The sequence below is a fragment of the Amborella trichopoda genome, chromosome 1 (assembly GCF_054954075.1).
Source record: "Amborella trichopoda isolate Santa Cruz 75 chromosome 1, AtrichopodaSantaCruz75HAP2 v2.0, whole genome shotgun sequence".
In the NCBI taxonomy this organism is placed as follows: Eukaryota; Viridiplantae; Streptophyta; class Magnoliopsida; order Amborellales; family Amborellaceae; genus Amborella; species Amborella trichopoda.
The window spans coordinates 23,834,145-23,906,233 of record NC_142336.1 but is presented as its reverse complement, the minus strand read 5'-3'; the positions used below and the strand labels follow the sequence as shown (position 1 = coordinate 23,906,233).

General features: G+C 41.2%; 1 protein-coding gene across 6 annotated transcripts; it reads right to left on the bottom strand.

Annotated features, from left to right (window-relative positions):
* Positions 1 to 43,970: 43,970 nt before the first annotated feature.
* LOC18432751 (Galactosyltransferase family protein) lies at positions 43,971 to 64,829 on the bottom strand. Of its 6 annotated transcripts, none has more exons than XR_016045913.1 (13): positions 64,746 to 64,829; positions 64,184 to 64,473; positions 63,605 to 63,668; positions 62,405 to 62,454; positions 61,833 to 62,026; positions 60,378 to 60,441; positions 60,219 to 60,291; positions 50,528 to 50,651; positions 50,345 to 50,432; positions 50,126 to 50,186; positions 45,295 to 45,366; positions 45,076 to 45,188; positions 43,971 to 44,517 (listed from the first exon to the last, which is right to left on the bottom strand). XR_016045913.1 is itself a non-coding variant. In XM_020666354.2 (13 exons), exons 2-13 carry the CDS (start codon positions 64,294 to 64,296, stop codon positions 44,495 to 44,497), a joined length of 1,029 nt encoding a protein of 342 aa, XP_020522013.1. In that variant the 5' UTR covers positions 64,297 to 64,473; positions 64,746 to 64,821; the 3' UTR covers positions 43,971 to 44,494. The 6 variants fall into 6 exon arrangements, 3 of the variants coding, with proteins under 3 accessions (XP_020522013.1, XP_020522012.1, XP_006842914.2); XR_016045914.1 differs by having other exon boundaries at positions 64,628 to 64,785; XM_020666354.2 differs by having other exon boundaries at positions 50,126 to 50,176; positions 64,746 to 64,821.
* Between the last annotated feature and the right edge of the window lie 7,260 nt (positions 64,830 to 72,089).

Sequence of the window (72,089 nt, the reverse complement as noted above, 5' to 3'; positions counted from 1 at the left end):
ATTTCTCCATCACCTTCAACATCTAGAACCGCGGCCACAAAGAGCTCAGTCCCCCCATCTTCATGACTCGGGACCATGGGAGCAATAACCTCTTGGTGCTCGGGCACGTCATCAACTTTAAGTTCTTCCCCTCGAGCCATAGCCTCTACCTCGGTCGAGGCACTAAACTCCTCATGCATGAAGGCCACATCGACAGCAAAACCCCTATCTGAAGCATATGCTTCAGGACTTTCATCCTCTTCAGTCTCACCCTAGTCGCCTCAGACTCAGGAACTACCCCTGGACTTAAGGGTGTCTCCATAAGATCTGGAGTGCCCTCCCGATTAGAATCAACGTCAATAAGCTCAGAGCTGTCAGAGTCGTCTGCCTTAGTTTGGAAGAAAAAGAAAACATTTTAGCAGAAACAAAAGATGGTTCAGAAAGCACATAGGGTGATACTAAAATAATTCTTAAAAGATCAATAGAGGAAGGCCTACCTCCTGTTTCTGACTCCATAAGAAGCTAGTGGCTCTTCCGCCTCTGAATACGCCCACTAGTTGAAGACACTGCAAGGGTGTCCGCAGCAGTCGGGTGCTTTCTTTTCTTTCCCCCTCCTGGAGTAGGAGCTGTCGTCTCAGATCAACCTCCCTAAAAAGGCCCTCCAGCCAATTTTCTGTGAGGATCGCTCCCAATTAGGACATTCAAGTCCTGTGGTGGACGCTTCTCATAACCAGGGACTTGTCGCCGCTCATCCCATTCGAAGATCAAGCTAAGATTGTCAAAGACAGTCCCAGTCATTGTCTTCATTGCAAGGAACTCTGGCGAGGCCTCATTAGCAACTATCTCGCACGGAAGCCCCGAAGCCCACCAGTTAGAGGGATAATCCAAGATAAACACCATGTCGAGAGTAGGAGCATCTGCCAACCTCCTTTGCCGGGCGTCCTGGCACCAGTTACCATTCACCCCTTTCAAAGGGTGATCCTTATCCCAATAGCCCTTATTGGTAACGCTCCACCAGTTCATGTATGCCTTGGTTGTTTGACCTCTCTTACCAAAGTGAGGTAGTACATATTTGTTGGTCTCTGTCATTTCAAGACACATCGACCAAGCAGTCCGTACATGCTCTGGCAGCCAACATTCTCGAAAAGTTCCAAACTCTTTCACCCTCCCCTTATACACCTTACTCTGGTGCTTCTCGAAGAATACCAAGAAGGGGCAGCCTTGGTCAAGCCCATGCTGACAGACGAAGCGGTGGGGTAAATACCCCTCCAGTCGGGCACTGTGTGGAGTCTGATAAGGTAAGACTCTCCCTCTGATGCTCAGCATGAATATGATTTCCTTAATCATTATTGGGGCACCATCCAGTTCCTTCCCCAATTCATCAACGAAAGCACGGTCGGTGAAGCTCCCGACCGGAAAAGGGACTCTCCTCATGTTTAAAGAATCATTCCCGAACACTCTGAGCCTCCCCTGGGGTATGGAAGATAACCCTCTGGTTTGCAATCTTAATCAGGAACGGCCACAATTTATTTCCTGAGCAATGATGCTTGATGTAGGTGTCAGGGAAATAAGCCCCTAGCCACCCATACACATAATGCACAGGGAAGGAAGTTTTAAAATCTCCAGGAAAAGCTTCTTCTCCTATGATGTCGCTCCCTCCCTATTTACCCTTATAGTCTTTTCCATGAGAGATAGACCGCAAGCCATGGTATATGTTGCACAGGACTAGCTGAGCAAGGGCATACTCACACCTTCTGGCCATGTCGCATGCCACATATAATACCCCTGAACGAATGTCGTCCCCCAGCCAGGGAACACAAATTTGCACAATAATAAGGCCAGGTAGGCGGCCAAGAAGACATGGTCATCGCCGGTCTCAAGTTGACATATGTGAGGTGTCTCTTTTGCAACTACCTTCCTTTTTCCCTTCGGAGTACCCTGACTGCCCTCAAGATAATCCCCGCAAAAGAATTTCACCAATTTTTTAAAGGTTACCTTGCCATTGGTAGAGCAGCCTACAATCAACTGATAGGCCTCAAAGATCTTTGGAAGACTGGACGGTGTCTCTTCATCCCCAAGTTAGCACCACCAAAGATGACGGAATTTGGAGGCACAAACGCGTCATACATAGCCCCGATCATCGGGATACCTCCAATTAAGTGAAGGTCTAGTAAAGAGATTCTCGCTTCATCATGACCAAGAATCCACATATTGCTTACATGGCTCCACATCTCCAGCAATACCTTTATTGTATTAAAGCAAAGGTCGTAATAGCTGCATGAACACTGGACCACTGCTAATAGCGAAGCACGCTTAAGAGTGCTTCCATACAAGGCCAATACCTTGGTAGTCAAGGAAGTGAATCCCTTCAAATATTGGTGCTCTCCCTGAATTCGAAGGTTTTTTGCCGACCACCTAAGTAATCCCTTCGCCTAGACCATTCACTTCCCTAGGATGGGCTAGTTCTTCCCGGAAGCTATGTTTCGATGCATATAAAGAAGAAGTGTCATCCCTTCTTCAATACAGACGTTGCCATCATTGCCCTCCCACACTTTAAAGCATACGGGGTCAGTACTTAATGTAACACTAATGGGCCATTCTGGTTCGCACACTAGCTGGGTCAGCCAAATGGGTTCACCCCTTGATAAAACTTCACCTGTAAAATCACGGGCACCGATCTCTCCTTCCCTTGGGAGCATCTTCATATCCGACATTTGGTAAGAAGAACCAGCCAATGCAAATGGACTTAGTGGTTCAATCCCAAAAGCTGCTAAGGAACTGGAACAGCGATGGTTGAGACTCTCAAACACTTATCGCCGGGTGAGTTTGATAAACACTCAGCGTCGATCGAGCTTCTCAAGTACCCAGCACCTACTGGGCGCTAATAACTAGCATCGGTTAAGTTTTTACTCTCAGCGCCGGTTGAGCACTAACAACTAGCGCCGATTAAGTCTTTTAACACTCAGCGTCGGTTGAATGCCAATAACTAGCACCGGTTAAGTCTTTCATCACTCAGCGCCGGTTGAGCACTAACAACTAGCGTCGTTTAAGTCTTTCAGTACTCAACGCCAGTTGAGTGCCAAAAACTAGCATCGGTTGAGTCTTTCAACCCTCAGCGCCAGTTGAGGTTGCCAACACCCCAGCGACAGTTGAGCTTGTCCAAGGCCAGCGCCGGCTGAGATCAAATCTCTTGCACATGCCACTGATCATAGTCGTGACACCTCAAAATTAGCTACACCGACTGACAACCATCTCCACGTCTTTCGGCACCGCCTCACACACGAGCGATTGATAACCGTTTGATTTCCAAGGACGAAGGCCAAACCGGCGCCTACCCCACTACGGTTCACCTCCTACAATCGTACAGCCCACCTCCTGCGACCGTTCGTCTCCTGCCTGAACTTTTCCTATACGGTCGGAAACCCACTGAAGAATTTTACCGCCCATGTTTTTGGCTTGAGTGTCACCAAAACCTCACTAGAAAACTCCTGTAAACTCCCCCTAAGTTCTCGAAAACTTCTGCAACACCACGAGCAGTGTCAAAAAACTTCCACAATTGACGGGAAACCCCTAAAAATCCCTACCAAAAAGGAAAACTGTACTTGGAATTTCCTTACTTTCTCAAAAAACTTCCCGAAGGATTCTCCTCTCACTACTACTCTCTTTGCAACTTCGCCAAACTTCTCGAAGAATTCTCCTCTCCTTGCTCCTCTCCCTGCTACTCTCTCTGCAAGACCATTGCCGGAATTCTACTGTTTGCCGAAGAATCTTCCCTACAAAACTCTTGCTGAAGTCTTACTGCTTACCAGAACTTCAACCAGGCACACCCTCTCCTCACTATTAAAGAAAATTGTTGCTTAAGTTTTCACCCTTAGTGAAAAATAAGGGAAAACAGGATTTTTACCCCCTTATATAGACTACGCACCCCTCAAATGCCCCGCACAAACTCAGAATTCCATTTGCATCCAAGGGAAGCCAAGCAACAATGAGCTGGGTCGGGCCTCGACCCTAGGCCCGAGGTAACTCTCTTCCCCATTGCCGATTGACTTAGCACCAGGTGTAAATTTCAAAACAACCCTAGCACTGGTTGACTTAGCGCTGGGTGAGTTTCCAAATACAACCCCAGTACCGGTTGACTTAGCACCAGGTGAGTTTCTAAATACAACCCTAGTGCCAGTTGACTTAGCAACGGGTGAGTTTCCAAATGCAACCCTAACGTTGGTTGACTTAACACCGAGTATGTTTTCAGAAACGACCCTAGCACTGGTTAACTCAGCATCAGTTGATTCCAGATAACATCATGGGTCATTCACAACGCCAGCGGAACCTTTAACAACCCAGTGCGGGTTATGTTGAGAACTCAATGCCGGTTGAATATTTGAAATAGACCATTAGCGCTACACATGGCGCCGGCCATATTTCAAGCAGTGTATGCCCTACCACTATCCCTAGTAAAGTTGCACCCAAGCCATGATGTGTCATCCCCAGTGGAGTTATACACGGGCTGTTACACCTAAACCGTGAATTCCCAAATGAATTCAGGAGCTGTCCCTCATCCCCCAGTAGGAGTTACATCCATACTGCAGCCCATTATCCCCAGTGGGGTTAGGGTCATTCTTACCTCTTCAATTCCTAGTGAGTTTGTTTCACACCAATCTATCTTATCCCCAAGGACTTGGGTTATCTTCATAAGCCAATTCTCCAAAGAGTACGCATACCTCCTGTAAAGCCTAGTAAAGTCAACCTCTGTTGACCAGCCTTCATCAGGTCCATTTCCATCTAAGCCTTCAGTTTGTGAATGGCCTTAACCATTTTATCCCCAGGGAGTCGGATCGCCATCCACATACCTATTCCCCATGAACCTCCACTTACATGGCGACCGAGCCACGGTCCGTGCTACTCGACCCTAAACTGCACTGCCTCAGTCAACGCTGCATGACCCTAAACTGCATAGCCTCAGTCTATGTTGCACGACCCTAAACTGCATAGCCTCGATCAGTGCTGAACGACCCTAAACTGCACAGCCTCGGTCAGTGCTGAACGACCCTAAACTGCACAGCCTCGGTCTATACTGCACGACCCTAAACTGCACAGCCTCAGTTCATGCTACACGACCTTAAACTGCATAGCCTAAGTCCATGCTGCACGACCCTAAACAGCACAACCTTGGTCTGTAATACACGACCCTAACTGCGTAGCCTCGGTCCCTACTGCATGACCCTAAACTGCATAGCCTCGGTTCGTGCTGCACGACCCTAAACTTCATAGCCTCGGTCTGTGTTGCACGATCCTAAACTGCACAACCTCGATCTGTGATGCACGACCTTAAATTACACAGCCTCGGTCCATGCTGCACGACCCTAAACGTAACAGCCTCGGTCCTTGCTGCACGACCCTAAACTGCACAGCCTCAGTCCATGTTGCAGGACCCTAAACTACACAGCCTCAGTCCGTGGTGCACGACCCTAAACTGTACAGCCTAGATCTGTGTCGCATAACCTTAAATTGATTGGTCCAAACTATATGACCTTAAATTGTAGCGATGGTCTGTGCTGCATGACCTTAAACTGCACAGTACCATTGTCCAAAGTATACGACCTTAAACTGTAGCGGTGGTCCGTTCTGCATGACCTTAAATTGCACAACACCATGGTCCAAACTCTATGACTTTAAACTATAACGAAGGTCTAGTTGCATGAGCTTAAATTGCTTGGTCCTAGTCCTATGACTTTAAACAATATAACCACCGTCTAGTTGTGTGACCTTAAACCATAGCACCCGTCCTAGTTGCATGACGTTGAAAGTCTCAACAGCCACAGTCCAGCTGTATGACTTTAAACCATAGTGCACGTCCTGTTGACATGATGATAAACTGGTTTGCCCAGGTCACGGAGGCATGACCATAAAGTCGTCCCCACATACATGCACACACCTTTACGTGTACTTTCACACACACCTTTCCTAACCTACCTGATAGTGTGCACGTACCACCTTCATTACCTCCTCAGTGAGTCCATTCATTTCATCACCATACCTCATTCCCCATTAAGTCTCACCCATGCTCACAAAATGGCGAACCATCTCGCCATCCATACTCGTTGTAAGTTAGTGGGTCACCATCGTCCACTCACATTTCATACATCATCCATCTCTCATAAGTAGCCCCGAGCCATCTCCCCAAGTGAGCCAAACCACCACCATACTCACTCCATGGCCTTCATAGACAGCCATCCATCACCATCACGGTCCATCTATATGACCTTAAACCATAGTGCACGTCCAAGCCGCATGACGTTAAACTGTTTCGCACAGGTCTTAGAGGCGTGACCTTAAACAAGCCTTCACAAAGAAAAAGAGAAAAGAATAACGGGCATAGGGTATACCTGAACAAGGGAACGCTATGAGTAAAAATGACGGATGGGCATGGTCACGAAACCATAAGTAAAAGAGTTCCGTGAATAAAAAACGGGCACTATGAAAACCCAAAAGCGCATCGTGAGCAAGAATGAAAAAAAAAAAAGGTGAACATGACCAGAAGGTCATGGGTAAAACAACCCCATAAAAAGAAGTTGGTGAAAGCCGTCTCTATGACGCTGCTTCCCAAGACCAAAAGAAAATCCGCAAAGGATGCTTGGATCAATAAACAAGTTGATGCAGCACTCACCTCAACAGGCAGCTTCAATCCTCACTCAAAAGAAGAAAATCCCTAGTGACATAAAAACCACGAACCCAAAAACATGAGCTTCAAGGAAAAGATTCTGACAGTCTGAGTCCAGTTGCAAAAGGACTTGAATGACAGAAGTATCGTCAAGATGGCAAGACAAGTCTCATGAGGAAGAACATTATTAACACGAGGGCACAATTACACTCTAAGAAACAAACAGTAAAAAGGTAAGAAACTGACAAAGCAAGGGGAGAACCTACCAAAGACTTTAGCTCGCCTAGCCGACGGGCCCAGACCTTCGGGACCGGCTAACACTTCCTCCTACTAGACCCGGTAGTCGAGACCCAAAGTGGTACTCTAAACGTCAAAAGCAAACTTGGTGTAGCAGAAAACAGTGCCTACCAAAGCAAACCAATGAACCCTTCGTCATGACACTCAATTGCTAGATGGGCTAGATTCTGACTGATGAGGTCCGTACAAAATCCTCAAATTCAGAATCACAAACAGTTCGTACGAGGGTGAGAACTTCGACAAGATCCCTCAAAAAAGTCTCTTCTCCCCTAAAGTCTCCCCTGACGGACCCGCGAGTAATGCATCCCTACATCTGAGCAGTCTAGTTACACCATTGAATCTCCTCAAAGTTCATGTGGTCCTGTGGCAAGGAAGGGAAAAATTAAAAGCCTAAAGAAACTTTCCAAATGATTGTCCTTCTTGCTTCTCTTGAAGCACAACAGTCAGAGGGGCGAGCTGTTTGAAATTATTTTTTAGCACCTTGGGTCCCTAGTAGGAAGCAGGTCAATAAAGCCTACAAAACAATGAAAATTCCAGACAGTCTCATAATGGCACCAGAATTGGTCAAGATTGTCATGAGAACTCCAAAAGACGACCTACCAAGTTTCATCTCATTTCGACATGTCTAAGGTAAGGAACACAAAGGAACAGTTTTCGAAAAAATGGCCTCAAGCACCATGAAACGGACCCTACAACTGGAACTAAATTTTTGGTGTCTCAAATCATTGTGGGACTACTTCCATTAGATCCGGCACAATCAAAAACTCGTGTGGGCCAAGTTTCGACTTAATCAGACACTTCAAGACAAAGATATGAGCAAAACATGGAAACAAGAGGGGCCGCACACTATTCGCGTGTGGCCTCACAGCACAAAAACACCATTAAATGTGGTTGTTTTTACAGTCATGAGCAGTTAATTTTGGGGCCCATAACTCACTCGTTCTAAGTCAGATCTCTCCCAAATTCGGTGAGCACATTTGTCTCATCAAGACGAACAATTCGACATGTGGCACGCCCCGAGACGATGTCCAAGCAGGGAGAAAAGCTAGAGAGAAGTTGCCGATCCGTGAAAAAATGGCAAAAAATTCCACAGCGACACGCCTCGCTCGATGGACCAAATCACGACGCTCATATAACTGATCATTACGAAACCAATTTCATTGTGTGTGTAAGGTCCAAGGCTATCATTTGTCCGAACCACGTACATGATGGACAGTCAGATTTCATGCACGAAGCCGACGAAATAACTGAAATTCCGGTCGATGGATTCTAGATTCCGACCAAAACTCAAAAGTTGTTAAATCTTCATCCGGGCTCCAAATCACGTCCCGTTTGTTGCCACGCGATTGCAATGAAAAAATTATAGAAAAAATCAAGGAACGAGCACATTTTCGATCTGAAATTTCCAAAATTCAAACAAATTTCAAGTCTCATGATCATGGCTCAAAAACATGATTCATGGCTCAAAGTTGGTATCAAAACGATCGCCATGTCGAGCCCTACAAGAAAACAATAATCTTTCTATCAAACGGGCATCAGAGCAACCCCAGGTCAGCCACAGAAGATCACGCAAGTTCTCAGGCAGCAGCAGGGACTATTATGGAATTCCACATATTGTTAGGCAGGGGCAAAACAGTCCTTTTGTACCTATTTTTAGAATTTCTTTTAATATAATTAAATCTTAACATTTAGCAATTAGGTTTAATTTTGATCAATCCACTCATGTTTGCGCACAATTCTATATAAACAGGCACTGTCTCATTGTAAAGAGACCCCTTGGCCTTTGGTTGATGGTCTGAAGATCGAATAAAAATTTTAATTCCTTGCTTGAGCCTCAAAGCAGAAAATAAGAAGAATACGAGCCAAGGGAGATGATTACAATCCAGTTTTATTATTGGAGGGCTTTCTTTGTGATCTAAGAGGGCACCCACGCGAGTCAACCCAAGTAAGTCTTAAACCCACTTTCAAAATTCCTCTCTCACCGATTGGTAACACCTGCCCTTGTTTTCTTACAAGGTTCCCGAGAGAGCGATCTCATAAACGTCTCGGGTCTCCCCCAAAACCCGAGACTCCCACCGCCCGATCCTCCAGGATCAAGAGGGCGAGATCGAGGCACCTAACCAACATTGCCCTAAGACAAGGGTGGTTCCTTTTCGACCCACTTGTCTTACAAATTAACCATAAAAGTGGTGTGCAGAAAAAGAAGAGGGTTACGGGTCAAGGGAGGTGATTCCGATCCAGCTCAAGCAGCTGGGGGGATTTCTTTATGATTTAAGAGGGCGCCAACGAGAACCAGCCCGAGTAAGTCCTGAACCCACCTAAAATTCCTCTCTCATTGGTTGGTATACCTACCCTTGCCCTTGAGCAAAGTTCTGAGAGAGTGATCTCAAATCTCGGGTCCACCACCTGAGACATGTGTCGTTAGATCACCTAGATCTGAAGGGCGAGATCAAGGCACCTAACCAGCTTAGTGACTCCACTGGGGACTTACTAACCCTTAGTCGGTTCACTCTTGTTTGACCAGTTTCCTTCTTTACTTTCTACACTCATTTTTATGGCACCTGGGTTGTTCAACCCGTTCATCCGGTTTAGGGATTTCCTTATCCCTACACTCGTGGCTATCCTATGGAAGCGAGCCCTCAAGTCTCCTTCCCTACTCTTCGTCTGAATCAGGACTCATGATCCGACTCTCAGGTTCTCACCTGGGTCGGTGTGAAAGGGGATTTAAAGGTCCCTACCTCTCCCCTTTCTCGCCCTAGTCGACTCTCCACCAAGGCCCCTTGCATGGGTAGTACTTCTGTTGTCGCGCACTCTGCTACTGGAAAATCTCCTGCCATTCATACTGCTGCGGTATGTCATAAGGCTGCCTCATCCATCCCTGCGAAAAGCAAAAAATTATCGTCGCTTCTAAGGTTCGAGGGTTGTTACACAGAGGCGGAGGCCCTGAGGTCTTCACCCCTCGCACACACTCAATGGCTTGTGGTGTATCCACTTGAGCCATACCTCAAGGCAACCCTCATGTTGCCTTGAGCTAGCATCTAGGAATAAGCCTTCCAGGGCAAAACCCTACATGCGTCATGCATTCACTTTCCACAGCTCAGGGCAGCCCTAGCTCTATGCCACCTCGAGCACAGGAGTGTCGACCGCTCCGTCTTCCCTCCCGACACACACAGCTTCACCTTGTGAGAGATAAGCTCCAGCCTCGTTCCTCACAAACACAAGCTCATGGGTCTCAGCCTCCACAAGTCGAACCCATTGACCAGCCCCGGGCTGACCCAAGTCACACGGACGGCTAACCCTAAAGGTGCACACGCACCATCTTCGCAGGTCCCTTTCAGAGCCAGACTCAGGCGAAGTCACCAGCTGGCCTCTCTTTCCTCTGCTGCTCTCCCGACGCCAGGCAAGCACCTTGAGCTCTGATACTCAAAGGTTTTCCCTAAGAGTACCATCTTGAGCCAACCTTAGGTCATCCGAACAACCTGGCCTAACAAAGGAATTTGGGGCAACGGCTTGTTGCCTGACAGAGGCCTCCAGCCTCCAAAATAAGAACCCAAGATGTGCTCCATCTGACTTGCCAAGTGTGACTCGCCAGCCTCGATAGTCTGTTGTATCATCTAACTCTGACCTCCCAGAAGAAAAGGTCAGTGTCATAGTGATCAATGACCCAAACGATGTTCAGGGGGAGCGGACGAAATGATGCAAGCCATCCTCAAAAAGATGGAGCGCCTAGAGGCCTCCAGGTCCCCTTCTACGTTTGACTCCCCTACCAGTGAGGACACAGCTCCTAAACAGGATCCCCCACCGATTTCTCAAGATAGCTCCTCTTCCCGTGGGGTCTCCCAAACCGACATAGATGCTATGGTGGCCCATAGCGTCAAGAACATAGTCTCGGGCATGCAGGTGACACCACTCTACCAAAAGCTGTATCCTTCGCACATTGATCAGGTGTCGTTTCCTCGAACTACCAAAAAGGGAAACTCCCCTTGTTCAATGGTACCACATCCCCTCACCAGCATATGGCCCACTTTCAAGCGGCCTCCTGGGAGACAGCAACTGACAGACTTCTTCTCCTCCATCAGCTCATCGAAACTCTCAAAGGACTAGCCATTTAGTGGTATGCTCGGTTGCCATCGAACTCGATGAACACTTGGCAAGAAATGGAGCAGTTGTTCCACCAACACTTCTACAAAGTCCAAAGGAACATGGAAACCATCAAGATCCTCACCTTGATGCAAGACCCTGGTGAGCCGATAGATAAATTCATCACCCGATGCAGAGAGTTGGCGACCTTTCACACCACTTCCATGACTGAGAAGGAAACAGTCCAAACCTGCATATGGAACATGCTTCTTGAGATCACCCTACATGTTGAGGCATTCAATCCACCCTCCATGTCAGAGCTCATCTCTAAGGCAGTCCATATTGAGGGATTGTTCAAGCACGACAACACCCTTCAACAACCTGCTTGCTCAAACTCACACCCCAGCAGTTGGGGCAATCAAAAGGTAGTAATCATCGTGGCCTTCACCATGGATGACACCAAAGGCTCTGTTTCTCCAACCTTGGACCTCTCCAAGGCACAGGCGACTTCGGCCCGAGGCAAGCAACAGTCCTACAACAGCGTCCCACCTCCAAAAAACTCTAGGCGAAGCGATTACCTGGCCCAGCACCAGAATAAGGTTTACCCCTTCGACACGAAGTGGACACCTGCATTACTTCAACTGCTGCTAGAACAGAACATGATACAGTTGTCGAATGCCAATACTGCGGAGTTGGCTTGGCAGGAGGCAAACGAGAAGTACTGTGCTTATCACAAGAGGGTCTACCACCCCACTCATGACTGCTATAAGCTCAACGACACTATCGAAGCCCTTACAACAAGGGTTAGATAAATCTTGACGAATTGAAAAAGGTGTTCAGGGTAGCTAAGGCATCTCACATAATCACAATCCAAGAAGATGATGGGGCACCATCTATCCTTCGTTCATTCTTCTCCATAATGCTCGAAGGAGGAATCGCCACCCTAAAGCCGAAGCAGCCTAAGTTCCTGCCCCCAAGGACCGAGAACCTCTGGTGTGCATGTCACCAGATATGAGGTCATGACATCAACGAGTGCACTGGCTTCCATAAGCTCTTAGCTCAGAAGATGCAAGCTCTCTTCAAGGTATTGCCCCAACAAGGTCTCATCACTCCCGACATAAGCCTAGGGAAAGGCCGAGCCAGACCCTCTGCAAGCTCTCTTCGAGGCAATGCTCCAACAAGGTCTCATCACTCCCTAACTCGTCAGGCAGCCACAACGCCTTGCCTGGGGCACGAAAAAATTCTGGTGCCCGTATCACTAAGTGTGGGATCACGAACTCAATGAATGCTCTGGGTTAGAGGCCATAGTCATGGAGAAAGTCCAGGAAGAACTCACCTACTATGTGATTCTTCCTGAACACGTCCAAGCCTTCGCTCCCATTTAAGGAGAAGTCATGCTGCAAGCCCCTCATAAGTATGCACTGGACTCCTCAAGGCCTTTGTCCTCTCAGCCCTGGGAAGTCTACCATGAGCAAAGCAGGCTCAAGTCCCTGAGACACGAGGCAGTCCGCCTAGCTATCGCCTCTCACCAACCTGATAGGGCGGTCCAAACACCCTTTCGGGTATCTCGAAGGAGATGGCGAACACCTAGATCAGCCTGCCGAAGGAATCATCTCCCTCAGCCACCAGTCGAGGAAGAATTCCTCAGACCCCTGTCTCCGCTACCGACCTTGCGGGACTTCATCCCAGGCACAACTCGCCTCATCTTATCATCCAATCAGGAAGATGACCTTGAGTCATCAATATCTCAAGAGCCGGCCAAAATGAGTGACCACGTTAAAAGCACCCCACAACGATCAAAGCCGGGGTAAGACCTTAAATACCCCCTTCAAACATCCTACTCCGGCGACGACGTAAAAAGCTGCTCGGAACATTCTAACCCTTCTTCTCCTTCCCTCTCATCTATTCCTTCTATAGGTACCGCTCAGCAATGCCTAGACTTTGACTCTCTAAACAGGGAGTTCGGAGACACCAACCTCACCATGCCACAACAAGAACACGTCAGAGAAATGCTAGCCCAAGTAGCAGGATTCTCGATAGCCGTCGATGCCCTAGTAACCCGAGTCAAAGCCGAGCCATCTTCGGGCTCCTCCCTCCATGAAGTCTGCCAAATGATCCAAGCACACGAGGAGTCAAGCGTCACGTGAGCCCCATCACAGGGTTATGGATCCCCCACTTAAAGAAAACCCTTCTATCGCCTGGACTAACCAAAGATCAGCCCTCCCCCACATTATAGCCCTCCTAAAGGTCGAGATGTCAAGGTTATGGGTGGCTACACTCGAGATCGAAGAAAACCCTTGTGAGTCCCCTGACAAGGAACTTCAGGAAGCTCTCGAAGAGTGGGACGAGGGTGGTCAGGCCATGGCTGATAAACTGGAAGAGATCAACCTGAGGGATCACGCCGACTCAGCACTAACCTTCATCTCAGCAAAGATGTCCCCGGAAGAGAAAGAAAGCTATATCTCCCTCCTTCGAGGGAATCGGGACATCTTCGCCTAGCATTATCATGAGATGCCCAGATTGTTGTCCATCACCTCTATATTGATCCTACTATCAAACCCATGAAGCAGAAGTCGAGAAGGTTTAGGCCTGACCTAGAGATCCAGATCGATGCCGATGTAAATAAGCTCAGGCAAGCTAGATTCATACATGAAGTCAAATACCCAAGATTGCTGGCAAATGTCGTCCCAGTCAAGAAGAAGAATGGTCAAATTAGGGTCTGCATCAACTTCCATGACTTGAACACTGCTTTTTCCAAGGACGATTTCCCCAAGCCATTCATCGAGATGTTGGTTGACTCCACGACTCATTGTCAAATCTTCTCCTTTATGGATGGTTATTCTGGTTACAATCAAATCGAGATGGCGCTAAAGGATGAGGAGGCCACTGTGTTCTCTACTCCAAAAGGTGTCTTTTGCTGCACTATGATGCCTTTTAGGCTAAAGAACATTGGTGCCACGTACCAGCTAGCCATGACAACCATCTTCAGGGAAATAATTCACAAGGGAGTCGAGTGCTATGTGGATGACTTGGTGGTTAAGTCTGAAACAAAAGCCACTCACCTGCAAGACCTTAAAAAGGTGTTTAAGTGGTTGCGGCATCACAAGCTCAAGATGAACCCCGTGAAATGCACCTTCGACATACGCTCAAAAAAATTATAAGGGTTTATCATGAGATACCATGGGCTAGAGATCGAGCCAGTCAAAATCAAGGCAATTCTGGACATGTCGTTGCCTACAACCTTCCATGAACTGCCGTCCCTCCAAGGACAGCTTGCCTACATTCAAAGGTTCATTTTGAACCTCTCAGGGGGATGCAGACCCTTTTCACACCTCCTAAAGAAGGATACTCCCTTCATATGCGACAAAGTGTGCCAAGCTGTGCTCAAGGACATCAAGCAGTACTTGTTGAATCCACTAATACTCTCTACATCAGTGTTAGAAAGGCCCCTCTTCATATACGTGACCACCCTTGACGAGTCCCTCGAGGCACTCCAGGAGCAGAACAAAAATGGAGGGAAAGAGACGACGCTCTCTTATCTCAACCGCAGAATGCAAGCGGCTAAGAAGAACTACCCTCCCATTGAAAATATGTGCCTAGCCTTGATGTTTGTAGTGCAGATGCTCTGCCATTACTTACTCGGCCACGAGGTCGAGTTAATCTCCAAGGCAGACCCGATCAAGTTCCTTATGACCCGGCCATGTTTGTCAGAACGTTTAGCCAAGTGGGCATTATTGCTAATGGAGTTCGACATCACGTATGTACCACATAAGGTAGTTAAAGGTCAAGCTCTAGCTGACTTCCTTGCGGCTCACCCAGTCCCCTCAGAATCTCCCCTTTCACGAGATCTCCCGGATGAGGAAGTTTTTTGTACGGTGATAGCTTGGCCGTAGGAGATGTACGTTGACGGAGCATTTTAGTCTATTAGAGGGGGTGTCGGAGTTGTTTTCTTAACTCCCTATGGAGAATGGTTCCTCTATCCTTCTCACTTGCGGAGGCATTTTCTCATAATGAAGTCGGGTATCAAGCTCTCATAATCCGACTGGAGATTGTAGGAGCTAGATCTAGAACATCTAAACATCTTTAGCAACTCTGAGCTGGTCATCCGGCGACTAAACAGGATCTATGCCATAAGGAAGGATACTCTCAAGCCTTACCATGACACGGCCAAAACTACATGGCCCAGTTCGATGACTTCTCCCTAAATCATATCCCTAGAAGGCTAAACTCACATGCTGATGCGCTCTCAAAGCTCGACGCCACCATCTAATTGTCTTCATCAAGGCCCACTTTAATCTATGTAACTGAATGGAGACATGTTGACTTGAGAACCGAAGTTGACACAGACAATGAGAGAGATGTCTTCCCTGAGTGTCTGCCTTACCTATTCGAGGCACTTCTCGCTGTTAGGGATGTCATCAAGACAGAGTAGGAAATTTCCCAAGAAAAAGAATCCAAGGCCAAGGAGCAGGAGCCCGGATTCTTTGACCCGATGTGTGCAGAGGTTGAACAAGTAGACTTCGTAAAACATGGGAGGTTGCCTCAAGATAGGGCAGAACGCAACGGCTTACGATAGATGTCCACCAAGTACACCCTTCTTAATGGGGATGCCCTCCTTCGTCGGTCATTTGACAGAATCCTCCTCAGATGTGTCGACGCACAAGAGGCAAGAAAAGTACTCGAAGAAGTACACTCAGGCATCTGCAGGCTGCATCAGTCCAGCCTTAAAGCTCTACAAGCGCATACGTAGACTCGGCTATTACTAACACCAGCATGTTGACTGCCTAGTCAACCAGTTCTTGTTTGAGTGGAAGTACTGGATTAAGTACTACCCTCGAGCCAAAGAGTTAACTGAGGCATTCAACAAGACTTTGTGTGTGCTTTGGAAGTCAGTGTCAAAGTCAAAGAAGAACTGGCACGAGAAGCCGCCTGAGGCTCTGTGGGCCTATCACACTACCACTTGTAATTCTACGAACTCCACCCCTTATTCCTTGGTCTATGGGTGTGAGGCGGTTCTACCCCTCGTAATTCAAATACCCTCACTCCGTGTTGCTATACATCAGGGACTAACAGAGGACAAGAGGGTCAATCTCCACTACCAAGAGCTGAATGCTCTTGATGAGAAGAAATTAGAAGCCCAACAGAACCTCGAGCTCAATCAAGGAAGAATGAAGAGAGCCTTTGACAAGGCCATCAAGGTTCATTCATTCACTCGTGGGGACCTAGTCCTAACAGTCAAGAGACTGATTGTCATGCACGAACATTGCAAAGGAAAGTTCAAGCCTAAGTGGGAGGGTCCATTCATAATCAAGAACGCTACACCAAGTTGGGCCTATGTATTGACGAACTCTGATGGAGAAGAGGCGATGCCCCCAATCAACGAGCGATATTTAAAGAAGTATTATCCCTAACATGGTAATAAAGTGTGGTGTGTGCAATAAAAAGATAGAAATAAAGATGGAAAACATCAATCTAACTCAAAAGAAATTCATTTCTTTTATTGAATTAGAAAAAGTTTCTAATTACAACGGAAGGCCCATTGTCAAGGAAGTTACAAAGCTCTTGCATCTGAGGATAAGAGGCCAAAGCCGGCTGCGTTGCTCTTGCATCTGACGATAAGAGGACAGTTACAGGCCAAAAGAACAAGCCAACCACTTTTGAGTCAGCTTCAATTCATCTTATGAGTATATCAAATATACAAGATAGACTTCTCTGGCAAGGAACTGGCCTATGAGGGAGAGCTTACCCTTTCCACAATGGACGCCCTTCCACAGAACAACATGGACTTCATGGCTGTGCTGAAGGACTTTGCTTCCAACACACTGCAGTGGCAAGGCCCCCTCATTTGCAATCACTCTTGACCCTCACAAGGCACCGCCGTCCGAGGTCATTGTCGTGCGCAACATAATGTCGCATCCTATCATCACCACAGGAAGGCTAATGTCGCGCGGGACTATCGCCGCGAGCCTCGTACCCCCAAATGTGGTTATCACCGTGCATGACCCAGGGCCACATGAAGGTGGCACCTCCTGCGACCTAATGTCATGCATGACTTTGAAGTACTTTGGTTCCCGTTGTTCCCAATTACCGAGGTACATTGACTCTCACGCCTCTTCGGTTCCCTCAACTGTTGCCCCCCCCGTCGACAGTTCACCTTCTTACAACCCTTCGCCTTCCCCACAATCCTTCGGGCTTCATCCAAATCACACCTCAGACCATCGAGATCCCTCGGCTGACCCCATTCTTTCCCCTACCGATGTGGCTTGTCCCTGTCAGAAACACTCTTCCACTCAACGGGAACCTCCTGTCTGACTCTATTTTTTCCCCTTTTTCGACGGCTGGAAAAATCGTAAAAAACACCGGGAAAACCTCTCTGACCTCCTACTTGTTATCAAAGTTAGTGAGAACCACTGTAAGTCCCCATAAGACTTCCCTGAGGCTCTGGGGATTGCCCTTCGCCCCGATTTTTTCCCACTTCAGCAGTCCACCAAAGCTCGCCAAAACTTCGCTAAAATTTTGGTGACCTCAATGCAACCCCTTCTCCTTCTCCTTCGACAACTATATAGCTAACAGAGCCCTCCGAGCTCTCTGCAACCTCCCCTTCAACAGTAGAACGACCGGAGAAGCACTCGAGCTCCAGTAAGGAACCTCTGTAAATTCTGCCAAGGCCCCAAGCGATCCTCTTCCTTGCTCAGACAGCTTCAATGCTGGTCGAAAACTGTTCGCAAGCACGCTGTGAAGCTTCACACGTTCTAAAGTTTGTCAAAAAAATTCCTAAGGACCTTTCTCTGTAAGTTCTGACGGGGAAGTGCTCGCCGAAAAACCCTCGCTAGGAGCTTTGGCTCTCTCTCTCTCTCTCTAAAAAGCCCTTCTACTGTTTTACCCTTCGGTAAAATAGTAATGTGGGGTTTCTCCCCCTTTTATCCCCCGTAGTACCGGAGACTGCCCTCGCTCCAGTCCCCAAGTCTTGATGGTGATAAGGCCAAGCCGGGGAGGCCAAGCCCAAGACCAGAAAGCAACATCATCACGCGCCTCGTCAAGACTTCGTCCAAGGGACTAGTGTCGCACGCTTCGTTCAGAAGGTTGTCGTCGCGCATCTTGTCCAGGGACTACCACCGAGTGCTTTGTCAAGAGGCCATTACCACGCACCCTTGGCCATACGTCTGGCCAAGGGATACTAGCGTGCGCTTCACTAAGGGACTTGACGCCATCATCCGAGTCTAATGCTACACTTAGCATCATACACAGACCTTGGCGCTCCCCTTCAGACCATCAGCCCATACCTTCAAGAAGTCCATTCCCCACACCACAATCTCGCCCCTCAGCGAGCCCAGTTTCTAGTAATAGCTCTATTCCCCACGAGTTCGCTTCCCCATTGTCCACACTGCATGACCTTAAACTGCACCACCACGATCCAAGCTACATGACCCTAAACTGCATAGCCATAGTCCTTGTCTCATGACTCAAAACTGTATGACCACAGTCCAAACTGTTTGACCCCTTAAACTATAGTGGAGGTTTTGTTGCATGAACTCAAACTGCAAAGTCCTTGTCACATGACTTTAAACTTATGACCATGGTCCAGCTGTGTGACCTTAAACCATAGTGCACATTCTGGTCACATAACGTTAAAAGGCTTAGCACCACTGTCCAAACTATATGACCCCTAAACTGTAGCGGAGGTCTAGTTGCAAGACCACAAACTACATGGTCCTAGATGTATGAATTTAAACTGCACAGCCATGGTCCGAGCTACAAGACCCTAAAACTATAAACGTGCAGCGCGTTGAATGGTCCATACGCATAACTCCAATTGGACCCCCAATGGCGTTAGATGCATGTAAGGGCCGTACTCATCCCATCATCTCTAGAGAGTTAGAGACATCCTTCCTTCAACCAACGGTGGGGTTCATCCGTGCCCTGGCATCTCAGAGTTCCATGCACACCGATATTAATTATCCGCATGGAGTCACACTGGCCCTCTTAATCCCCAGTGAAGACTTTCCTATTAACCACCGCTCGTAGGTTCACCACCTTCATCTACATCTCTTCACATGTGGATAGCCTTAACTATATTTATCCCCAAGGAGTTAGATTATTATCCACATACCTACCCCCGATGCAACCCTACTGACATGGAGACTCGTACATGGTCCATGTTGCATGACCTTAAACTGCATAGCCACGGTCCAAACTATATGACCATAAACTGTAGCGAAGGTCTAATTACACGACCTTAAACTGCACGATCCCAGTTGCAGGACTTTAAACTGTGTAACCAGAATCCAAGCTAGCACGTCCTGGCTACATGACGTTAAACTGCTTCGCCCAGGAGGAACGACCTTAAAGACGCCCCATGTGCACGCACACCTCCCTTTTTGTAAGCATCTTCATGTACGTCTTCCCTAACCAGCCCATTGATGTGCGCATACCCTCTTTTTCTTCTCTCCAGTGAGCCTACCTAGGCCTACATTCCCTTTACGTGCATCACCATGCACGTCTTCCCCGGTTGGCCCATTCGTATGCGTGGGCCACCTACACCACTTCCATTGCCTCCCTAGTGAGTCTATGTATGCACACACACCCTTTACGTGCATCGCCATGCACATCTTCCCTAGCCGTGTGTACAGTCTTGAGTAGCACCTTCAAAGGTCTGTATCTCACTTATTTTGAGTCTGATCGCTCTCAAATTTTGTACGTGTGTTCGCTCATCAAGACGGGAATTTTGATATGTGGCACGACCGATAACAATACCCGAGCAGGGAGAAAAACCAGAAAGAAGTTAGCGATAGTTGCAAAAAAATCAGCAGTAACATGCCTCGCTCAAGCGACCATATCACGGTGCTCACATACCCGATCTATGTCAAATTAATTGCATCATGTGTGTAAGGTTCAAGGCTATGTCTGGTCTGAACCTCGCGTATGATGAACGGTTGGATTCGGCTCATAAAGGCATCAAAGGTGCTACAAATTATGGTTGCCGGATTTCAAGATCCGGCCAAAAACCTAAGACGACGAAATCTTCGTCCAAATGCATTTGATCCGAAAAAACTAAATAAAAAAAAAAATCAAGAAACAAGCACACTATTGATCCGAAGTTTGCAAGATTCATTCAAATATCGAGTCGCATGATTGTGGCCTAAAAACACGATACATGGCTTGAAGTTGGTATCAAATTGATCGTCATGTCAAGCCCTACAAGAAAACAATCATCTTTCGATCAAACAGACACCAGAGCAACCCCGAATCATCCATGGAAAATCACGTAAGTTCTAGGGCAGCAGTAGGGACAGTTTCAAAATTTTACACATTGTTAGGCAAGGGCAAAACAATCCTTTCGTACCCAATATTAGAATTTCTTTTAATTCAATTAAATTATAATTATCATCAATATAGGTAGTTTTTACGCATCCACCCATGTTTGAGCCCAATTCTATAAGTACATGTTAAACCACAATTGTTAAATAACCCTTGATTATTCAAGATTCATCAATAAAATTTGAGTTTTCACACTCAAATTGTGGGCACATCTTGGAGAGAGAAAGGAGAGAGAAGAAAAGATCTAGTACCCCTTGGTGAAGATAATTTTCTCTCCTCTCATCTCTCTCCCCTCCTCTCATCTCTCTTTCTCTCCCCTCTCATCTCTCTATTTCTCTCTCTTCTTATCTATCTCTCATCTCTCCTCTTAATCTTCTATCATGAACATCGGATGCACACCGCCGCCCATGTTTTCTCTCTCCTCTTAACCTTCTATCATGAACGGTGGAAGCACACCGTCGCCCATGTTTTCTCTCTCCTCTTAATCTTCTGTCATGAATGGTAAAAGCACATCGCCGCCCATGTCTTCTCTCTTTTCTCTTAATCTTTTGTCATGGATGGCAAAAGCACGTCACCACCCATGTCTTTTCCCTCTTCTTATTCCTCTGTCACTGACGGTGGAAGCTCATCGTCATCCATGTTTTCTCTCTCTTTTTATTCCTCTATCATGGGTGGTGGAGGCTCATTGTCGCACATGTCTTCTCTCTCTTCTTACCCTTTTGTCATGGACGATGAGAGCTCATCGCCGTCCATATTATTTCCTATCTTTTTTCTCATCGCCGCTCATGTTCGGTTGCTCTCTTCTCTCTATTTCTTCTTCATTTTTTTCCTTCTCTCTTTCCTCATTCCTCTTTCCCTTTGTCCTTTCTCCCTCATTGCTCATCTCATCTTCTTCTCACATGCACAACATTGGTAGTACTTGCATGTTTCTCTCTCTCTCTTCTTTCTTCTCCCTCTCATTTGACCAAGAGAGGTTGAGACAAACACTATCATGGTAGTCTTGTCGTCTAGCAGTATTGTCGTTGAGCCACTCTTAGTTGAGGTGCCTGCCTTACTGCCATGATAGGCTAGCCATTATGTCAAGCTGGCCGATGATTGTTCTGGCATCTAATAGTATTTTTATTGTGCCAGTCTAATTACCGTGCCCATCTCACTACCACGCCGGGACAATCACATGCTGATCTAGCGGTTGTGTTAGTCTCGTCACCTAGTCAAAATTCCTCTGATCTATCTCTTTCTTCTTTACTTACCCTCTTACCCTTTTCTTCTTTTGGATGTGGAAGTCTATGTACATTCATTCAAAGACAAGGTGGGGTCTCTTTCGACCATCTTGTCTAGTAAAATTAACCACGTGTGTGATTGTAGAAACAGGGGAATACAGGCCAAGGGAGATGATTTCGAACCATTTCTACGACTGGGGGGCTTTCTTCATGATCTAAGAGGGCGCCCACGTGAGCCAGCCCGAGTAAGTCCCCAACCCACCTTAAATTCCTCTCTCATCGATTGGTATACCTGCCCTTGCTCCTGAGCGAGGTTCCCAAGAGAGCGATCTCAAAGTCCCGGGTTCCCCTAAAACCCGATCATCCATATCCGGAGGGCAAGATCGAGGCACCAAACCAGCCTACTTTGAGTGTATTGTAAGACCCGACTGTTGTGATTGATACTGATGGGGTGCCTACTTTGAGCGTATTGTAGGACCCGACTATTGTGATTGATACTGATAGGGTTCCTACTTTGAGCGTATTCTAGGACCCGACTATTGTGAATGATACTGATAGGGTGTCTACTTTGAGTGCATTGTAGGACCCGACTATTGTGATTGATACTGATAAGGTGCCTACTTTGGGCATATTGTAGGGCCTGACCATGTGATTTTATGGTGCATGCTTTGAGCGTATTGCATGACCATGACTGATGCTTGTAGGATGCCTACTTTGAACATATTACAAGGCCTGACTTTGTGATATTGGTAAGGTGCCTACTTTGAGCGTATTGTAGGGCCTGACCATGTGATTCCATGGTGCATGCTTTGAACGTATTGCATGACCATGACTGATGCTTGTAGGGTGCCTGCTTTGACCATATTGCAGGGCCTAACTTTGTGATATCGGTAAGGTGCCTACATTGAGTGTATTGTATAGCCTGACCATGTGATTTTGTGGTGCATGCTTTGAGCGTATTGCATGACCATGACTGATGCTTGTAGGGTGCTTGCTTTGAGCGTATTGTAGGGCCTAACTTCGTGATATCAATAAGGTGCCTACTTTGAGGGTATTGTAGGGCCTGACTATGTGATTATGTGGTGCATGCTTTGAGCGTATTGCATGATCCTGACTGATGCTTGTAGGGTGCCTGCTTTGAGCATATTGCAGAACCTAATATTGTGATTATACTGAGGTGCCTACTTTGAGCGTATTGTAAGGCCTGACCATGTGATTATGTGGTGTATGCTTTGAGCGTATTGCATGACTATACTGTTAGTTGTGATTGATTGGCATATTTTGAGCGTATTGCATGATCGTGACTAACATTGATAGAAAGCCTGCATTGAGCTTATTGCAAGACTTGATTTTCTGACTCTGTGACTGTGTGATTCTATGACTCTGTGGTGCGTGCTTTGAGCGTATCGCAAGACCTGCCTTTTTTATTTTGTGGCTCTGTGATTCTGTGGTGCGTGCTCTGAGTACACTGCATGATTGATATTAGTAAGGTGTGTGTTTTGAGTGTACTGTATGATTGATACTTGTAAGGTGTCGCTTTGTGTGCATTTATAAGCCTTAGTTAGAGACTGATACTGATGATCAACTGGTAGTGGCCGAACTGATGAGACTGCTTAGGGTTGAATGGCTTGATCTATGTCTATGTGTGTCATTTCATTATTGATAGTTGGATGGATTGATAGTGTGTCTAAATGGCTACGGTATCTAAGTAATTAGTACTTGTATGAAATATGAAGTGTAGACTATGTGATGCTGAAGTTAAGACTAAGGATAGATGGATGAGACAGTAGTGGACGTACGGGTTCCCTCCCCCGATTGTTAGATTTTATATGTATTATTTTTGGGACAAAATCCTTTATAAGGGGGGATGATGTAAGGACCACATTTTCCTAAACTTAAAACACTCACGGCAGTAGAGAAATCGAAGCACACGTCCGGTGCTAAGGAAAAAGACTAACGCCGCGTGCGTAGAGTCAGTGTCGTGCATGTAAGAGCATCGCCATGAGTGAAATGGGCGCAGCTCCAGTTGCGTCTCGCCACCCGTGTTAAGGGTATTGCCACGTGTGTGAGGACTAGCGGCGGCTGTGTAAGGAGGCGTAGCGCTGTCTGTGCATTTGGGAGCAACACCGTCTGTGCATCGCTGCACGTGCAAGAGGCAATGACAAACGCGTGAGACCCAGCACCTTCTATGAATTCAAGACCTAGCACCGCCTGAGAAGATCAGAGAAAGAAAAGCATTGCCACTCGTGCGAGAGGCAACGCCACGTGTGGAGGGCCAACATCGTATGTGAAATGAAGCATCGCCGGCTATGTAAGGGAGCATCACTGGCTATGTAAGGGGAGCATCACTACAAGTGAAACTCAAACATTGACGTGTGTGTTTGGTCAAATCATACAGCTGTCAGCACCTCACCGTACCTATCAATGCCATGCCGTACCTGTCAACGCCACATACTGTCACCGTGTAGACACCCCATTTTAAGTCTGGTAAATTCTATGGTTGTTTGGACCCTTAAGACCACACCTAACCTAGTTCACACAACCTATCTTGTGACCCGGAACCAATCTGCTTGCCTTGAACCCTGCCGAACCCTGTTTTGACCTAGATTCTTGTAAACGCCCTATTTTACCAAACAAATCATTAAAAATAGTAAACAAATTCGTTTTCACCCAAATTTTCTTTGAGAGCCTCACAAGAGGATGAGAAACAAATCTGTAAAAAAATATTTTATTTCGAGCACTTTGGGGTTGGGCGACCGAGCAGTGTCTCCCAGCCTAGACTAGGCGACACTTCTCATGTCGCCCAGATCCGAGACCCTCAAATGGATGGGGATGCATTTGTTACGTGAGTATATCCTCCCTAGCGGATTTTGACCCCTATAAAGCCTATTTTCTTGGCCATTTGACAGGGAGAGGGATTGAGACCTTAGAGATTTAGAAGATTGAAACCCTATAGATAGCTTCAGAAAACCCTAGCCTTTCGAGACCCTAACCCTTACGCCTGAGAAAACCTAGACCTAGGAAACAAGAACCCTAGACCGGTTCGGTATCATTTCCTTCATTTTACTTGCTCTAATTTATTATTTTCATTTAAGTTTAATCTTTTCATCTTGTTTAAAAATCGTATTTTGTAATGTCTTGGATCATGCTGGCGCTGCCACACATCTGAGAGTATATCGGCTCGTTTTCGAGCAGATCTGCCCTCAGATCTGCATTCGATTTGTCCCGCTTTCTTTACCACTTTATTTATTGCTTTTTTATAAGTTTAAGGTGTCAAGATCCGACAGATCTTCATCGGAGGATCTGTCATATTTTCATCGTAAACAGTTTGGTGCCTACCGTGGGGCCTTCCGAGTTGGATCCAAGCACCAAAATACAATTTTTATTCATTGGTTTTCACCATTTTCAGTCACAAAAAGTCCCAAAAGTCAGAAGTAACCAGGATATAGGGTTTCGATGCTGTCAGACCCCTGATTTTTCTGGGCGACACCACCAGTGCTGCCCAGATCCAAGGCGACACTCCTTGTGTTGCCCAAATTCAAAAGTTTCATAATTTTATGAAAATTTGTAGATCTGTTCTAGGGCCTCTTTTGTGACTGTTCACAAAATTTCAGAGCAAAATAAAATTTTTAAAAATACCAAAAAATTATTTTACTGTTCTATTTGCACTATTCTACTTTACTCTATTTTAATTTATTTCATCATGAATTTTTTTTTTTCCTGCTTCTTCAATTTGTGTGCTTCTTTACACACTCCAGCACACACCGGACCGAGATGGCCCAGGAAACCAACAAACAAATATTTTGAAAACCCTCAAAATCCGTGATAACAACGTGAGGGGAACCTAGCTTTGACAGTCGAGTCGGTTGGGATTCGCATAAATTTAACTGTGAGCGCCCCTCTGTAATCCTTTGCCTCAAAGCAACTCCACATATAGTAGAACCTGGTGAACATCCTATAACAGGAGGCCAGGACTTATGTGGGGACCAATATCAGCCTAGCCACATTTCAATAGTTAGGAACCCACTCTCAAGCCAAGCCTACCTATAATCATACTAGGTCAAAAGTTTTCGTGTGCATGATTAGTTATTTCTATTTGTTAATCTTATATCCTAGTCCGGACCTACTTTTGGTCCGAGCTAAAACCTTTTGGTCCAAGTCAAGGTTTGTATCCAGCTTAGCCCAAGTCCGAACCAGGTTCCTCCTTAGTCCGAACTTAGGCCTCCTCTCGGTTCGAGCCGAAGGCTCATTCCTAGTTCATCTTTGATCTAGTCCGAGTCCATACTCAGTCTGACTTTCACAACCCTCTTGGTCCAAGCCAAGGCTTACCAGCTCAATCCAAGTCCCAACCAGGCTCACACCCGGTCTGAATCTAGACCCACTCTTGGTCCGAGCCGAGACTCGTACCCATCTAGTCTAGATCTTGGTCTAGGTTCTAGCATAGGTCTAAGCAAAACCCATTAAGTCTAGCAAGTCTAGGTTCCAATCTAGTCTAGCCTTAGTCTCAGTTAAGGTTTTGCCCCTAAAGTCAGGCTAGGTCTGCCCCCATTTGTTGAGTTTAGATCTTACCTAAGTCTAGATTCTAGAACCCTGCCAAAAGCAATCACCATGTCAGTCACTCAATGACCATGATGATCGCTCCACGATCGATTCTAAGCCTAATCTGCCCAAACCTAGGGACCAGTATGTTGCAATCCCTTGGTATTATCAATAGACCTAATGTCAATCCATTATCCAACGCCTAGGTCTTCAATTAGAGGGAGAGTCCCAAGGGTCCACTCCTAATCCTCAAATCTATGTGGCCCGAAAAGTCTGTTCCGCTCTAAAAACTTTGAATAGTCAGGGGGTCTGACCAGGTGTCATCCTATAGGGGAATTTAGGTAACCAAAGTAGAAATCGAGTGAGGGAAGAAATTCATGCAGCATCTAACGCCAATTTCCACAATTTCAACCAAGATAACCCTGAGGTGCAGCGTTCTCAGAATCAAGACCCACCTAGGTCTAAGGGATCTAACCCAACCTCTAGCCACCATAGTACAGCTCATGATGTCCTAAAAACTATATGAAGCAAAGGTATCAACCCAAACCAACCCTTAGGCGAGATAGGTGTCCAAGCTGCCTCAAAAGTCTAGTTGACTTAGGTTACACCGTTCATGCCTCAGCTCATGGGCCAATGTCAAACCAACTTGGTGGTATAGGTCAACTCTTAGCACAACTGAGTCAGTTGTTTCTTCAATCGGTCCATCTAGTTCATCCCGTCCAACAAACCATGCAATTTCTGCAACCAGTGGTGACACCTACGGGTCAGTACGCCCCTCAAGCACAAATCTATCAAACCACCCCGGTGATTGCGGCTCATCAATCTTAGGCTCATGAAGGCCAACATGTACCCTAAGTTTCAACTTATCAATCTACGCTTGGAAACCCACTGACCGGTGGGCCTATTGTCACCCCAAATACTCAACAAGAAGGCACCTTAAAAGCGATGCATGATATGCTCGTAAGAATGGGCATGCATGAAATTCTACCCCCAAAGGTCCATGTTCAAGAGACCCTTGGAGGCATGGAGGACCTCCCCAGGGATTTGTTGTCCTAGAATTTAGAAAAAGGTTTAATGGGAAGAGCGATCCAGATGCTCATGTCAACGCGTATCTCCTCTCCGTGAGAGCTTTGTGAGACAGGCCTAATCAACTGAAGGCCATATTTTCGCAAACATTGACCGGCAAGGCCTTAAACTGGCATCAGAGAACGATGTCCGCTCAATCACACATCACTCTAGACGAAATGTTCAACCTATCCGTCTCTCACTACTGCAGGTCGACACCAAGATCTCTCTCCCTGGGCGAGCTCAGTGCAATGAAACAAAACACAAGAGAATCCTTCTAGAATTCATCCATCGATTCTGCGAGGCGGCAATGCAGGTCATGGAATGTCCACTCACGGACCCAACCAAAATCTCCATAGTCTTAGAGAATGCCGCTCCTGAATACATGACTTTCTTCAGCCAAGGTCTTATCCCCTACTCCTTCGACTCCATGATTGAGCGGGTAGCATGACATGAAAGGGCCAGAGGGACTCCCCTCAACACCAGGGACAACAATAAACCAATAACGACTCCTCAAAATAAGAGCAAAAATAGTAACAAGGGGAAGGCTTCCGGTCAGGTCAATGAGATTGTCGTTAATGGATCGGCTCAAGGTTCAGCCACTGCACAACAATCAGTACCAAAACCGAAAGGGTCAGCTTAGAGCCAACGCTGGAATTAATAGCCAAATGCAAGAGGATAATTTCACTCCTCTCAAAGACCCACTAGAAAAAGTGTTGGAATTACTCTTGACAAGAAACATGTTTTACCTTGCGCCATCATCCGAACCACCATTTCAAGTCACTGATAAGAGAAAGTAGGGCAAATGGCATCCAAACCATGCTTATGATACTCAAAACTCCATATATTTGAAACAGGTGATTCAAGGGTTAATCAATAAGGGGGACATCATTGTCGCACTTAGAAATCAACCCGTCAAAGAGCCTAATCAAAAGATGGGTATGGTTAGGTGCCTTGATCTTGCCCTCCAGATCTAGATGATTTGGTGGCACGTATCTCGGGTTTCTAGTGAACCCGGGACTTGAGATCACTCTCTCAAGAATCTTGCTCAAGTGCAAGGGCAGGTATACCAACCGATGAGAGAGAAATTTAAGGTGGGTTCGGGACTTACTCGGGCTGGCTCGTAAGGGCGCCCTCTTAGATCACGAAAAAATCCCCCTAGCTGCTTTAGCTGGTTCAGAATCGCCTCCCTTGACCTGCGATCACCTTGTTTTCTGCACAACACTAACATAGTGGGCCAAAGGGACCCACCCTTGTCTACGTTCATATGAGAGAGTGATAGAGTGGAAGGAGGAAGAATCCAGACGGCAATGGGCCTCTCCGTTGGAATTATGAGAAGACACCGCGTCCTTTACGGGCGGAGATGGCTTCTGGTGAGGCTCACAAAAATAGCTTCCCATGAGGCACACGGCACTAGACAGGGAACACGAGAGAAACCGTAGTTCGTTGGCAACGCGAGAAGGCAGCACGTCTGTTGCGGACATTGATAGCTTATGGCGAGGCACACGATGATCACTTCTCAAAAGTCGTACAGTGATTACCTCTCGTGGAGCGCACGGCGATAGGCATGGGATACAAGGGAAGCCTGCGCACAGTGATAGGCGTAGGGAGGCCGCCGAGCGAGCGAACGAAGCCTACGCACGGCGATAGGAGTAGAGAGACACAAAAGGAACCTACACACAACGATGGGCACTAAGCGAGTGAAAGAAGCCTGCACAAGGCGATAGGCGCAGCGAGGCGCGAAAGGAGCCTGCGCACGGTAATGGGCACCAAGCTCAAAAGAGAAGCTCGAGAACGGCGATGAGTATTGTCACGACCCTTAACGGACGACGATGGACATCGCCTCCTGCAATAATCACTCGACAGGGTGAAGCCCCCACGCACAGCAATAAGCTTCGCTACACGCGTTCCTCGCTGAGACGTGAAGGATACACTTTGGACGGCGATGAGCAACGCCAATCTTGTCAAGAGATAGAGATGCGCAAACAGAAGGGGAAAAGGAGCTCATGCATGACGCTGTCATCGCCATGCGCAACCTACGAAACCACAAGAAGGAGAAAAAAAGAAAAGAAAGAGGCATGCACGGCACTACTACTGCCGTGCATGGCCTCTGAGGGAGGCTCTGGCAAAGAAGAGGAAGAAGATAGAAAAGAAGAGAGAGAATGTTTACCTTGAGTCTAGGGGTACTGATCCAAAAGTTGCTCTCTCTTTACTCTCTCTCTCCAAACGTGACCCAAAAGGGAATTCTATTAAGTAAAAATTCTCTTTTGTGAAGGGTTTCCAAGACTTACGTACAATGATGATACATGGCATGTATAGAATTATGCCCAAACATGGGTGGATCAATCAAAATTAAACCTAATTGCTGGAAATTAAGATTTAACTAAATTAAAAGAAATTAGAAAATAGGGTGCAAAGTGACAGATTTACCCCTTCCTAATAAGTTGTGGAGTCCAAGACAATCCCTGTGTTGACCTAAAACGTGCATGATTTTTCATAAATGATCTGGGGTCGTTCTGATGCCCGTTTGATCGAAAGATGGCTGTTTTCTTGTAGGGCTTAGCATGGCGATCGATTTGATACCAACTTCGAGCCATGGATCGTGTTTTTAGGGCAAGAGCATGTGACTTGAAATTTGAATGAATCATGAAACATTAGGTTGATTGTGTGCCCGTTACTTGATGTTTTTCTACGAATTCTTTGCTGAATCACACTAAGCATGTCGTCACAATCGCGGGGCAACAAACGCAGCTTGATTCGATGCCCGGACAAAGATTGAGTTTTGATCGAAATATGGAATTCTAGCGACAAAATTTGCAGTCACTTTGTCGGCCTCATGTATGAAATCTGACCATTCATCATACGCGAGGTTCAGACCAGTGGTGGCCGTAGACCTTACGCATGCGATGGAACTAGTTTCAAGTCAATCGGGCTAGCGAACAGCGTGATTTGGTCGCTCTAAAGAAGCATGAACTGCTGATTATCCTTAACTTTCTTCATGGATCAGCAAGTTCTCTCTAGGTTTTCTTCGTGCTCATGCGTAGTCACGGGGCATGCCACATATCGTAACACTCGTCTTGATAAGACAAATACACTCAAAAAATTTGAGCTTGATCCGAATTGAGATGGGTGAGATATGAGCGTCGAAATTCACTGGTTGTACTGCCCCTTTAATAGAGTTGAGTTGAGGGTGGCCGCACGAGAATAGTGTGTGGCTTCTCCTATTTCGCTCTTTCAACTATAACTTCTTCCTGGGATATCCGTTCAAGCTAAAATTTGACCCTGAGGGGTTTTCAATCATGCCGAATCCAATGGCAGTGGTCCCATAGCAAATTGAGACACCAAAAATAAAGCTCTAGTTATAGGGTTCGTTTCAGGGTGCTAGAGGCTGATTCTACTGGAATTGAGATGGACTCGTCTAAAATACGAGTCATCACTGAAATGCCTCCTTCCCGGAACATTAGAGAAATTCGTGGGCTTCAAGGTCGCATACAAGTCATAAGGCGTTTTATTTCACAATTGGCAGACAAGTTCCCGCAGTTCAATAGGCTCCTTAAAAAGGATACCCCATTCGTATGGCATGATGAATGCTAAGAAGCGTTCAATCAAATCGAGTACCTCACCAAACCTCCCGTCCTTAATCTTCCTAGTTCAGACAAACCCCTATTCCTATACATATCTATGAAAGACAAGACCATGGGGGCAATGTTAGGACAATACGACGACCATGGAAATGAACAAACGATATACTACAGCAGCAAAAACATGGTCGATTATGAGACGAGAAACACGGATGTGGAGAAGCATGCTTGATGCTTGTGTGGGCCAAGCAGAAGTTAAGACACTATGTCTTATCTCATACAATCAATCTCATCTCAAAAATCGGCCCACTCAAGTACCTATTAGGGAGACCAGTCCTTAACGGACGTTTGGCGAAGTGGAGAATGCTATTGAGCGAGTTTGAGATTGAATATTTTACTCAAAAAGCAGTTAAAGGACAAGCCATCGCCGACCACTTAGCTGAACATGCACTGCCAGATAACACTCCCGCCAACACGGATCTCCCTGATGAAAACCTCTTCAAAATTGAGGACTCAATATGAGAGCTATACTTCCACGATGCAAAGAACGAATACAGGTCAGGTATAGGAGTCAAACTATGCTTACCCGAGAAGATTTTAATGCCAACAGACATCAGATTGAATTTCCCATGTACCTATAACATTACTGAATATGAATCCTTGATAGCTGGGCTTGAGAACGTTATGGGAATGAAAATTCAGCAAATACGAGTGATTGGTGACTCCTTATGTCATAAACCAAGTTCAAGGGATTTGGAAGGTGAAAGAAGAAAAGCTTAAACCCTATCAAGAAAAGGTAGAAAAGATGATCCCATATTTCAAGAAAATCACCTTCCAGCATGTAACTAGGTAAAATAATCGGTTCGCCGACACCCTTGCGACCCTTGCTTCAATGGTTGATATTAATTCAAAAATCACCATGTTGCCATTCTATATCAAGAACAAACATGATCCTTCCCCACCAAGGATCGAAGAAATAGAGCAAGAAATGAGAACGATGGGAAAGTGTCTCTCGTGGCTTCAGATGCACTGGTTAAGGCAAAACCATGGTTCCACAATGTTCTGTCCCTGCTAAAAGATGAGTTATACCCAAAAGAGCCACCAAAAAGGTTAAAGAAACCCTTCGAACGTTTTCTGTGGGATTATTAGTAAGAGGTGATCTCTTGTTCAAGAAATCTTTCGATGGCATCATTCTACGGTGTCTCGATCAGCCAGAAATCGACCAAGTACTAACAGAGTTACACAATGAAGGAGGTCATTCTAGGGCAGCCTCTTTAGCTCAGAAAATCAGGCGTCAAGGCTATTACTAGACCACCATGGTTGAAGATTTTTTGAAGTTCGTTAAGAGGTGTCCCAAATATCAACTTTATGGAGACTTCATCCATGCACCGTCTGTACCACACAACTCAACACCACCCGTATGACCCTTTACCATGTGGGGTCTTGATATCATCGGAATGATCTCACCAAAAGCCTCAAATGGCCACCGTTTCATATTAACAGCTACATAATACTTCACCAAATGGGTAGTTGTCATATCATTTGTCAAAATTAAGGGACAACATGTCGCCTGTTTCATAAAGAACAACATTGTATTCAGATTTGGTATTCCTGAGTCAATCATTATTGACAATGGATCCAATCTAAAAAATGAAAAGGTCACTAAGGTGTTCAAAAAGTTTGGGATAACACAGAAATTCTCCACACCTTACTACCCTCAAGGAAACAAATAAGCAGAGGCTACAAACAAAGGACTTCTCAAGATTATGGACAGAATAATAGAAGGTAGCAAAGATTGGCCCAAAAAAGTTAAATGACGCGTTATGGGCCTACTGTTTTACCAAAAAAATCATTAAAAATAGTAAAAAAATTTGTTTTGACCCAAAGGTTTTTCTTGTAGCTTCAAAATAAGCTGAGGAACACAATTGAAAAAAAAATATTTCAATTTTGACACTTTTTTACTTGGGCAACATGAGCCATGTCGCCCAGCCTGGACTGAGCGACACTACGCGTGTCACCTGGGCGACACTGCCAGTGTCACCCAGATCTGAGACCTCTAAAATGCAGTTTTTTAGATAAGAACTTGCTTGTTATGTGAGTAGATCCTTCCCAACAAATTTTGGCCCCTATAAAGCCTCTTTTCATGGTCATTTGATGGGAGATAAAGATGAGAAACCCTAGAGAGCTACAGAAGATATAAATCTTAGAAAAAAAACTCAGAGAGAAAACCCTAACCTAACCTAACCCTAAGAACCCTAGTTCTAAGCCATTTCTAGGGCACAACCACCCTATTCAATCAAGACTTATTGGCTAACATTCAGATCAGAGAGACAAAACATGACCGGTTCTAATATGGGCGAGCCCTAGAAGGCTCGGGAGTCCCGGGCCATCCGGCCCAATTTGGTATCATTTATTCCATATTTTTATTTTTATTTCACTATTTTAATTTTATTTTGATTTGCTTTGGTTAATTTGCTTAAAAATCATATTTTGGATGTTTTTGGATCATACTGGCTCCGCCACAGATCTAAGAGCAGATCTACTCTTTTGGGCAAATTTAGCCTCAGATCTAAATTCGATTTGTCCCACCTTCTCTGTCACTTGATACCATTTCATTCTCATTAGTTTAAGGTGTCAAATCCGAGAGATCTTCACCACCAGATCTGTCAGATTTGCATCATAAACAATTTTCAACACAAAAGATTTCAGGAAGAAATTCTTTGATGATTGAGAGAAACATTTTTTTATTGAAAGGTGCTCAACCTGATTTTCTGATGAGAAAATTGCATTATGACGAAAATGTCACTAAAATGAAGACTCACTAAATGGTATGATTTAGGGATGGAACTGAGCACTATTTTATATTTTTTAGTCTATTTCAATACTCAAAAGGATTCAGAAATAAAATCTTTATGAGATGAGAGTTATCGTATTTTTATCATGGGATGCTCATGTTCGATTCTGCAGTAAATTAGAAGATGTGGTATGTTAAGGTACATCTTTGGATTTCTCATAATAAAGACATTTTTAGGGATCATTTAAAAAGTTTTATAGTATGCTATGATTATGGTTTATTATAATAAAACTTCAGAGAGAGATAATACAGAGTTGGCAAGATATGACACTCTATGTGAAGAGTATTCAATTTGCGAATAGCAGAAAGAAGAAGAAACACAATACCTATAAAAACATCTTGGTTTCTTCGCAATGAAGGGATATATAGAGAGACTTGTTGTAGCATAGAAATGCTAAAGATTATTAGGAGAATCGAAATTTTGATATTTGAAATGATGAGATGAAGAAGATTTTTTTTTTGACGGTGTGAGACAGAGAATCCAAGTGCCGAAGAGATGAACACTTCGTGACATGTAACACCGATGACTAATATATTCTCCATAAGTTGCGTGCTCTTTCAAGTTCACAAAATCTTATCAAACAAGTAAAATCAATGAATCAAGAAAGCCTAGGTATCACACTACATGGTTTTGAGGTATGAAATCTATCCCACATTACATGGTAAGGTCATATAGGGAAAGAGGATTCAATAACTTTTCAGTCTATATACTTTGGTTATATTTTGGCTAGTTGTTATGAATATGTATGAAGTGTATGGACATTACGTGATAGGTGCTAACAAATTTGAAAGAGCCAATTTTTTAATACCATGTGTTTTAGTGCTTCTTTGTACTAGAGTATGAACTACTTAAGATAGTAATACACATGGAGATGTGATTTGATCAAGGGCTTTGAGCCCTAAGAATGAAACACGAGATATGGTGTGGCTCATTCAAATATGTAAGCACGAAGGGAGTGTTCTGATGGAACTCGGTCTTAGTGATCATCTTCCCAATAATGTCTATAATATGATGTATTGTATGTGATGATGATCTCTTGATAAAGTCTCCATATTTGTCAAAAAAGAAATATTTTGTCAAGGCTTTAATAGACATTCTTTAGTCATGCTTTATTTTGAATTAAATTATAAGATGGTGTTTATGATTTATTTTTGTGGCCATGAACTTGACTTGGTAGGAAATTAAAAGTGAATGCGGTAAAATGATTTATGAAGGCTAAGCATGTATTTTAAAATTAAAATTAGATGATTTGAGAAAAACCTAAGTCTATGTATATGGTTTGAGAAAACCACATAGTCTTGTCAGGTCCACTAAGTCTTTATGAAAATCATTTTAAACTGTTATACTATTATATAACTATTGCTTGTGAATGCATATATATATATACCAAGTCAATATTTTTTATTAAAGGGAAAAACATTGTGTCTTGATGGTATTTTTGAAAAATTTGAGAAAAAAATGTCATGCACTAGTTTTTAAATACCCATGTGCCTTGACCCATGTTTCTAGTTATTGAAAATCCTCGATTAATAAAGACCTTAAACCATAGGAAATGTTGAAGGAAGGCCATCATGCTAAGCTTCCTTGACATATGTTGTGTTAATTAGATAACTTGGTTTGTATGGATTTACTACCAAGATGACTAGTGTGGTTGAACCTTTGTAGTTCATGAAGGTTTTGTATATTGTGAAACCAACAGGTATTGAATTACATATTGCATAAGACTTGTTATGCTACCTCATGTTATATGCATAAGAATGTTGAGAATGTATATGTTGTATGTGCAATAATTGAGTGGGAGCTGCTACAGTCTCACGTTTTTTAACTGCTTGGATATTCAGATATACAGGTGCAAGCTATCTCACGGATCCATATAATGTGAAGTCTACATCTAGATATGTATTCATGCTTGGAGGGGGTGCAGTTTCTTAAAAATCAAAGAAACAGGATGTGACAAAATTATCCACCATGGAGGCAATAAGGATTGTCGGTGATAACACAATGGCGATAGGCGTGTCAAACGAGTTATGATTCCATAAAAACTCCAAGCATATAAAACTATGTTTCTATCACCTGATGAATGAGATGTGTGGTGCTAGTTGTATGGCTACAAAAGGGAGTAGCTTATTTAAATAACTCTTTTGAGCCCATGAACATACGACCTCATGCGATGAGGGTACATGATAGTCTTTTGCGACAACAGGTCCATGATTCGTGATGCGATATAAAAGATGAGCTACGACCACTTTTGGGATATGATCTGAGCAGCAAAGAGAAAAAGGCATTGCCTCTATAAATCCTTTTGTGAAACGATTGATGGAAAAAGGCATGATTAATGTATTAAGAGAAAACAAGTGAAAAATGCTTGAAATAATTGGGAGAGAGAGATGGGGATGAGAGAAAGTAAAAAAAAGAGAATATAAGGCCTTCAAAGGTCAAGTGAGAGATGTTAAGTGAGTGTGGTCATTAAAGGCCTTATAAGTGCTTATAAAATGAAATAATATAATAGAACATGAACTCAGTGGGAGTGTGGTCCCTCATAGACCATACTATTCAAATGATGTTTACAGATACCGGAGTGTGCTTGACGATCTGGGCCAGTAGGTTGGGAAAATCTCATGTTATCTGGGCATAGAGAACAAACCGAGAAGATCTAATGGGTCATTCCTTTCTTGATGAGGTCGGAGTATATGCCCGGATGAGTGAGGCGACGGACTGTGTAACACTTGTGTGTGATGGTGGCCTGCAAAAACGGGGGCCAAAGTCTCTTCTATATGCCATCACACGGCATTCATATTGATAGATCGTTCGGGAAAGCAAGTAAGCCATCTTTTAGGGTGAAGTGTATTCATGTGCGAGAGATACCTGCACTATAGGAGCTGTGGTTGCATCAGGTCTATGTGACCTGACTCGTCTCTAAGGGCGGACCTGAAATCTACAGACTTAGATTGTAACCCCTTGGCTCATCGGCCAGACTTTCGTAACCCGCTAATGAGCCTCTGCTTGGACTGTGGGTCATGGGAAACACTGGGTCGATCTGATAAAGCAAGTGTGGTCTGTAGTCCACAGTTGAAGGTGGAGTGCCCCATGAGTGTTGATTCCTAAGTCATGGAATATTTTCCCATCATATTAGTTTAATTGTGTTTGTTTTATGATATAAATTATTTTGAAATTATTATTTGAATTTTTATAAATCAGTAGATATTTTATTTATAATTTTTGGATTTATAAAATTAAAGATATTGATTTTACAAATGTTTAAATATTCAAATAATATTCTAAAATTATTTTATTAATTTAAAAAATATAAAACTACCATGGGAGCCCATTGTGCACAAGTGCCCACCATATTTCTAGAAGGTGGGGCCCATGAGTGCCTCCCTTGGGTGGCACGCCCCACCTATATTCTCTTTTCTATTTTTGTAATGATATGTTATGTGGCCATATGGTTGGAAGATATTGACTTGATATATCTTTGAAAGATTTTATAGATATATTGAGTAGACTATTGCTATTTTATAGTATGCACAATATTTTGATTAAATTTATTTTATCTAATTTCTATTAATGGAGAAATGGTTTAGAAAAGGGGGATAAGGGTTCATGCATCTTCCATAATGTTGATGGCCTATCTGTGGAACAGATGGCTCAAATCTCTCACCCCACAAGCCACCTTGATCGACGGTCCATATTCAATCTTGTGAGGCAAGCAAGGAAAACCTAAGAAACTCTAATCTTGCTCAAAGCCTATAAAAAAGGATTGTCTCTACCCAAAAAAATCTCTACACCTTATCTTTGTACCTAATTTCATCTTTCTCTCTCATATCCCACAAAAGGATAAGCCCCACTTAGAATCTCTCTCTTAAGAAAAGTTTTTCTCTCTCCTCAATATTTTCTCTCTCATCTTGTTTCTCCAAAAGGGGCATGCACCTCTTTCTTCTCTCTCCAATATTTCAAAAGATGTACACACCTCTCCCTTCTCTCGCCAATATTTGTCCTATACCAGGGCTTAAAAATGAAATAGTGAAAGGAGAATTATTGGAGTAATACTTTTGAGATTGAATCTAAGGGTCTTGTGAAGACCGTAAGTGGTTCTTTGAAGAGCTTGGCCGAAATTAGCTTTTCCTGTTGAGATTGAACGAAGACCGTCGATCCCGATCTGATGGTGGTGACTCGGTGTGGGGTATAATAAGCCCAGTTGAGGTAATCTCCAGCATCCTCCTTTTGTTTCTTGCTATATTTAATTATATTAGTTCTATATTCCCGAACATAAGAATTGTGGATATATTCTTTGTTTAAAAAAAATTGGTTTAATGGTATCAAGGTTTTTAAGATCTTGGATTTATTAGCTTAGTTTTCTTTGAAGCAAGAGTTATTGTAATAAGATTACTTGTAAGTGATCTTTGCCAAAAGAAAAGAAAATGGGTGAAAAGAAAAAAAAAAAAAAACAATATATATATATATATATATCCTCCGATAAGATCGCATTAGTCTTGCTTTCATGTAAATCACTATTTAATTTAAAGTCAATCAAAAGATGATCCCCACAAGTCCATCTAGTAAAGGTCAGGGGAAGTTGTTAGACTCTAACCCCTATATCGCTTCTTAGGTTTGAATTTGAGGGAGTCGTTTAGCCATAACATGCTTAGTAATTACCTTAGAGTTTAAAAAAAGGATCGTTGCCCCGGATTGGGCACCCCAAAAACCCATCCGGACCAGTGAATCGGCGTTTCGGATTGGGAATCGAGCGGAATCGAAAAAAAATTTCCCAAAAAATATTTAAAAAATCACTAAAAATCTCTAAAAATAACGTTATTTTAATTTATAAAAGAATTTAGGAGTGGTGCATTACGTATTTTTGTTACTTTGTAAAAATAGGTGATTACTAAGATGTTTTTCTATCTGGATGTTTGTATAATTAAAATAAATAAATTAATAAATAAAATTTAAGACTTAGTTATCATTGTAATTAGTATAATTATTAATTATAATACTATAATAAAAGTGATTCAAAAAACAAGGGTATGACCCAATGAATCTAATATATATTAATTAGTGTCGATAGAAATATAGAATTTAGAAATATAAATTTACAATAATATTTTAATAAAGGTAAAAAATAATAAATAAAAATCATACTTGCAATATGAGGTAACTAGTTACAAACACTTCCATATTATAAAATTAAAAAAATAAATTTTCCACATAAAAGTATCACATCAAAGTATCAAACATTATTAATTCGTTTTACTAATCCAAAATTATTATAACCAAACTAACTATAATAATATATATGGAAATTAAAGTTGTTGGTTCATAAATATATATTTTATAATTATTTTACTATACAAAAAAAAATATAAAATATCTTATAATATCATCTAATTTAAAAAATCTTATTTATAATTATAAGAAAAATATAATACATTACAAAATTTATAATATAAATAAATTAATAAATAATATACAATATTTGGTTATTACTAAATTAAAAATATTCATATTTTCAATGTGGGATAATTGATAAAGAAACTTGAAATAAATTCTAAACTGGTATGAGTTAGTGTTATTTTTCTCTTTTAAAATATCATCTAAACTAATTTTTTTTTAATATTCAAATTATTTTTTTTCTTTTTTTAATATCCTATAAGCTAGTACTAATTTTTTAATCCTAATTAACTAATTAATTAATTATGAATCATATAATGAAGTAATCTCATGAGATAATAGGTTAATAAAGTTTTTATTTTTTTTAGTAAGTAAATTATTTTTTTTTTTGTGAAAGATAAGAGTGATGGGCACCAATTATTATTTTTAATAATTGTTTTTCCTTTTCATTATCTAATTTAATTTCTACCATCACGCATACACCCTTCTTACTTTTGATGGGCGTATACCGTAGCGCATACACCATCGCACTCCAATTTGTTGGCTGGTTTGATTGTTTTTTTAAAACCACTAGTTCCAACCACGTACAGGTTTTTTTGCCTCATATAATTGTCCCACATAGATTGTCCCACATAGAAGCCATGTGGGAAGAAAGAGTGCTCTAAAACAATCAAACCTGCCCCTGCAAGTCAGAGTTATTGTTGCATGGCAAGCCACGCGTATGTGGTTTGTGCATGCTGAGGTAAGAAAATGCATATGAAAGTTGGCATGTGACCAGTGTGCATATGAAAGTTGGCATGTGAGATTAAGTGCCGGTTCTAGAGAGTTGGCGTGTAACCTTAAAGTGCCGGTTCTTCTCTAGAACAGTGTGACCTTAAGTATCGGTTCATCTCTAGAACTAGCTGTACCTATCAGCCCAACTAGAGGTCTAATCGATGGTTGATACTCATGTAGAGTTTATTACCTGTATAACTATCAGCCCAACTAGAGGTTTAATCGATGGTTGATACCCTCAGTTTGGAATCTATACTATCCCGCACTTAGGTAGTACTTAGTGGAATATATTTAGAAGTAACGAAGCTAAATTGATCTTTTCTACATAATTAGTATCCTTGACCCGACTAACTGCTCATTAGGGGTTTGATTATGACTCAACACCCCCTATATGCTTGCGTAGAGTTGGCGTGTGACCTAAAGTGCCGGTTCTTCTCTTCTTCTCTAGAACCGTGTGACCTTAAGTACCGGTTCTTCTCTAGAACTAGCTATATCTATCAGCCCAACTAGAGGTCTAATCGATGGTTGATACTCATGTAGAGTTTATTACCTGTATAACTATCAGCCCAACTAGAGGTTTAATAGATGGTTGATACCCTCATTATGCTCATGTAGAGTTTGGGATCTATACTATCCCGCACTTAGGTAGTACTTAGTGAAATATATTTAGAAGTAACGAAGCTAAATTGATCTTTTCTACATAATTCGTATCCTTGACCCAACTAATTGTTCATTAGGGGTTTGATTATGACTCAACACCCCCTATATGCTTGCGTAGAGCTTGGAACCTGTAATCATCTCGTACTGAGGTAGTCTTAATTACTCATTAGGGGTTTGATTATGACTCAACACCCTCTTTATGCTTGCGTAGAGCTTGAAACCTGTAATCATCTTGTACTGAGGTAGTCCTTATTGGAATATATTTAGGAGAACAAGGCTTTGCTGCTCTCTTTTCTATATATTTAGTACACTATCAGCCTAGCTAATCGCTCGCTGGGAGCTTAATTTTGGCTCAACACCCCTATTATGCTTATGTAGTGCTCAGAACCTTTAGTCATCCCGCATTGAGGTAGGCCGAAATTTCTTTAGCGACTTATGAAGACATTGCACTTGAGGAGGCTCCAAGAGTGCAGCAGTCGGCACCTGTATACCCCCAAAGGAGGATTTTTGTGAGATTGCGCTTTGATGTCACGCAAGACAAGGAAAGTGCTTGTTGAATCTTTCTTGATCATCAGAAGGATCGATAGATAAGAGGAGCAATGGTCTTTTGAGTAGGGCACCAGGAGGAGGGGATTGATAAATACCCCTTGTCCATATCGCCTCGACGACTTTTCCTTTCTTCCCCACCACCCAGTCAAAGGAAGACAATAGAAGAGACTCAATGTCACCAGAAGTGATGACCCAGGCTATTCAGTTCTTGCCCCGAATTAAGGTCATTGTAGGCACCTTCACGATATTGAGGTCTTCAAGGATCGAGCCAGTCTTGGGTGCTTGAACAAGCCTCACATTGAGACCGTGAGGCTGGTTAACAAAGGTTTGTAGAAAAACGACCTAATTTGCAACCGGACGGCTGACCTTAGAAGGTATGGAGTCCCTACATAAAATAAGCAAGTGAATCCATTTGGCCTCGACTCATTCGATAGGTGATTGAATAGAAGAGAGGTGAACTAGTCCCCAATAGAGTCGCCAGAATATTTGGGGGAATCTTAAATTGAACGCAAAAGCAAGATAAAACAAGCTCAAGAGAACTTCAAACAATCAACCTGATAGCATATATTCGTGCAGAGAGTTTTATTTTATTACTAGGTCACACAGTTTTGTGGATGCTTTGCTAATTACACTCACTATCTCATACAATGAAGAAACAAAAAAACTTATGTATGCACTTTTCCTCTGTTTGTCAGCACATTCTTCCTCTGTGTCGTTTTGTTGGTTGTTCCCTTGCTGAATATTTACAGCCATGGAACATTTTGGTTAGTGGTTCACCATCATGTCCAGTATTTGTGATGTAGTGTATGTAGTGACCCTCGTGTATTGTTTCTGAAGTGACACGCGATACTTGTGCGTTTGTTGTATATCTAGAATATTTATCCCATTTTGAATGCATGTCGCGTCATCCGTATCTTCGCATCATTCTATTAGAGTATAGAATTTCCATCAAAAGTGACTTGCAGGAGAAGGTTTTTAATTTTGATCTTACCCTTCTAGCAATTATGAGATTGTTTTCATTTCGAATGTGTCAACAAATCTCCATACCCCATGATTTAGGGAATAATAGTAAAGAGAAGGGGCATTTTTTTCAAATATTAAATCCTGAGATAAGCAAAAAAATAATTTTTTAGGCTTTATGCATCTGGAGGTATAGTGATGAAGCCATAGAGGTTTATTTCATGTATTCACTGAAGCATATCGATATAAATGTATATTAGAGTCTTGTAAAAGGTAAATTAAGGTCAGTTTTGCAATCGAGAGCTATAGATATGAGCTAAGGGGCATTTTAGATGTCACCTTTGTCAGTTTTTGTGTGAGTACGAAAAATCAGTTAATTTGTGGGATCAACACTTATAGTTTAAATCTGGTTTCTATCATGCTCGACCTATGTAAGAAGTGTGTTTCTTAGGAGCATATTATGGCAAAGTTTAGGTTGAGTCAATTATACCAAAACAACGAATAATGGGGGTGACAATGGGCAGGGTGGCCCGGCCTGGCCAGGTCGACCATAAAACACTAGGGCCTGGGCCACACAATGTGGCCCGAGGGCCGCATCAGGGCCAAGCAACTACAGCATTAGGCCTGGACCAAGGCGTTCGGTCCGACCCTCTTTTTCAATGTTTTTTCCGTTATAATTTTTTTAATTTTATCTACTGCAGCTTGGTCCATCCCTAGGGATGGCAATAGATTCAGCGGCTCAGCCCAGCTCCGTTAGCTTGGTCCTAAAACCCTAGGGCGTGGGCTACAAAATGTAGCCAGATAGCCAATTGATTATGGCCCCCAAGACCAGTTATGTTTTTGTTAGGTTTTCAAACTTTTTTTGTTAGGCTCAACATTCCTGCCCTAAAATAGGCTAGAGGCTGGCCAGCCGGTTGCCAGCCCTATGCATAGGATGGAAAACTAGCAAATGCAATATATGTTTGAAATTACAATTACGTCACATGAGAAAAGAAAACAAAAAAAAAAAACCCTACAGTTTCTTTACAAAAGGCTGATTCAGATTGACCACACTAGGTTCGAATTGGAATTGGTGGGAAATCAAGCATGTTGCCCATTCTGGTTCCCAAGGGGGCAGGTCAATTTTGTCAGGAAATTGGGCGATTTTCCGACATTCTTTCTCTTTTTTTTCCCAAATTTCTTTTTTTTTACAATTCTCACGTGGGTGAATTGCTTATCGCCAATCCAAATTAATGATCCCCTAATCCAAACTAGATTTTTTGATGGCTGATTGACCCTACTGATCTCGGTTTTAGAACACAGCTACTTGATTTTTAGCATAAAAAGATTTTTTGCTCCTACAAGAACATACTGTGCATTTGCTCCCACGAGGAAGAATCATGTTGTCTGTTGAACCTCATATTTAGGATGTAGCCTCTAGAACTTATCAACCAACCTCAAAGAAAAAAATAACAAACAAGATTCTGTGTATCTCAAAATATTGACATCCCAATATTAAACAAAAACCATCCAATTTTCACAAGAGGGGGTAAAAAGAATCCGCCGTGCTTTATTTTTTACTGCCTCCATAGGAGTATACTGTAAATGTACTCCCTCAGGTGACACTAGGAATATATTTTTAGAGGCTAAAATTTGGCGATGTAGCATTTAAAACTTATAAACAACCTCAAAGAGGAAAAAATCATCATCATCATCCAAATCTTATCCTAAGGATTTGGAATCAGCTAAATGAATTATGTTTTTCCATCCTTATCAAAAGCCATAGATTCAAGATTTATGATAAGATGAGGCAAATTTTTATGCAGGCTTCCAACCTAATGCAGTCCACCTCATTTACTCGGGCTTGAGACAGTATAAGGGAAAGTTTGGAGTCCTCGTTATCCTTATTAGCCCAAAAAATAAATAAATGAACGACTCCCTGTGCCCCTCTAAAAATTAACATCCGTCCTACAAATCGCCATTTTGAAGTAAAATACCCATTCTACGACCCAAATGCCTACCTCACTACAAACTTTTTCAGAAAACCTACCCATTTGCACAGTTTTCATTTTGCCCAACTTTCAACAAGTTTTCCCTTCCATTGCTGTGACGGCATGGTGCAGAACTGGAGAGGCCAAAACCACATGATCGAGCCTTCTCATTTTCCTCCAAGCCCTCATCTCAAATCAATGAGATACAAAAAATTCAAATCCAGTCCCAATTACATTTTTGGGCCACCAGAAAGGAATATTCCAACATTACACATCCAACTAAGCCATCAGAGAAAAATATCTCACTCCAACTCCCTATGATCTGTCCCCATCCCAACCCAACCTATGTTATGAATTATGTATCAATGCCAAACACCAGCAGTATCCAAGTTGATGACTGGTCTATTGCTCGGATCCAGTAAATTTGGGATAACTGCTCTCAGTTCCTCACCTCCAAAATGGAACTTGCAGCAGCCAATAAAGCCTATAACTCCCCTATATCAACTCGAATTAGCCCCAAGCTTGGTGAATGAAAGAAACGAAAATCTTGTCATTTGGACCCAGCAAACTTGTTGAGTATAGAGCCATCGCCTAAATTGGGTCAGACAGTGGAGCAAACAGCACCTAATTAAAGCTGGAGATGGTTAGCCCTTATCCAAACATGGGAATACACATGAGAATAAAGATGGAGTTAATTCAAAACTAGTAGGAATCACCAAAGTGAAAATAAAGAAATAATCGAAAACATTTGGAAATATCTCTGAGAATTATGGTTTTGTTTCCAACTAAGCAATTGTCAAAAATTTATACGGAATGTTATCCTTATCATGACAGATGCACAGAAAACATGGGGTGTTATTGTTTCATGACAGTAGAGTTGGAAATTGAAATGGGGTGTCATCCTTTTTATGACAGCCAATTTAGTGAGATGACTGCCAGGGCATTCTATTAGATGGGTCTGTGCATGCCTGCTTATCATAGTGTCAAGGAGACAAAAGAAAAGCATAAGCCTAGAGCACATACATGAGCATTTATGTGAGGAATGCATGCAGCATGTACAAAAGAAAGTAGCAAGAGCATGGGAATGATTTATGTGCCCATGCACATGTATATGTGTATGTTTGTGCAGATGCGTGTGTGTGCGTGTGAGAGAGAGAGAGAGAGAGAGAGAGAGAGAGAGACCTGGAGACCAAGTTGAGCAGCAGAGTTTGCCTTCATCTACATGCTTCACATCAAGTGCAATCATCCATGATCCGACAGTAACATCATCATGGGCATATGTACTGAGAGTTCCTCTGAAAAATTCAAGATTCTTAATATGATAAGCTAACAGCATCCAAATCAGCTTACATCTACTTCAATTCACAGTCCACGTGCATGCATTAGCACAAAGCAGTTCACCTGTTTATGGATATAAACTGTGCCAAAGCTCGTGATATGATGTACATTTCCCCTGAAGCATGCCGAAAATACCTGTTAAGGAAGAAGATGTGTTAAATTGTACTCCCTTATTTCTGTAGGTAAAACTTTCGGTGTATCAGAAGTACAATTCCACAGTGACACCCCAACCTATGTTACAAACAAATGGAATCATGTATCAGTATTTAACATGGTACGAGTGTCGGAAACTGCAACCCTAAAATTGGAGATACGACACGTCTATATATCATTTAGATAAGGAGGGATGTGGGATTGTAAGTGACATCTTTTTATGGTGAAATTTCTTTTTAGAAGGGATGACAGGGCTACAGTTTGTTCAAGGTAACGAGGTCTCTCTATCTAAAAAAACACAAAAACTTCTACCTCCTCTGCAGCTAGGGCCATGGCCATCATCCTTGATCTCTCAGTGTTTCAAAAAGCAAACCGACCAGCACCTGGGAAAACGATTAGGCGGTTCTGGGGGGCTGGGCGCATCACCCAAGCCTAGGCACCCAAAAAAAGCAGATATCCCTGATCGGCCCTATGCCCCTCCCAAGGGCAGAAATACCCCTCGTTGAGGTTATTTTTGGGTCATTTTTTTTATACTAAAGGTGCAAAATTTTGGGTTTTAGGTTCATTTGAAACCTAAAACCAATTAGAGCCTATTTTAGAGAGAGAAAACCCAAAAAAAACAAAAAATTCTACTGGGCCGCCCAGGTTCTCAGCACCCGCCTAAGCGCTGGGCAGCCTGGACCCCCCCCCCCCCCCCCCCCCCGGCGACCGCCTAGGTCCCGCCTAACGCTTTTGAAACACTGCTCATCATAATCACCATAAACGAATACCAGTAAAAAGACGAGGAGGAGGAAGAAGAAGAAGAATAAGAAGAAGAAGAAGAAAACAAACTATAGAGAGACACCCAACAAAGACAAGGAAGAAGAGAGAGATAAAAGGATCATAATGACAAAAGACGAGTGAAAATAAAAATGAACAGATAAAAGAACAGGCAATGAAGAGAGAAAAGTACAAGAAGAGGACAGACAAGGAAGAAAAGACTGAACCCCACTAGCCCATTGTAGTTTACAGTTTACTACATTTAAAAAAAATAAAAAAATAAAAATAAAAAGAAAAACCCACTGATTTTAACTGGTTTAAACTTTTCTTTTTTTTGACTTTTCACAACCACTGTCAGATTTGACGTGATGGCGGAAAGGCATTAGTACTATCGGACACTAATGGTCCTCCTGCCACGCAGTTTTGCCTCTTCAATATACACCGTACATGTGAGCTATGGCTATGCAATTCAAAGTCAAAAATCTTTTAGGATTTTTCATATACACCTCTTTCCCTATCATTGTTGGATTCCTATGCGGCTTTCCCATTTTATCCCTAAAATTCAGCATTAGATTATCTTCCAATAAGTATAACAGTTTTCATATACAACTCTTTCACTATCATTTATTTGTTGGATCCCGATGCTCTTTCCGATTTTATCCTTGAAATTCAGCAATAGTTTACCTTCCAATAAGTATAACATGTAATTTGAACATGATTTATAATGATAAGGAAAAAAGGTTCACCAAAAAGTTTGTCATGTATGGTCATTGACATAAGAAAAGGAAAGAGAAAATAGAAAAAACAAGACAATATAGAAAGATGAGAGAATATGCCCTCTTCCAAAGGTCAGCAAGAGAACCCAACCTAAGGATTGAGATTTGGCTGTCTTTCTAGGCATGAAAGGGAATCCACCCCAGAGCACACTTGGTATCAGCCTTTAACAGCATCATGATGGATGGACATTCTGAAGCTTTTATACCAAATGATTATTTCGGGTGGATTCCCTTGCATGCCTAGAGATATGCCCAAATCTCTCAACCAAGGTTGAACTCCCTTGAGAACTTTTGAGGAGAGGGTATATTCTTTCATCTTTCTTAACCTTTTTTGGTTTCTTCTATTTTCTCTTTTTTCTACATCAACACGGTATATACATACTTTACTTTATCCCCATGTATTACCACATACATAAATCCTTATTTCTTTTGTCCTTCTCCTTCATCATAACAAAATTTTTGCTTAAATGGTTTTCAAATCAATAGCATTTACTGCCTGAGTACTATGAGAATATCAAACCCACAGCCCAACAGAAAGACACTTGATGTTGCAGCCTTGGGGTTGCGAGTTTGACCAGAACTAGGCTGCTGAAAATAGATAAATCAAAACAATAATACTAATAGCACAATGAACAAGGATGACTAAAAGTGACTGGATTTCTGCCAAATGGAGGCAATGGTAGTAACCATAAAGTTCGTAGTGGTTCAAAGGTTTTGATTCAATGTGCAGACCAGGGGGGTGATACATGCTTGTACTTCAGTGTATTCTCAAATTGAAAACTACCAGTTGTGGGAAGAGGTTGCGGCACGTGTATTCAAGATTGCATCGTAAAGCCTCACTTCTCAAATGCTTTTGGTGAAAAGTGCAAACAGGAAACTTTGGCAGAATATGAACAATTATTGGCAACGGCGATGTTGGACTCAACTCAGTAAGAGTCATTCGAGGATATGAAACTGGCTATTGTGGTGGAGAGGTCGCACATCGCTGGATAAACTGAAACAAATATAATGAAGGACAGACATGGCAGCCAATTCAACTGCAATGATACCGCCAGTGGTAATGTTGCCTGTTATATTTCCCTCTAGTAGTAGTAGTGCTGAACACAATACAAACTGTGTCCTAAAATAGAAAATGTCAGGCAAGTAACCACAATCTCCCTCATCTATGAAGTTTCTATAGAAAAAATTCTGACTACAATACAGCGGTAATCATATAAGAGAAGGCAATATCATGTCATTTACTCAGAAAATGGGTAATGTGTGGCCATCAATTTACATTTTTGTCTTGATACAAGATTATGGAGCCCATGAATATATTACTATTTGCCTACATCACTACCATGGCTGCAAGATTACAAGACTGCATATTACAATGAAAAATAACTGTCCAATGGGCTAGGCATAGTTTCATCTTAGTTTTGTAATACTAATCAAGTTCACGGCAACCCAATCAGACCCTTAAGGTTCACCAAATGTGAGATATATCTGGCAACATATCATTCCAATAGCAACTTACCAACTAATGGGAAATAAAAGGAACCACATCTTTGCAAGATCAGGTTATGACAGGTAAACGGTAAGATATTGTGAGGAAGTCGCAAGGGGGTAAATGAGAAGTGTTGGGAAGACAGACAAGAAGTTAACATCAGGTAGGTTAAAGTAATGATGAACAATCTTTTTTCATTTGATTGGATCAGAAAGAAACTTTGGGATTGCTGAATGAAAAATTCAAAAGCAACCGAACCATCATGGTATTTTTTACTCCTCCGAGCAAACAGGTGGTAAATGAATCATCTAAAGATCTGGGTCTAATAGATTGTATTTGTCTCATTCTCGGATAGAAGAGTTGATTCCATTGCAGAGCCGTACGCAACGCACAAAAGATGCATGTACGGTAGTTCAATTCTATACTGATGGTGTTAGGAAAATCAAATCAAAATGTCAGAATGCAAGTGACAATAATGACAGGATGCAGGGATGCAAGAAAATTACCTAACTTGGAAAAACAGAAAGTGTAATAAAAATTCAAGATGGTACAGACAACATGGGGAGGCACGAAAAGTAAAATGCTAGATGGAAAGATGGGATGGTGGAAATGTAACAAAGGGCAAAGGGATCTCATAATACAGTCAGTCCCCTCTGTTTATTCCTACTGACGCCGAGGTCTCTGGAGTTTCTTAGATGAATGATATAGAAGCTACTAATAGCAACAGAAACCTACATTTCTGTTGAGATCACAATTTAGAATGCATGCCATTTTGATATTTGTGTCTGGTGGAAAGACAAAAATAGCATTCATGGGGTGTTCAATCCTGCAATGGAGTAAAAGACAAATAGAAAGGTACATGATCAAGCAACAATAAGAAAGAACAAAATAGAAGTAAAATCAGAAAGGTTGAAGCAAGAAAAAATTTCAATGGTGGAAATTAAAGCACATCCATTTCTCACTTTCTTTGGACTGCATGTGAAAGGTCCATGCTAGAAATCAAAGCACAACTACCTTTATCTATTTTTATTATAAGACAAGGAAGGGACAGGTGATGTCCTCCACTATAGTTTTGCACAGCTATGGGTTGTAGGGGTGTGATTAAAGTCATGGGCTTGATGGTGCATCTATGCAAAACAACTTGCATTGATAGTAAAGTCGAAAACATGTAGGGATTCACAAAGGAAATGAGCTAGGTCAAAGGCAGGTGTAGAAGGGAAGGGATACTATAAAACATGAAAGTGATTTAAAATTTAGTAAAGTTAGATATCGTGAAACTTAAAAGGGAGAAACTTTCAACTAGCTCAACATATCTTCTGAAATCCAAAAATTGGGTTTATTGAAACACTTCTAAAGAGGATGTATACGGTAGTTAACAAATATTAAACATTGCTAGGGTTATTTTTTCAGAGATTTTTTAATATTACAAAGGTTTTTGAGGTCTCCATACAAAAAGTCTCAAAGACTCACAAGGGACTGCCTAAGGACATTCGAGTAAAGATAGAGCCAAATGTTAAGTGCAAGCCAGAAAAACACATAAATGTTCCTTTTTCAACTAATCGATATTTTTCTGCATTTTCTTTTTATCACACAGAACACTCTGGTGTTGCCACTTATGCGGATTACCTTAAAGTGCGGAGTCAAACAAACTACTAAATCAAGATTGAAGCTTCAAAAAAAGGATAAAGCTAACAAAATCAGAAGCAAGAATATAACTCACGATCTTTTGTCTCCAAACTTCCACCAGTCGGGCTCATACCATTTGTGGCTCCTGTAAATATCTAGCAATGACAGAAATAAGAATAAGGACAATCGCTGATGGTCTATACTAAGCTAGCAGCAAAGATCATCAGAAAGATGAGTCTTCATTCTTCTTGTGATAGTTGGAATTAAGGTTGAGTATTATGACTACACATGTAAAAGAGAGGCAAGAACACACCGTTCTGAGAAAACTTCTCCTGACTTCATACATCCAATATAAACACGGGGCTGTTCCCAGTATTTTGTAAGCATAGCCCCCAAGCTATCTGCAGAACCCATAAAATATAAAAGCAATGAAAGAGTCAATGGTTGGAGAATTGACATCATATAGGACACAAAACCATCACCAAATACACCTTACCTAGGTTAACATAAACATCATCATTAACCTTAGCATAGAAATCAGAATCCCAAGTATCAGCAGCACTAACAAAAAACTTCTTTGTTTTCTTTGACAGCTCCTCAGAAACCTCCACGTGATCTTCCTGTCAATGAAACAGAGAAGTTCCATTGGCATATAATTAACTTGACAACATCCCCATGACCAAATCAGAAATGAAGTCATGTGAAATAGCATATGACCAGAAAAATAAACAAATAGAGTTTTGAAGGCCATATGAGGCGTAGTAACAAATGCTCAAGCTCCATGGCATTTAAAGGGTGACATCACATGTCTTTCTGATGAAGGAAGGAAAAATTAAATCCACTTGTTTTTTCCAATCCTCAAACAAACAAATCAGCAATAAAGGGTAACCATGGCTGTAAAGCAAGCCAGAAGAAGAAGAAGCTCTCTCTTCTTTGTCATAAAATACATTTCACTAAAAAATAACATCATGCTTCTCATGGGCTTTGCCCCCTTTTCTAATACAAGCCATCAAGGAAAATAAAATATCCAAAAGATTCCTTCTCTACTTATCTCTCCTATCAAATCCAATATATCACAACAAAATAGGAAACACCATTAAAACAGACCTCTACCTCATGCACTTCTCACCTATAGATCCACCCGTCTAGGAAATATTCTTTTTCTCTCTCTAACATATTCTCTACAAAATCCCATGGAGCTAGGAAATCACTAAATCCCATAAAAATAGTACCAAGCCCCTCCATAACAGGATCACTACATTATAATAGAACCTCCCTTAGCACCTAAGTGATCTACTCCCAAGTCCCAACTACAAGCTAGGAAACCAATTAACTAACTAAATCTTAAATAAAAACTCATCATAAGCCTATCAACTAAGAAACTAACCAAATAAATAAATAAAAATAACATCCACATCTCTAAAAATAAAATTGAAAAATAAAACTAAATTTTTTAATCAATCAGATCTGCATCATTCTCCCCTGATTGAAGAAAACTTGCCCTCGAGTTTTGAAATGAGTTAATAAGAATCCTCTTCTATACACAAGGTCTCTCTCAACCCGAATATTGCATATTGCAATATCAAGGGCTTGATCCTGGGACCGTTGGATTATAGGTCAGATTAAAATATCCTTGAACCAATTACTGAAGGTTTTGGCACAACCAAGCAATTAAGGGTGCCACAAAACAACTCAAGTAATTTCATAATTAATATGTCATAAGAGGGAAACAAAGTACTATTAGAAAGTCTAATGTGTTAGGGAGAACAAAGATGATGGAACATGGACAACTTAACGAGCCAGGAAGTTCTTGCTGGTTTTGACCAATACGTTGGTCCAGTGATTGGATTGGATTGGTCCCAAGTCTTGACTCCTAGTCCTGGTCTATTCTTAGTTACATTAGAAAAAACCATATTTCACATTTTTAACCTTGAATGGTCTCATAAGCCTATATAGTTCAAGCTTTACAATTTGGAGATCGTTAAATCACAATTTTTTTTAACGTGTTTACTATTTAGTTCTTAAATCACAGTTCTTTCCTAGATTTTTAAAATGAGAATTAGGCGTGAAAGACGACTGACGTAGGAAATTCGAAGAATAGAAAATCAACAATATTTCAGGCCAACACAAGCAATCTCTTGAAGAAACCTGAGGGTTATCCAACATAAAACCCTAACTAGGAATTCCAGAGCAAAGCTCTCTACCTTCTTTATTTCAAAATCACGACAATCTCCCAATAACCCTCTTCGAATCACTATCTAAATTAAATGGTTTACTTAGACCCCAAGAAATTTCAACTCTTAACCAAAATACAAGTCCTAATTAAAACAAAATTTGTGATGGCATTTTTACATTGATAAAATAATTAATTCCACTAGTTCTCTAACTACTTTTCCATATAGCTCCTAAAAATCCTAAAAAAAATAAAAAACTAAAACTCACAAAAATTAAAAACCAGAAAAATAAACCTTGAAAATCCCCCAAAAAAAATGCATCCTTAAAATTTTAATAGGAAAAATTCAAAATAAAAGGCATTTGCTTCTGCATCAAACTTCCAAGACGGAGAAAACGCATACTGGAGTTTTGAAGCACGCTAAGATGAATCCTGCAATAAAATCATTATCTTCTTCAAATTGAACATTATGGCTTGAATCCTGAGACCTATGGGTTATTGGCCCAATAAAGATAAAGCCATTGTGCATTGAAATATAGTCTTTGCAATCAATTGATATACTCATAAACTCCTTTGAGAACACATCGGGAAAGGGTCTTTGTGTCGATGGAGTAGTTATGACACAGGCTTCGCTCAACCCAAAAGAAAACCTTAATGATGAGCACTAGATTCAATGACCAAACCAACAACCTCACCTACTGGTTGTCCTTGGAGATCCTCATCTTGTTGCTCTCCACATATATCACCTACCAAATTATCATCAACAATAAGACTGCCATCAAAGATGGGATCACCATCAAATACATGATCACTAACTCCATCAAAAGGTTCCTCATCAAAGATTGGATCATCCATGAATCTTGACAGTCATCAAGGGTTTGGGCAGAAGAACTTCTCTTTTATTTTGAGGAACTTCTTGGTAATCAAAAACCCTCTTTAAGGTATTTAACCAATCAATAAATTCTCCAGTTTTAGGATTATTGTCAAAATAGGGAATATCAACCTTCATATCGAGAACGTTATAACGATGTCCTCCATGTCTAGTTCTTCCTTGCTTCATCTTCACTCGATTCCCTACGCGGAGAACAAAAATGAAAACGGCTGTATTCGACATCCTTTTAGGCGAAAAGATCATCGTCTTGCCCATGAGTGATATTTGAGAGCTGTCGTGTAAGCTGCAAAACCTCCCTCCCAAGGTCTTCAAATGCCTTATCTTTGAGATCACTGGTTGGTCTACAAGAGCTCCCCTTCCTTGGCCCTTTCCTGTTTTCATGGATTCACCAAAATCACAAACCCTAGGAAGCTAATAAACAAATCCTAGCTGAAATCAACAAGACCTAGGCTAAATTTAGCAAACTATAAGATGAAATCAAAATTTGGCTGAGATCATTAAACCTTGGCCGAAAATCAATGAACCCTACACTTCACTGTAGATTCTTGGCCTTGTTGAAGAAACATGGGCTCTGATACCAAACTGACATGAAATTTGAAGAACATAAAGTCTGCAATATTTCAAGCCAGTACAAGCAATCTCTTAGAGAAACCTGAGGGCCCTCCTGCAAGAAACCCTAACCAAGGATTCCACAACAAAGCTCTCTTCCTTCTTTATTTCCAAATCATGTTAGTCTCCCTACAACCCTCTTCAAAAAGACCTTACTTACATCCCAAGAAATCTTTACTTTTATTTTAATTAATGTCCTAATTAAAACAAAACTCGTGATGATATTTTTATCCCTAATAAAATTAATAATTCCATATGTACTCTGACTAATTTTCCAAACAGCTCCTAAAAAACCTAAAAGAAAAGAGTAAAAGGCTTAAAGAAATAACCCCGTAATCTCGCCAAAGATGCATTTCACTAGGAAAAATTTAAAACTAGGAGGCATTTGCTCTTGCATCCCATAATATTAAGGGAAATTAATGCCTCTCAGCCCTAAAAAGTGGTATAATTGCCCACCACGTTGGTTTCACTAAAAGGCCTGTGCCCAAGAGGATTCTTAGTTGCTCATTGGGCCTCAATGCTCTAGTCCCTCTTAGGGCATTGCAGCCTTATCTGTAATAATAATCACCATCATCATCATCAGAGCCTTTTCCCAACCAATTGGGGTCGGCCACACGAATACCAGTGCACCATTTCTGCTCTATCAAGGATCATACACTCAGTGAGGCCATAAGTCCCCAATCTTTTCTCACTAATTCTGACCATGTCCTTTAGGGCCCACCCCATGCCCTTTTTGAGGCTTCCACTTGAAACTCACATTTCTTAACACGAGTTTCTATGCAGCACATGGCCACCCCTCTTAAGTCTACTCTCTCATTCTATCGTCTATTGGTGCCACACCTAAATTCTCACAAATTTGTTCATTTTGAATTCTATCCCTTCTTGACTTGCCACTCATCCATCTCAACATCCTCATCTCAGACACATTCATTCTATGGGCATGTTGTTTCTTGACAACTCAACATTCCAGCCCATAAAGCAAAGTTGCTCTCATAGTTGTCCTATAAAACTTGCCCTAAAGATTCATCGGTATGCAGCGATCACATAGAACTCTGGTTGCACATCACCATTTCGCCCACTCAGCTCTAATTTTAAGTGCGACATCTTCCTCAATTTTTCCATTTTCCTGGATTAACGACCCAAGATATCAAAATTGCCTTCTTTTTAGCATTTCTTAGCCGTCAATCTTAACTACTTCCTCGTTTCTACTCCTATTATTACTAAACTTGCATTCTATATACTGTGTCTTGGTCCGCCTTATTTTAAAACCTTTAGATTCTATGGCATCCCTCCAAAGTTCTGTTATATGTGTGATGGCAAATCATACGTAGTTCCTTTTACTTTTCATCACTTGTTTTGAGCCCTTGGATTGAAACTAATCCAAGGGTTATGATGTTGTAGGAAATTTAAAAATTAAAGGTATTAAAACCCTTTTGTTTAGACAGAGAAAAAGATAAAGAGATTGGGCTGGAATTGGGTTTCTCTTGAGGGCTGTTGTATGCTCTATTTTAAGGAGAAAGTGAGCAAAAGCTTGAGCCTATTGTGCGTTTGCTGTGTGCCCTGTTATATTGAGAGAGTGTCAAAGAGAACCCATTTTTTGGTGTCTTGGTACCTCGTTTTTGTGCTCTGTTTAGATTGAGAAAGGACTATTGGAAATTGAGCTCAATTTTACCTTGTAATCTTCCCAAATAAGTAAAGCCTAGCACTATTCTCCCGTGGATGTAGGTCACAATTTGTGATCAAACCATGCTAAATTATTGTGCTCTGTGAATACATGTTGCTGAATTTTTCATTCCATGTTCTTGCTTTGATATTGTGTATTGATATGAATGCACAATAGTTGTGAATGTTAAAAACCCTTGATGATTTTTCACCAATCGATCACAACAACTGGTTTCAGAGCCTAAGGTTTGTTCTTCATTGTGTCTGTGAAGAAAGGGTCTTTTGCTATTGTGGTTATTCGCTGTATTTTTTTGTAAAATGGAAGGGCTATGGAATTTGAAAAACTAAATCAAAGTAATTGGGTAATATAGAAAATGATGATGGAAGATTATCTTGTTGGGAAAGAATTGGGTAGGCCACTTTGAGGAAAAGAGGTCATGCCGGTTGGAATGGAAAATTGGGAATGGGGATATTCTTGATCGAAAATGTTTGGCAGCCATAAGACCATGTATTTCACCCTCAATTTTATTTGATGTTTGTCAATGTAAAACATCTGCAAAGCTTTGACAATCTCTAGAGCAATCTTTTGAACAACCATCTGGTGCAAATAAAATGCATGCCAAGAAAAAATTGTTTCTTTTGAAAATGAAAGAAGGTATTACAATTAGAGCGCATGTGAGTGAATTTAATTCAATTTCTACACAATTTGAGGTCTCTGAAAGTGAATTTGGATGAAAAAGTGTTATGTTTGCTTTTGTTGAGTTCTTTGCCTACTAGTTGGGATACCTTGGTTAACACTGCTAGTTGGGATACCTTGCTAGCAATAATCTGAGTAAAATCAAGTGTTTAAAGCTTGATATGTCCAAGCATTTTGCCACCAAGGACCTAGGACCAGCCAAGAACATTTTGGGCACGCACATTCATAGAGACAGAAAGCAAGGTAAGCTTTGGTTAAGTCAATCTGAATATATTTCTAAAGTTCTTGAGTGTTTCAATATGATTGACTATAAACATGTTTCTACACCATTAGCTGTACATTTTAAGTTATCTAAAAGGGACTCTCCAATGAATGAAGTAGATAAAAGTGAGTTGAAACATGTTCCATATACTTATGCAGTGGGTAGTTTGATGTATGCAATGGTTTGTACTAGACCTGATATTACCCATGCAGTGGGAGTTGTTTCCAGACTTATATCTTGGGAACATTAGCAAGTAGTTAAGTGGATACTCGGTATTTAAAGGGGACACGAAATGTATGCTTCTGTTTTGGGAACTCATCATTAGAAGTTATTGGCTATGTAGATGCAGATTATGCAGAATGCCGTGATACTAAAAAGTCTACCACTGGGTACAATTTTAATGTTAGTGGTGGTGCAGTCAGTTGGATGCCAAGGTTGCAAGATATTGTTTCCTTGTCATCAATTGAAACTAAGTATGTGGCATTGACAAAGGCAGCAAAAGAAATGATTTGGTTGAGAAGGTTACTTGACCAGTTTGGGGTGAAACAGGATAAATACGTTGTGCATTGTGATAACCAGAGTGCTATTCATCTGACTAATAATGCAGCTTATCACTCCAAAACAAAACACATAGAGGTTAGATACCATTTTATTCGGCTGCCCTCGAGTGTAGAGACCTGCCGGTGGATAAGATCCACATTGAAAAGAACCTTGATGATATGTTAACAAAGGTTGTCTCAACGGATAAGAATTGTAGAAGACTTTTGGGGTTGGATGAGACGTAACTCGATTGGTGAAAAATCAGTAAGGGTTTTTAACATTCACAACTATTGTGCATTCATATCAATATAAAAAAGCAATGGAAACTATACAATATCAGAGCAAGAACATAGAATAAAAAATCCACCAACATGCATTCACAAAGCACAACAATTTAACGTGGTTTGGTCACAAATCGTGACCTACATCCACGGGAGAATGGTATGAGGCTTTACTTACTTATTTGGGAAGATTACAAGGTGAAATCGAGCTGAAAACATCAATTTCTAATAACCCTTTCTCACGATAAACTGAGCCCAAAAACAACGTACCAAGAACACCCAAAAATAGGTTCTCTTTGACACTCTCTCACTAAAATAGGGCACACAACAAACCCACAATGGGCTCAAGCTTTGCTCACTTTCTCTAAAACAGAGCATACAGCAGGCCTCAAGAGGAAACCCAATTCGAACCCAATCTCTTTATCTTTTTCTCACTCTTTCTCTCTCTAAACAAATGGGTTTTAATTCCTTTAGTTTCTAAGTTCCTACAACATCATAACCCTTAGATTAGATTCAATCCAAGGGCTCAAAACAAGAGATGAAAAGTAAAAAGAACCACATGTGTAATTTGGCTTCACACATATAACAAGTTCTAACTTTGCGTTGATGTTATTTTGGGTCTTATCAATCAAAATTGTCGTTCGCGAACATACACTACATATCCTATCTTGTAGGTGTAAGTCGTTCATAACTAAGAAAAAGAGGTATGGCGTACGGACTCAATGCTGACCCCTAATGTAGACCTATTGTCACTAAAAACTCACTCGTCTCTCGACTAGTTGTTCGCATGCTAGTTAGTACTCCCTCGTACATATCTATCATATGCTTTCTGTAGATCAATAAAGACCATGTGAGGTCTTTTACCTTTGCTCTAAACTTCTCAACTAGTTGCCTAAGTAGGAAAATAGCATCGATTGTTGAACTCCGTAGCATAAAACCTAATTGGTTTTCTGATATACTCGTCTCATGCCTTAATCGTTGCTCAATCACTCTCCCACAGCTTCATAGTGTGGCTCATAAGTTTGATCCCTTAATAGTCCGCACAATTTTGTATGCCTGCTTTGTTCTTATAAATATGTACCACAGTACTTTTCTTTAAGTCATTTAACATTTTCTCTTTTCTCAACACTTTGTTGAACAACTCGGTCCGCCAGTCAATGCCAATCTCTCCCCATAAACATCCATACTTGTATCAGTATATCATCTGGTCCTAAAGTCTTTCCTATCTCCATCCTCTTCAAAGCTTCTTTTGCTTCCAATATATTAATCTTATGAATGTATCTATGACTTTCGCGCTCATTTATGCAAACAGATCCTTCTACCGCTATATTCCCATTGTGTTCGTCATTTAATAATTTTTGAAAATAAACTCTCCGTCTTTCATTGACTTTCTTTTCCTTCACCAAAACCCTTTGATCTTCACTCTTAATGCATTTAATATGGTCTAGATCCCCACACTTTTTCACTCTCATTTTTGTTACTTTGAAGACATCCTTTTCACCATTTCTTATTCCCAATTTACTGTATAGATTGTCATATGCTTTAAGTTCAGCCCTACTATTTTTTTACGTTTTTCTTAGCATGTTTATATTCTCCCAAGTTTTGATTCTTTTTATTACAATGCCAAGTTTTACAACATGATCCTTTTTCGCAAATGGCCTTCTAAACCTTATAACTTCACCACCAAGTTTCCTTATCAGCCTATCTATAATCAATACATTAAAAATTGGCCCTTAAACCTCATGTCTAGCATTGTAGGAAATAGTTATCAATCTAAGATTTTCCGTTAGAACAAGATGAAACATTTTGAGCTACAAGAATGATACCATTGACCCAATGATTCTGAAATCCCACTCATCTCCAACATTATTGGACCCAATTCCTCCAAACAATTTATCCAACCTTCCTCTTACACTCTGCCCATCCATTGCCAAAATTACCAAACTACTATTTGTTTCATGCCTTGAACTCCTACTTCAGCAAGCTCTAACTTCCCTGTAATATAGAATTGGCCTCCTTTTAAAATGATAAAAAGGAAACTGTAACAAACTGACTTCCTCAAAAGTGATGACACGCAAGGTTGACTCAAAGGCCCCTGTAGATCATAAATGAAGTTCATGGATCTGGGCGAACATCACATGAACTTGAAACAAACGGGTAGAAGATCTTAAAGGACCAGACTCCAGTAGAGAAGAATTTTCTTCCTATAACCCACAGAAAAAAAGTCTCTATAGATCACAAGAAGCGGTAAAGGGTCAAACCTTAAGAACACACGAGGTTCCTTTCCTTAAGCATCCCAATAATTTAACCACCCAATGGTAGTAAGGTCAACAAGTACGAAGTCACTAGTAAAGCCACTGGAACAAATCATCATTACTAGAGAAACACTTCCTTGGCAACTTAAAAAAAAAAATTAATAAAAAACCCACAGCCCTGATATGATCTTTCAAGAAGGCCATATCTTCCTATAAAGCAGACCTGCACTTAGCTGAATGCCCGAATTGATCGTGAAAAGGTGCAAATGGGCTCCAAGCACCAACTGGGAAAATTTCCTTTTTTGCCTTTTTATTAGGGCACCAATCCAACCTGAAACACTAAAGAGGGTCCATGGCAGATAAATTCTCAAGGGAACCTATGAAGACCAACATTAAATTTTAAAAACAAATAAAAAATAGAATGATTTAAAACCTGAATGAAATTTAAAATGATTAAAAACAAAATAACATAAAAGAAAACTGATTGAAACACTTCTCAATAGGTAGCAACACATTACAAGACCCTTGTTAACACTTTACGCAGATGAACAGGATAGAATATACCGCAACACAATAATTCAAGAGACTAATAATTCAAGGGACTATCTTTGCAATCACACGTGCAAATGATCTTTGGGACTCAGCTGCTTCCTCATTAAATTTTATAGTGTACCCAGTAAAAAATTAAGATCAAGGTGTTGCTTATTTCGCACTACTCACTGAAAACTGAAGAGCAAAGAGTATCAATCATCTTATAGAACATTAGTAATATCCTGCAAAAGACAAACACAACTGATGGAACATAAATGCACTCACAAGAATAAGGAAGTCATTTGTTTTGCTGTTCTCTTCATCAATTGCCCTGTCCAAACTATCCCCACGATTTGCACTGCAAATCAACATCACAACTGAGAGTTCGATATAACTATTCAATAAAATGGTATGAAATGTTGAATACACATAATGAACCTTTACCTTCTACCTATGATAAAACGGACTGCTATACCCTTATCATCTTCCAATTTTTTCAATGCTGCACCTGTAAAATTTCTCATATCCCTTAATAAAATAAAATCTAAACAACTTGGGCATAGATGTCAATAAGCAAGGAGAGATGATAAGGGGCGATCATAAAGGTGAATAGACACATTTACATCAATAGTATTTACCACCAACATATTTAAGTAAATCAAGCATCAAAAGTATGACAAAAAAAAAAAGGAATCACCATCTACATGATGAGAAAGATATTGACAACTGCTTAATAGGTATTTACACTGTATTATTCAGATAACTAAAACAACATACATGACTGATAAAATGAATTTGAAGAACTCGGCACATTAGCCAAGAAAAAAAAAATCCACAAAAGTAGATTAAAACTCATTCCAAACTTTGTATATAACTTCACTCAAAAGTGAAGAGCCAATTGACATTAAATCACGAAATGGTTCCATTCGCTCAAGCGACCAAACCATGTTTAGTCAGACATTGGAAAAAGATCATTTTGTTTAAAGATTTTGGACCAAAATAACTTTGGAACTTACAACCATAAAAGGGATGCATACCATATACGCATTTTTCTTTGCAACTTATTTGCCTCTTATATACCTTTTTTTGGGACAATAGTCAACTGTTATAATATGTTTATAAAGTGTAGGTGTACATATCAAAATAAAACTCTACGTGGACATATCAAAATGGGGCAACCCATATCCAGGTGCTCCGTACAATGTATCAAGAGACAGCAAATCTCACTACTAAGAAAACAGTGGATGATGCAGGGAAGATAGAGCGAGAAGGAGAGGAGACAAAGAAGGGGGAGAGAGAGAAAAAGAGATGAGAGGATAAACTAAAGAGTAGCGTCTGACAACCAAAATGTGGGTGTAGATGTGCTGCTAAAGGTGTTTGCTTATGTACATGTACATGAGTACATATGTATATATGTGTATATATGAATGAAATACTTGTTGTAAAAATCCATCAATTTAATCCAAATGATATCAAAACTAAGTAAACCACAGTAAATTTGGTGAACCTCTCAATAGTGAAAAATTAGAGCTATTCAACAAAGATAGCTTGAATATTTTCTCAGAACTTTTCAAAGAAAGAATTACTCAGATAAAAATAAGCTCATAAAAGCAGTTATGTCTTCAAGAATTCAAGAAATTCATTTTCATCAGATTATAATTGCAACAGTCCTACACCAAAAGAAAAGCACCCTCCCAACCAGTGCAAAAAAAAAAAAAAAAACAAACGAGAGCATCATTACACACTGAAGTCCCAACAATTACATCTTTGCATGAGAGGTGACCTAGAAAGTTCACAAAAAGTTTCCTTTTCCCACAAGAACCTCATCATGCAAAGATTAAAGGCTTTCGTCTGATGTTAACAAAAGAATTGTAAATCACAAAGGAGATTGGAATCCACCTGTAGGCATCCACGATTTTCTGATTGAATCCCTGTTATTCTTGTGACCGAATTCTGTGATAATACCTATAACAGCTAGTAATCTTCTCCTTGAATGAGTTCCATTTGGTCCAATGGAATGTTTTGATACAAAACCTTCACTTCTAGCGGCAGCCAATTCCATCTCTAGTGCTGATAATTTCTTTTGTTGATCTCTGACAAGACAAAATACCATCAATTTACTCAAGATATGGAAATAATGGATGCTTTAAAGTTGCTGACGTGAACCCAATGAGAACAACAAGTAAATGAGAACAACAAGTAAACAAAACACATAAACAATTGAGTAACACGCATATGTAAATATGATTACGTATATAAACACAGAATACATGTGTATATATACAGAGAGAGATTGGAGAGACATATAAGTTCAACCATGTGCATGTGTGTGAGTTAGCATGTGTATGCATAAATAGATAGAAAGACAAGCATGCATGTGCATTATCAAAAGCAAATCCATGTGTGGTTTGGGCCCCCCAGGAAGGAGGCCTTCTTCACCCTCTATAAAGCAAAGATGGTGAAAGTCTTACTTGCAAGCCAAAACCTTAAGCGTATCATCAACTGATATAGCTGGCTGCCCCTGAAAAAAAGAAATATCAAATTAATTATGACACGAGATGATGCTCATTTCTCTAGATAAAACATTCCCTGGTAATAAGTAACTAGACATGTACACATTTATGTAAAACCAACCAGTTTACATAAAAAACATCAAAATGAATCCCACATCAGAGCAATAATTACTAGATAGAAAGCCCACTGTGGTAACCCACAAATTTAATCACATAGGCCATTTCTACAGCTGGGTTTGGGAGCGCCGAGAGCTGCTTGTTACTATCAATAACATAATACGTGTAAAATTCCATTTCACTCCAAAAAATGTAAACAACACGGGTTGGGGCTTCTTTCCAGATCCATTGTTAAGGGGCACAAAAAGTGGTGTTCTCAATGTCTGCTTGATAGTGTTATGGCATGGCAGATCCTTGGGAAGGCATTAAAAAACATACCGCGGTTCTCGTCAACAATGTGTTTTGTCCAACTAACAATATCCTAAAGGAAGCAGAAAATAGATTTCATACACCCAAGATCTAGCCACTTCAAAGTTTCATAGATGACAAAAAGATTTAGCACCAGAACACCTCCACCTATGAGATATAAGAATTGCACAATCAACCGAAACTGCAATTTCATCCAATTCAAATATATGATTATACAAACCAGGACACACAGGGACCCATAAATCCCAACCAAGTTAAAATTAGGAGTGACTGATGGAGATTGAGTTAGAAGAGGGAGAGACAGAGATAGATTTTCGAGGAAGCTTGGGAACCTAGGTTTATCAAACAAAGAAGGGGGAAACAACCGGCACAGCTGTTTTTGCCTTTGCACTTGCTGATTTCACCTTTTCAACCTTTTTTTGTTCAAGTCAGTCTCCACTCTTGGATTTGATCCCATGCTGGAAAGTTGGCTGGACTCTATAACATGAATGTACATGTCTTTGGTTTTGGGAGCATGTCGACAAATCAAGTGCGGACGCTGAACGTTGAAGAAGCACTTTTCAGAGAAACCAATCTAGGTTATCAAGATAGCCTCAGCGTCTCCACAAACAAAGGTGTGCATGTGTGTGGAGAAAAAGGGAAAATTTGTCTAAGGGAGACATCCCATTTGGCATAGACATAATTCTCAACATAACTGACCAGACACACTCAAACACGAGAGAGAGGAAGTACCTGCCCAGTTCTCCTATCGAGCTCCTTTATAAGATAAACCCTAGCCTCTGCATCCTGCCAAAGACTGTTAAGGAAATTTCACCGATCAGATTAATACTATCAACCTCTGCATAGCCGCAATACTGTAATAATACTTATCATGAAGAACAACCAGACCACTAATTCACAACCAGACCACTAATTCCTCAAAGAGATTAGCTTTTGAAGCGGCCATGAAAAATGCTTGGATTCCTTTAAATCCAAAACATCCTCTCAGAAAATCAACCATTTCCTTCATTCCTTTAAATCCAAAACATCCTCTCAGAAATCAATCACTTCCTTTCTAAGCATATAATTTAACTAACATTTTTTTCCCCAAATAGAAAATTCCAACAAGGGGGAGCAATCCATCAAATGAGTAATTAGCACTACCTCAGTGATCAGAACATTTACACTGATAAATCAAGAAAATCAGAAACGAGAAACAACAGTTAATTGTGTGTCTTTCCATATAACGATTTCTCAGTAACCAACTTCTGATTTGTTTCCTTCATTTTTATTCGTTGAGATTTCAAAAATAAATAACTGAGGAGACATTACCGTCCAGCAACATAGAGGGAAGCCATGGTCGCGAGCATCGAAAACATTAGAAAAGAAATCCTCGACTTCATTACCATTGCAGAGAGCCGGCCGCTCGACCCCCTGCTATGCATCGCTCTTTTCTCTCTCTCAATCGATTCCCAATCTCAACATTACAAACTCACAAACAGGACAAAAAACAAAACAAAACAGCCAAATGATTATTCAAAAGCAGGCCGAGAAGCTTCAACTACGGGATCCGGATCTGAATCTGAAGGGACAGTGATTGAACAAGAAATAGCGTGTTTCTCCTGAAATATATGCATACAGGGGAGATGTAAAGAATATTCAAAGGGGAAAGGAAATAAAAAATGCAGTCGCTTTTACAGAAGAGTTACACACATGAAACATAGTGGAATGTATTTTTAATTTTGAAAAAAAAATAAAGAATGACCAGGAAAATACAAATAGGTTGCTTGCATTTGTATGCATATAATATGAGAGAGAGCTTGTTGGTCCGCAGTAGCGACCGTCCGACGGAAGCCGCGACTGCAAGAAACCGAGATTGGGGCCGTTTGGGTACCTTGAGAAACCGAGATAATGGCCCGTTTGGGTATCTCGAAATTATTGTTTGGGTTACACTTAAATGGTAAGAAATTGGAAAGAAATTACGAGATTTCTCAAAAAAACAGAAAATCCATTACGTCCGTCAAAAATCTATTACGATAGTGACAGATAATTTTGGGATAAAAAATCTATTATGAAAGTGACAGGTAATTTTGGAAATCTGTCAAGTGCGTTTTTGCCTACCTATCCCTTATTAAAAAAAACTTCTAAACCCTTTCTTCATAATGACTAGGTTATCTCTCTTTTTTATGCACGTCCCCTTTCTTCATAATGACTAGGTTATCTCTCCTTTTTATGCTCGTCCCCTTATCTGAAGGCATCAGTTGTCATATAAAAATAAAAATAATAAAAATAAAATTCAGTAATCAATGATAAATTACACAACACAATCACAATAAAAAATTTAAAAATTTTACACAAATACCTCCCTTTTTAAGCTCGTCCCCTCATATGAAGGTATCGGTATCATATAAAATAAAAAATAATAAAAATAAAAATCAGTAATCAATGATAAATTACACCACACAATCATAATAAAAAATTTCACACAACATAATCCTTATAAGATATTACTAAAATCTCAATTGAAATAACATACCCCTTTAGTCTCCTCCAATACCTCAAAATTTTATACTCCAATTACCAAACGTTCTAGTTTACTAATCAAACTTCTTCCCATTTTTTAATTCGTGCCCTACAGATTTTAAATTTAGTATCATAAATTTATTATTTATTTAAAATTATATAGAGAGACATTTGAAAGACTTCTATATAAAATAATAAAAAATAAGGCTTATCATAATAAAATCATGGTATTCCAATGACTTATCACGTTGAAACCAATATCATGTTAGAAAATATGTGATTGCATATAAGTGCCAAAGGCACTTAAAATTAGTAGGAAATAGTTTCATGACTGTAAAATGGTACACGTTATTATTAGAAAATCTTTTTGGATAATGTTGTTATTAAAAATCTTTTTGAAATGGTGTGATGATGATTTTAATTCAGAATTTTAGTGGAATTTTGTGACAAAAAAGAAAGAAATGATAAATCTGCATTTTAGTGAAATTTTGTGACAAAAAAGAAAGAAATAATAGTTTATAGGCACGTGCTGGTAAAATGTTGGTAATGCATTTCCTATATTTCTTCCAAACATAGCCAAACAATAACAATGTATTTCCCAGGTTGTATCTAAATACTACCCAAACAGTAACAATGCATTTACAGGTAATGTATTACGCAGTAATGTATTACGCCAGTAATATATTTCACAGACAATATATTTCCAGGTATTCAAACGGCCCCTAAAGTAGTGATTTTTAGTAATAGGTGGAGAAGGAGGTATTCACCGATTTCGCAAGGCTTTCCCCTCTTATTGGGTCGGTTATTTCCTTTGTACAAATTGCCACAATCATTATAGCCTCTTCTCAACTTACGAAATTGAAAGGGGGTGCTTTGTTGTTCGTTTTTTAGTGAGGGAAATGTCTCATTAAAATGGTCGAAAATTATGTTAGAAAAGAAATCAGTGATTTTAAAAATATGCTAAGTCAGCATGAAATCACCCTGTTTGACCTGAGAATCGATGAGTCCATTCTGGTAATGTGTGTGTGTGTGTGTGTGTGTATATATACATATATATATATATATATATATATATATATATATATATATATATATATATATATGTAAAACGACACTCTCTACAATAAATGGAGATGTGGACCGCTGATTCACTGATCCAGACTGGTTTTTGGCTGGATCACTATTTTTTTGCTAGTTTCTTTTCATGTTTACTGTTTTTCCTGCATAGTACGGCGATCCAGACTGCTGATTTGTTGACTCTGACCAATTTTTTTTGTGCCCGAACAGGGTCACTGATCCATTTTTCAACTTACTAAAAGAAATTGAAGTGGTCTAGTCAACTAATTTATTAATAATGAAGTGATTAGCTTAAAATGAAGTATTTTGTTGACATTTCTCAAAATCCATTTGGTATAGGATGAGGGGTGGGGAACGGTCGAATTGAACTATGGATCCGATGGGTAGACTTGACTGGGTATGAGTCTAGACCTAGAGAATAAACCCAATAGGTTGAGTCTAGGTCCCCTAGACCAAGAACTGGCCAGGGTTGGGTCTGCGTCCTGGTCCAATATATATCCTATTGGTTAGGTCAAGTCCAAGTTGGGGTCAACAGCATGCAACCCAACCTAGTATTTATATGTACAAGGTACATATAAAGTAGTGATATGCATGTGTGTTGTAGGTAATATTAAATATTAATCAAATCCATCATCATCATCATCAGCATTTTCCAAACTATTTGGGGGTCGGCTATGTGAAGAGTCTCACGTTTCTCTGAAGAGACTTAATGTCCATTAAACATATGAATATACAAACTTGTCTTTTATAGACAAATTACATATGATAAAAATAGAAATAAATCACACACCTAAACCATACCCAGACTTACCATAAAATACAGGATATTATATCTAACATTCCCATATATTATAATATACACCTTCCATATTAACCGGATAGACAATATACTTTCCTTTCATACTCCCCCTCAAACTCAAGATGCTATGAGAGAGAGTAGCTGGAGTTTGAATACTCAATTGCAGAAATGAGCAATTGGATCTTCAAGTGCATACTTAGATTGCATGATCAACAAGCATAGAAATCAGCGGTGGATCAACAAGCCTCAAAAACATAAGGCAAGAACAGAGCGACAAATCAGAGTTCAACAATGAACAAAAACATCAGATCTTCACTGGAGACAGCTATGAACACAAAGTTCAGATCTTCACTGGAGACAGAAAAACAATCGAAATAGTCGAGAAAACAGAATGGCACTTGGAAGAGCCAACAAAACTCGATTTGGATCTGAGACATATTCAACAGCTCACAGACTAGAACAGACATGACCAAGTAACAGAACAACATATTCGATCATACAAATTTTGGACGAATTTTCAGATGAGTGTTTTCCAAGGGTTAATAATATGATCAGATCAGAGTGACTGAGTGAGATTTCATATGGATTTGGACTATGAGATCAAAATCCAAAGGTAAAAACAAACAGAGGGTTAGTTTTTCAAATAGGGCAAATAGTCCATTTTCAAAGGTCATTTTTCAGACGTGGATTTAGAGGTGGGGTTCAAATCCAGTTGTAGGTCTCAAAAAAAAATACCAATTAACAAAAAATAAAATAAAATCTTCATTTCTGAGGCTTTGAAAACTACAAAGAGTGCATCGTCTTTTTCACTTTCTCCTTGGCAAGCTTTATACAAAGGGAGATAAAACAGAAGTAAGGAGATACCATAATGGGATGAGAGAGGATAAAGTAATGGGAACAGATGGTTGACCTTCTTTCACGGGATGAGAGTGTTGAACTTCCAAAAGGTAGCATACCGACACTTTTTGTTGAGGATGAGAAAGGAATATCTCCACAATTTGGATGCAAGAAGTTTATTCATGCAATTTTGCCCACCCCAACATGTTCAATGTCTGCTACTGATATTGCCTTAAATTCATTAGATAGTATTGGTTAGATATCTTGATCTCGCTCTTTAGATCGGGATGACCTGGTGGCATGGCTCTGGGTTCAAGATGGATCCAGGACCTGAGACAGCTCTCTCGTGAACCGTGTAAAGGAGATGCGGATAGGAATACCAACTGGTGAGAGAGGAATATGGGTCGTGAGGCGGGACTTACCTCACATGGGTCTGTGACACGCTCGGGCTAGCTCGCATGGGCGCCCTCTTAGATAACGTAGAATGCCCCTAGCCTATAGCCGATTCGGAATCACCTCCCTTAACCTGTTTCTTCTTACCTGCTACCACACACACACATTAGAATATAAACAAGTGCTTCTGAGGGACCCACCTTGTCATAGGATGAGCGCACACGTACCTGTGTACTCAAAGGAAAATAGAAGAATTAACATAATGGAGTCTGCGTCAATTTGACAGCCTTACGGCGTCTCCTTGACGAGGGACTCGTAGTACATATTTTACAGTAAAGAAAAAAGGGAAAAGGGTTTAGATGGAGAAGTGACATTAGAGAGAAGAGAATATTAGAGAGAAGGGAAAGAAAGAGAGGAGGATAGAGAGAGAAAAAGAGACGAAAGTTGGTTTGGCTTCACCCAACTCTTCAGAGAAAGAAGAAGAAAAGTAGAGAAAGAAAAGAGAGACGAAGACTGGTTTGACTTTCACCCAGCTCTTCAGAGAAGGAAGAAAAAGGGATATGAAGGCTGGTTTATTTTTCACCCAGATCCTTCAGAGAAAGAGGGACAAGAGAGACGACGGCTGGTCTGTTTTTCACCTAGATCCTTCAGGAAAAGAGAGACGAAGGCTGGTTTGTTTTTTACCCAGATCCTTCAGAGATAAAAATGTATTTTTGAAAAAAGAGAGAGAAAAGATGAACGAAGGCTGGTTTGGCTTTCACCCAGATCCTTCACAGAAAGAGGAAAAGAGGAACAAAAGCTGGTTTGGCTTTCACCCGATCCTTTAGAGAAAGTATTAATTTTAGAGAGAGGAAGAGGAAAAAGGGATAAGAGAGAGTGAAGGTTTGTTTGGCTCTCGCTAAACCTTCCAAAGGGAGAAGAGACGAAAAAGAATGAGAGAAGAAAAGAGAGAAGAGAAGTGAAAGAGGGTGAAGAAGTTTGAACGGGCGGCTAGGCTAGCACAGTGGCGAGACTAGCGCGATGGCTGGTCTGGCGCGACATCTAGATTGGCATGGTGACTAGACCAGCATGGCAGTTAGATTGCTCGGCGACAAGACTGGCACGACAGCTGGTCTGACGCGGCAACTAGATGGGCACGGTAACTGAACCGACATGACGGCTAGACTGCTCAGCGACAAGACTAGCACGACAACACAAGGCTCAGCCTGCCTTCTAAGCAAGCAAATGAGAGAGAGGAGAAAGGAGAAAAAGGTCGTGCTCGACAATATGCATTGCCGTGCGGAACAGTAGAAAGCGAGAAGGAAGTGTCATGCCCGACAGTGTGTGCTGTTGTGCACGACAGGAAGGGGGAGAGAAGAGAGGTAAGAGGAAGAGAAGAAGGGTCATGCGCGACGGCGTTCACTGCCATGCCTGACAGAGAGAAGAGAGAAGAGAGAGAAGGTCACGCCCGGCAGTATGCACTGTTGTGCGGAACAAAAGAAAGAGAGAAGACGGAAGAGAGAGAAGGTCGCAGTCGACAGTATGCACTACCACGTGGAACATGAGAAAAAGAGAAGAGGGAAGAGAGAGAAGGTCACGCTTGGCAACGTGCACTGCCATGCAGAACAGAAGAAAGAGGGAAGGAGGAAGAGAGAGAAGGTTGCATTCGACAATGCGCACTGCCATGCGAAACATAAGAAAGAGAGAAGAGGGAAGAGAGAGAACGTCACGCTCGACAATGCACACTGTTGTGCACGACAAAAGAAAGAGAAAGAGGGAAAAGAGAGAAGGTCGTGCTCGGCAGTGTGCACTACCTTGCAGAACTGAAGAAAGAGAGAAGAGGAAAGAGAGAAGAGGAAAAAGAGAGAAGATCATGCTTAGCAATGTGTGCTGCCACGCGAGACAGAAGAAAGAAAGGAGAGAGAGAAAGAAAAGAAGAGAGAGAAAGGAAAGAAGAAGAGAGAAAGGAAAGAAGAAGAAGGGAAAGAAGAAGAGAGAGAAGGGAAAGAATAAGAAAGAGAAAGGAAAGAAGAGAGAGAAAGAAGAGAGAAAGGAGAGAGAGAAGGAAGAGAGAAGAGAGAAAGAAGAGAGGAGAGAGAAAGTTACCTGTAAAGCCTAAAGGTACTCGCTAAGATCTTCTTTCTCTAAACCGTGACAAAAAAACTCAAGCAAAAAGACTAATTTTTAATTGATAAAGAGGGGTCCTTTACAAGAGCGAAAGGAGAGAGAGAAAGAATAGAGAGAAGGAAGAGAGAGAGAAGAAAGAGAAAGAAGAGAGGATAGAGAAAAAGAAGAGAGGAGAGAGAAAGTTACCTGTAAAGCCCAAGGGTACTCGTCAAGATCTTCTCTCTCCTCTCTCTCTCTAAACCATGACCCAAAAACTCAAGCAAAAAGAATAAATTTTAATTGATAAAGAGGGGTCCTTTACATGAGCACATCACGTGCTTATATAAATTTTAGGTCCAAACATGGGTGGATGCTCAAATTTTAACCTAATTGATGAAAATTAACATTTAAATGAATTAAAAAATTAAGAAAATAGGGGTAAAATTATGATTTTGCCCCTTACCCATAAATCTTAAAATTCTAATTAAGTCCCTATCATGGCCATGCAACCTTTGCGATCTTTCGAGATCCGTTTGGGATCCTTTCAGTCTTCATCCGGTCAAAATATTATTCTTTTTTTGTTTGGCTCAAGAAGATGGTTTGTTTTGGTACCCATTTCGATCTATAGATTGAACTTTCGGGCCACGATCATGTCACGACAAAAATATGAGAAAACGTGCGATCATAGATTTAGGATTCAACCCATTTCTAAGTGTTCTTTGCTGATTTCTTCGTTGTAGTGTGTTGAGCAAGTTGCCACGATCATTATGCAAAAAGAATGACTTGATTTGGTCCCTGGATGACTGTTTTCCAAATTGGGAAATTTTGACCGGAATATTTTTTCCACTGTTCATCCCTAATTTCTGTCGAATTTGGCCGTCCATCATGTGTGAGGTCCAACCCGGAGGAAGTTCTTGACCTCGTAGTCATAACAAGTCTTATTTTGTGTCGATCCGATGTGCGAGCACCATGATGCAGGCATTTGATCGAGGGGACGTGCTGCTGGAAATTTTCTACTACTTTTTAAACTTTTTGATGAACTTCTCTCTTTGATTTCTCTGGGCTCGGGCCATGTCATTATGCGTGCCACATATCAAATCGACCGGGTCGACGAGACAAATGTGCTCCCAAAATTTGGGCTCGATCCAACCTAGGTTAAGGAAGATATGACCATTGTAAAACATAGTTTCCATTAATAGAAACTGCTTCACTGAGGGTGCACCGTAACAGTGCATGACCTCCATTTTTTAGGTAATTTAATTTGAATGCGCCAAAAATTGGTACCCGGGGGTTTTCAAACATTCTGAATCCAATGGCGGTAGTCTTGAGATCATTTGACGCTCTGATAATTGTTTTGTAGTTCAAGGTTCATTTTTAGCATGATAGAGGCAGAATTCCCAAAATTGTTTTGTCGTCTTCACTGCCTTAAACTCGTCGAATAGCGATGAAACTTGGCAGGTGTTCTTAGGAGACCCTTAGTCATGGTCCTGCACGTGCTTGGGCCATTATGAGACTGTCAGAAAT

Excerpts from the sequence above, each read along its gene's own strand:
- LOC18432751 (XM_020666354.2), bottom strand. The coding sequence starts at position 64,296 with ATGCATAGCAGGGGGTCGAGCGGCCGGCTCTCTGCAATGGTAATGAAG. Across the intron at positions 50,433-50,527 it reads TGATGTTTATGTTAACCTAG|ATAGCTTGGGGGCTATGCTT; the intron begins GTAAGGTGTATT and ends TGGGTTCTGCAG. Across the intron at positions 45,367-50,125 it reads AAGTTTGGAGACAAAAGATC|GTATTTTCGGCATGCTTCAG; the intron begins GTGAGTTATATT and ends CTTCCTTAACAG.